Here is a 72,089-nt window from a genome sequence, read left to right as displayed (position 1 = left end):
ATTAATTTATTCTAGTTACATCTCAATGGTTATCCCATCCCTTGTATCTTCCCATTCTTCCCTCCCTCCCATTTTCCCCTTATTCTCCTCCCCTATGACTGTTCCTGAGGGGGATTTCCTTACTCTGTATATGCTCATAGGGTATCAAGTCTCTTCTTGGTAACCTGCTATCCTTCCTCTGAGTGCTACCAGGTCTCCCCCTCCAGGGGACATGGTCAAATATGAGGCACCCAGAAGCAGAAAGACTCAAATGGTATATATTCAATTATATCTGCATACTAGCCCAAGGGGCATGTCCCACGAAAGCCTTCACTTACCAGGAAACTGGGACAGAGGGGAGGACATCCTATTGGGACTCTAGATGAGAGAAGCATGAGAGAATAGCAAAGTAGAAGGATCCAGAGGGTCCTAGAAACCTACAAGTAGAACATGATGATAGGCAGATTTGGGCCCAGGGGTCCCGCTCAAACTAAGGCACCAGCCAAGGACAATACAGGCGGTAAACTTTAAGGCCCTACCCAGATCTAGCCAATGGTCAGAACATTCTCCACAGTTGAGTGGAGAGTGGGGTATGACTTTTACATCCCCTTTATTATGTGTGGAACACACAGTTTCCTTGGAGTAATCTAACACCTCTGGATCTCATGGTCTTTTAGTTTTGTCCACATAGATCTCTGAGCCATGAAGGTAGAATGGGATATATATATAGCCCATTTCGGATTGAGTGCTCCAAAATCTCTCACTCTGTGCACATTGTTTACGTGTGAGTCTCCATGATAAATACCACCTACTGCAAGAAAAAGCTTCTCTGGTCAGTGTTGAGAAATGCACTGGAGAAAAGCAATATATCATTAGTAGTTGTTATGCCAATATGTCCATTTAGCAAGTTATTAACAGGAGGTTTTTCTTTAAGGAGCATGACCCACCCAGTCTCAGGTATTTGGTTCATTAGCAGTATCAGATGTGATTCCAGCTCATGGAGTGGGCTTTAAATGCAATCAAAAAGTGATCAGCTATATTCATAATTTTTTATGCCACCATTGCACCAGTATGTATTGCAGGCATGTTGTTATAGTAGGTCACAGAATTCATAGATGAATGTCATTGATGATTACTTTTCTTCTCTGGTCACTTCTATAATACCTTTTATTACTATTAATTCTTGTTAGTAGGAGCAAAACTTCTAGTTGGACACCTGATAGAGTTTTTTCCTATTAAATAACATGAAATATGTTTTGTTTTCAGAAACAAGCACTTGCCATTAGGTTGTGGAATGTAACCAATGTTACTGACAATAGCCTTTAAGGTGGGGGTGCTACAGGACCCTTTTAGGAGTCAACATGAAGCCTATTCATGGCACTAGCCATTGTACTTGGTAGCATATAATGTCTAATTTGTACATTGTCTACCATAATACAGGATAGCTCACTTAAATTCCTTTTACATAATTCAGGAACCATCTAGAGCACTAGCTATCTATATGACTTTTCTAAAGGCCTTTGGTGTTAGATATCCCTTCCCATATTCCCTCTTTTACCTGACTCTCTCATTTTCCTTTCTATTTAAGTGTTCCATTTTAGTTTCCTCTTTATTCTTTAATAACACTGTATGTAACACTGTGACCTTTTACCTTTTATTGGGAGGTTACCTCATCCTCCTCTACTGAGCTTCCTATCTTATGTGGGTATTTTAGATGAAACACACACTTCTGTAGCTTAACAACTAACATCCACATAAAGAGACAACATGCTGTCTTTGTCTTTCTGGGTCTTGGTTACATTTCTCAGTTCTAGCCCTGTATATTTACCAGAAATTTTCATTTTTAATCACAACTGATTAATACTCCATTGTATAAATTAACCACATTTTCCATTATGTATTCATTGACTGATTGAGATCTTGGCTTTTTTCCATTTATTGGCTATGATGAATAAAGCAGAGAGGAAATGGATGAACAAGTATCTCTATAGTAAGACATAGAGTTGTTCAGGTATGTGCCCAAGAGTGATATATCTAGAACTTTTGGTAGATTCATTTTTACCTTTTCGTGAAACCTGCACTAGTTTTGTACACTAACTAGCAGTGAATAAGTTTCCCTATTTCCCACATTCTCACTAACATCTGCTGTCATTGTTTTGTTGTTCCGGGGCCACTATAACTGTTGTAAGATAAAAATTTTGATGTAATTTTAAATTGTATTTCCCCACTAGCTAAGGAAGTGGAACATTTTTATTTAAAAAAAGTTTGTCTCAGTCATTAGAATTTCATCTTTTGAGAACTCTATCTTAAGTTCTGTATTACATTTTAAAATTGATTGATTTTTCTTGATGTACTGATGTAGACAACTGAATTAGAGCTAGGCTGTATAAAAAGAAAAGAAGTCATATTCTCTTTATTTGGAGACAATATGGTTTAATGAATAAAGGATCCTGATGATTTTGACAGGAAACTTTTGTAGCTGATAAATACTTTCAGCAAAGTAGCAGAATCAAAATTAGCACAATAGCCTTCCTATATATAAATGACAAACATAGTGAGAAAGAAATAAGTAAAATAGCACCTTTTACAATCACTTCAAAAACTAACAACACTTGTGTAATGAATGACTTAAGATGTTGAAGAAAATGATTTAAGAATCCACAGAATATGGAAAGACCCTCCCATTTCCATGTTCATGGACCAGCAGGATTAAGATTGTGAAAATGGTCTTTCTATCAACAGCAATTTAGAGGCTCACTGCAATCCCCATCAAAATTCTAATGCAGGTCTTCACAGAATCTAAAAAACTCAAAGTTTGTGACAGAAACACAAACACCAGAGATAGTTAAAACAGTCATGAATAATAAAGGAACTGCTGGAGATACCACCATCCTAGGTTGGTTACAAACCTATAATAATAATGACAGCATGGTATTTGGCATAAATCCAGACATGTTGACCAGTGAATGGAAATGCACTGAAGACCCTGACATAACTTCACACACCTAGCACTCATTGACACTCAGTTATGCATCTAGTATGTCCGGACACCACAATTTTTAAAATAAAGAAACAAAACTTGCACAACAGAGAAAAGACAGCACTAGCAACAAATTTTGCTGATCAACATAGATAGCCGTCTGTATAAGAATGAACACAGATCCATATTTATCACCTCCAAAAAACTCTACATCAAATGAATCAACCTCAACATAAAACCACATCCCCTCTACTACTTTTAATTAATTTTATGTTATTCTTTGGCTTTCCCCCCACAAATGTCACTGTAAAATTATAGATATAGGAGAAATACTGTCAGTGTCAGTCTCGTTCCTGTATTGGAAAGCATGTTGTCTCGTAAGACAGACATAACGGTAATTACAATGAGATGAAACAAGCAAACATCATTTATAACTTACTTCTTTGTACTTTGAAGTTCTTTAAAATAAGAACATTGCCTGCATGTGTGTATCATTCAAGAAATGATACTTTTAATTCACGTTGATTGTTTGAACTGAGATACCCAGTTTTTTCTTTATCAGCCACCCTAATTTCTCTTCTTACTATTATTTTAGTTTCAGATCATGTTTTCAACTCCAAGTTTTCTGAATTTTTTCTTTTTAATGGCTTGTTAATAAAATATTTCCCATCTGGTTTTATTAGCTTAATTCAAAGAGCCTAGTGTTTTGCATTTTTATACATCTAGTGAGACCTGTTTGTTAATTTATTAAAATGATACTTTATTTCCATTTCCCACAACTTTAAAGCTGTTATTTATTATTTTCACCCCACACCCCGGACATTAAGTCCATTTGTATTTTATTTGATTATATTTATGGCTCACATTGTTAGTTCTCAAGTCAGTTGATATAATATCAATAATAAGGACTTCAGTAAATTTTTTTTTGCTAGAAGCCATGCCAGAATAACTTTACGGAAACAAGGTGAATAAAAATAAGAATGGGTATATCTGGGAAGGGGTTTAAAGTTTACCTCCTGTATTGTCCTTGGCTGGTGCCTTAGTTTGAGCAGGACCCCTGGGCCCAAATCTGCCTATCATATTGTTCTACTTGTAGATTTCTAGGACCCTCTGTATCCTTTTATTTTGCTATTCTCCCATGCGTCTCTCAATTTAGAGTCCCAATAGGATGCCTTCCCCTCTGTCCCAGTTTCCTGGTAAGTGAAGGCTTTCGTGGGACATGCCCCTTGTCCACAGTTGAGTGGAGAGTGTGATATGACTTTCTCATGTACTATGGTGCCTCACATTTGACCATGTCCCCTGGAGGGGGAGACCTGGTGGCACTCAGAGGAAGGACAGCAGGTAGCCAAGAAGAGACTTGATACCCTATGAGAATATATAGGGGGAGGTAATCCCCCTCAGGAACAGTCATAGGGGAGGGGAATAATGGGAAAATCGGGGGGGGGAGGAATGAGAGGATACACGGGATGGGATAAACATTGAGATGTAACAAGAATAAATTAATAAAAAAAAAAAAGAATGGGAAATGAGTACATAATTAGAATTTTCTCTGAAAGTCATGTCAGTAGTCTATTCTTTGTCCAATTGTTATAAGCTAAAATAACTCATACTTAATTAATCATAGTAAAATGCATGTTTGTAATTGGTGAAAAGGCTTAACTAATACTTTCTCTAAATACTGCTTCTGTTTCATTTGATTTTCTCTCTGATGAAAAATTAACATTCAATTCTCATTTTTATGCTGATATATGATATATATGTAAATATTTGTTTAATTTTATTGGTATTTTAAAATATAACAGTCTCAGATTTCAGAATGGGATTTTCTTATATGGAAATTTTACCAGTTGTTACATTATTCTGCTTCACTGTTTCCATACAGTTAAGTTAAGCTTCTGGAATTTGTTCTTCATGTGCCTGATTTTATTTTTTTCTCATTTTAAATTATTTTCTTGCTTCTATTTATGTTTTATAAGTATCTCACTTCTTCTTCTGAATTGCTAAATTGATTTTCTACAGTATGCAATATCCTTTCCACTTTGGTAGAAGTTCAGCGACCATTGTTTAGAAAGTAGACATATTCATTATTTATCTATCTATCTATCTATCTATTTATTTGTTTATTTATTTTAATATCCCACCTTCCTGGTAATTTATTTATATTTATATGTGTAGTGAATGTATAACAATAAAGGTAATGTTTGTGACTTATTTTGTATTTACTTCACTCTATTTCAAAAGGGAACAATTGACAACTTTTAGCAAAGTGAATATAATATTATTCCCTGTGAAGGCCTATAGTTGTTCTGCTTTTCCTAATTTTTATAGAGAATGATCTACTCTAGCTTGACCATTCCCCATTTGAATAATTTTTGGCAAGTTAACTCGCTTTTCTGTATTTAAATATCTCTATCTCCAAAATGAGGCAGATAATAACAGTGTTTATCTCCTGGGCTCGTATCGAGGATTAGGCTAAGCAGCACAGTTTCCTCCATCACTGTATCTAAGAAGAATGCCTAGCATGTAGTGAAAATTCAATAATCATTTAACTGAAAGAACCAGCAAGATATACTGGCTTCCAAGAGAAAACTTCTACTTTTAATTTGCTATGTTCAACTGGTGCTTTTTACCAGTTGTGTCTCTGATTGCTTTATAATGATTCAAACAAATCAAAAACTCTCCAGCAATTTTAGCCAAAGAATCTCATTTTGAGAACTAGAGTGTTTCAAAAATATTATAGTTACAGTTTGTACCTTTTTCAGTTCTGTCCAAACACAGCCTTGAAGTGCATGATGGGACCTCAACTGTTAGCATTTCTTGAATCTGCTGAACACTTCATTGTTCCCCCTTGCTCTCTATCAAGGTTTGGGTGTCTGGAAATATGAAGGATGATTAGGCAGAACTAACATGGAGCAATGTCTTAACTAGGAGATCCCACATTACTTGGATATTTCAGGTAGTGTGAATGTTTGGATCTGATTTATCTTTCTGGGGAGCACTTGTAGAAGTTTTCAGAAGCAGCCATCCTGGACCATTGTGCTGTGGGTTTCATGAACTTGGATATGGAATTTGTGCTGGATCGTTTTCTTTCAACTTGACATAACCTGAAGTCATGTGAGAGGAAAGAACCTTAAGTAAGAAAAATCCTTTGAAAGAATTGGTTTTAGCCAGGCCAGTAAGGCATTTTCATAATTAGTGATCAGTAATGGAGGGCCCAGCCCATTGTGAATGGGACCATCCTTGAGAGGATGGTCCTGGGTTCTATAAGAAAGCAGCCTAAGCAAGCCGTGAGGTGCAAGGCTCTCTATGGTTTCTGCATCAGCTCCTACCTCCATGTTCCAGCCTTATTTGAGTTTCTATCCTGACTTCCTTCAATGATAAACAGTGATATAGAAGCATCAACCCTTTCCTTCCAACTTGCCTTTTTTTTTTTTCATGGTGTTTAATCACAGCAATAAAAAACCCTGACTAAAATAGGACCTCCTTAGTGTTTCTGAAGTTTACTAAGATTCCCACTTTGTCTGTTCAGGACTTTTAACTCAGTTCTCATTTAACAGAGCCCTATCTGATGTTGTGGAGGATTCTAGAAACTCCTTAATTTTAAAAACAATAGCACACTAGTATGATTCAGAATCAATGTCAAGGCCATTACAACCACGTGGCTCCAGTTTGTAGCCCTCATCCTGTACAAGTCCCTGGAAGAAAGAGGATTTAAACGAATAACAGCAAGATTCACTCTGAGAGGAGGGAGATGGTTAGAGACTCTTCTGACAGTCTCACAGCACAATGGAAGGCACTCCTCCATTCCTATTATGGGCTGTTGGGCAGCCTTGGGATCCCTTGACTTCCAGTGCTTTGCCACTAGTGTCTTCCAGGAGGCAATGCTGCCTTCAAGATGAAGATTCTGGTAATAGATACAAATTCAAGCATTTCTTTGTTGCAGTGTAAACAAATGATAGGGCTAAATGGATGTTAGGTTTAAAATAACAAGGTTGTGATTAGTAGGACAGAGAAATAAAAGGGTTTGTAACTGGATGTAAGATGCACAAGTTGACCAAGGAAGAGGAAGAACAGAATTCTAGGAACAACTATGTTTGCCTTCACAGGTTCTCACTGGCCTCCATAAAGCCTTGAGGAACATGATCAAGGCACTGTCACCCTTTCATATACTTTTCTAATACATTAATTGTGAACACAAATAGTAGGAATAACTTCTAAGAAAGTATTCAGGAATAGAGACCTATTCTGGGGAGAAGGCATTCCATATGTGTCATTCTAGACAAACATAGACAAGGATATGAATTATCCATGGAAATTGGTGGTTGCATCTTGGTAACTGTGCTTCATGAGAGTCATAATGTCTTTTTGTAGCTAGACATCCACAAAGGAACAGGGTGTTCCCACTATAGCAGCTCACATGTATATACAAGCAAACAATGTGTTCTGCCACAGACTGTCTCAGTCGGGTATAGGTCCTTGAGAATGGGAGTTCTAGAAGCATAGGTGGGCAGAAGATAGGCAAGTGACAAACAGAAACAAAACCAGAGGTGATGTTTGAATCTGAATGTATTTTGGAAACAAGCAATCAGGTTTTTATACATATCTCCTGAAATGGGGGTGTTCTCTCATGGGTACATTATTTTTCCATATAACACAGGATGCAGTGTTATTATGTTGTCGTTAATCTTGAACAATCATTCATAAGTCATTAGATTGGTATCAGTGCATGTGCCCTCTTTATCAAAGGTCAATGTTCTCTCATGCCAAACATCTGTGAGTCAAGACAGTTTGTTTTCTTAGCTCATCTGCCACTATCTGGAGTTTTACTCAACACTTTATTTTTAAGTCATAATATGAACTAGTCACTGGTGACTAATTCTTAGCCATGTTTTATTAACAACTGGAATGGAACTTAGTGGTAAACATGACTGAATGACCCTTGCTGCAGTTTCAAGTAAAGGGTCACCTAGCAACACAGTTACATCTGAAAAGTTCTTTGATAAGAAAAGTAAAAACAAAGACAGCCAAAACAAATGAGTGGGTTACAAGAACAACATTATGATGGGTGGATCTGGGCACAGGGGTTCTGATCAAACTATGGCATCAACCAAGGACAATATGTGCAGTAAACATTGAACCCTTTTCCAGAGCTAGCTAATGGACAGACCATTCTTCACAGTTGAGTGGAGAGTGGGGACTGACATTCACATGAACTCTGATGCCCCATATTTGACCACATCCCTTTGATGGGAGGCCCAGTGGCAGTCAGAGGAAGGATAGCAGGTTACCAAGAAGAGACCTGATCATATAGAGGAGGAAGAGGTCCTCCTCAGTCACAGACACAGGGGAGGGGAATAGGGTGAAAGTGGGAGGGAGGGAGGAACAGTAGGATAGAAGAGATGGGATAACAATTGAGATGTAATATGAATAAATTAATAAAAATTTCAATGCAAAAAATTTTATACAGAGCCAGATTTTCATATAAGTAACATTATAACATTTTCAAACAAGTAAAACCCAGTAAAGATATCACACAGACACACACACACACACACACACACACACACACACACACACACACACACACACACACACACACACACACCACAAATGAGTGAAAAGAAAGAAGGAGAGGGGCTACAATTAGTCACTTCTGGCAGGAACATCAGACCCATTTCCAGAAGGCTCTCCCTTGGATAAGGGTCGTCGCCTTGGGTTCCGTGGTAACATTTGTCACACAGACTCCATTGGAGGGGTCTTGACAGTGTTCCACTGAAGGCCTGATGTCATAATATCAGTGCCATTGCGATTTCAACATACTTCTCCTTTTGTAGACATCACAGGAGGAAGTACTCCAAAATTAAAGAACCAATCCACATGGTTTAGAATAGAAAAAGTCACTTTACCACAAGAATATTTTACCCACCTTATAAATATTTTTAAAATTATTTAAAAATACACAATGTAGAATCTATTATTGTTCCCCACCTTGGGGGCACCCCAGTAGGACCTCTTTTTGGAGTGGTTTGCTTAATTTTTAATAACTAATCTGCTAGATTGCTAAACATATATATGTGTAAATCCTGCCCCTCAGAAATTCATTCCTTCTAAAAGATAAGAACTGTGATTCCCTCACCATGTTTTACCACACTTTAGCAGACAGGAGACAGTGATGGTTTTGATGGCAAGATGGGCTACTGTTCTCGAAATCAGTAACATCCATTTGTTACTATGGAAGCATTAGTAACATGTAAAGAATCCAGGCAAATCCAGTGATAATGATGCCTCCATAGGGGAGAAGCTGCTAGGCCAGTTTGAAGATTTGAGAATAGGTTCCCGGAACCTTTCCGTGGATTTTGACAGACTTTGAACAGCTATACGTTCAGATTTGTAGGTGAAGAAATATGTACAAGTAAAATGCTGGTGTTAGTTATTTGGCTGCATGTGTTTGATAACGCATGGTATTTGAGAGGCATGAATTCTATGTGGGCCACAGCAACATGTGGAGAGTAAAGAGAATAAATATTAATATGCTAAAAATCTAATATGCTAAAAATCAAATAAAACAGGCTGAAGAGTTGGCTCAGAGGTTAAGAGCAATGACTGTTCTCCCCAAAGTCCTGAGTTTAATTCCCAGCGATCACAAGGTGGTGGTTCACAACAGTCTGTAATAAGATCTAGTACCCTCTTCTGGCATGCATGTGTATGTGGAGGCAGAACACTGTATACATAATTAATATATAATAAATAAATAAATCTTTAAAAATCAAATAGAACTAAACTCAGGTTGAGTCAGTAATTATACTTCATTTCAAAATGCAAAATTCAGTAAGTTGTTTCAATTCTCACATTTCATATACTATTTACTATTAGTAATTCTATGTTTTGAAGAAAGAGAAACAGTGGTTAACTTCAGATTTTCCAATATTTGAATTTAATAATAATAATAATAACAACATGCTTTAACAGTAACTGATTATTAAACATTTAAACTCTAGAGAGAATTAGTACTTTTTCATTTCTTAGTAAGCATAGAAAATTTGAAAGTATAATGCATTATATTTTATTCTTATAAACCAGACTTAGAAGAGACTATCACACATTATACTATTATAATACATTTTATTGAGAAAATTTAAGTTCATAGTTATTAGATTAACTCCCCTTGGTTCATTATTTCTACATGTCTTACCATTTTTATCACATAACAATACCATTCAATAAATGTCAGGGTCATGTCATCTTCTTTGAAAGAATTTCTTGACCATGTTTATGTTGTAACATATATTCATTAGTACATTTATGTATATCTCATATATACATAAATTTATAATATATGAATATGGTTTATTGCCCCTGGTTAATTACATATAGTATTTATTCAGCATCAGTACTGTATTCATATTTTTTATTTGCCTATGGATAATGTAACTTAAGATAGAAATCTGCAATTGAGCATACAGAATGGTATAAATCCTTATATTGGTAATGAAAACAAAAACCAAAATATGATTTATTTTCTATTCATGCAATGGGAAAAACTGAGAGGAATAAAGGTAGTGCTGTGAGAAAAAGTACAATCAGACCTTCTAGTCAGAGAGGGGAGCATGAATTCTTTTTGTGATGTTACATGACAATGTATTTAGAACAAAGCTGCAAAGACCCATTCGAGCAGCTCTTCTGTGTCAGGGGCTCTGTCCTTTAGAGATAAAAAGAAAATTGCTTTAAGACTGCAGCGTGCTTGCAGTGAGAAAAGCCAGACATAAAATGCCCCCATAGGCCAAACTGGATAACAGTTAATAAATCACAACATATGTGAATTTGTTTAGTTATTAAAAGAGTTCGGTAACATTTGGCTTGGAAAAGTAAGGATATTATATGAAACAACACCTGCCTAGGGTCAGAGAAGGTGCTTCCTCACAAAACACATCCTAGAGCATCTCACACCACTGAAGTTTCACCTCTTCTACTATGTGTCCTCTATTATTTGATGATAGACAGCTTTCTCTCTGTGGAGAGCTAGGTTCATGTATTTAACTTGTCCCATTAGCCTCTTCTTCACAATGCTGTTTTATTCTTTGGGAAGAACATTCAGACTGGCGAATCTTTCTGATTATTTTGATTTTCCTTTTCTTTTTCACATAGCCCTGGCTGCTGATTTTTTCATCCTGAGTGAATCTGGCTAATAGGTAGAAACCTCCTTGTAAACCTGCTCTGTCCAGAGGAACATTCTCTATTCAAGTCTTCAATCATTCCATTGAAAACCTATATATATATATATATATATATATATATATATATATATATATATATATATATATATATATATATATATATATATATATTTTCATTACAGAACATAATGAAAATGTAAAGGCACTGATGTTAACAGATGACAAAACACATGCACGTGTTTCCCCAGAAGCAAGTCAAGTGTGAGTATTTGTGTTGTTCAGGATGAAGCAAATCACTCCAGACACGGGAAATTATGCTGCAGCTTATGTGATCAGATCAAAACAATAGTCATTTTCCCCACCAATGGTTCCTATTAAATGAATTGTATGCTAACAGCTTCCAATAATGAGTTAGGTTTAATAAATTATGCACTCTCCACAACTTTTTGATGTGTATTCTCTCAAGACATGCCTGTCCCCAGAAGAGAATTCATCAAACAGCCTCTGCATATCAGAAACAAAAGCAAAATGAATAAAATTGGAGTGGCTGAAGCATAACTACTGGTAATGGGATTGGTCTTGCTTCACTCTCTCTGTCAACCACCAGACATGAGAAATCTTCCCTTAGTGGCTCACTGTTGTCTTATTCAGTTTTTGTTTCTCCCATAAGTATTGTAAACTGACTACTGAGATCTCCATTATGTTTGTGATGGATCTCTGATCTCCTCTGATGCACTGGCACCTTTTCTCCTAAAATATACTGTGCAAAGTGAGGCCACTGAGAATATCTGAAAACACACACACACACACACACACACACACACACACACACACACACATACACAACTGGTCAGGGGTGAGAACATAGAGAGTGAAACAGAGATCTCCGAGAGAAGGATTGACAATATATTCAGCAATTGCTCATAATATTTAGTCTTGGAAGTAAAGCAAAGGAACAGATTACAAGTGAGTTTAAAGGGGTTTAGACCCAGGACTGAGGCATCACCTACCCCACCCACTTCAGCGGATTATGCCTTGGGTCATCCTGGGGTGGTGCTGTTTGTGACTATATGGTGCTGTTGTAACAGTATCGCTATATGGTGATACTGCTGATTAATAGCTTATAAATCAGAGCCTGACTCCTAGTATTTCGTCCAGGTAAAGTAGAAGATTATGACAAATCATGGCTATCGAAGCCCTGTGGCATCCATTACTCTTACTCACTTAACAGCTTCCAAGAAAACTGACACAGTCTAGCGCAGGAAGTTGTGTTGCATCAAGACATGCTGATGGAAGTGGCCTTTTCCTTTCATTCTATGATAAATTGAAATTATAGGGAGAAATAAAAGATTTAAGAGATGTTGAAGAGACTTCTATACCATTTATCAAATTTTTCTTTCTTTCTTTTTTTTTTTTTTTATTTTTTTAAAGCAGCTGTTGGAAATGTTTATTATGAGCATTAGCCCAACAAGCTTTCGTTTGACTATGTAGTCCTTGGCTGGCCTAGAACTCAGATTAGCCTGTTCTGTTTAGGTGCTAGACTAAAGGCATAAGTCACCACACCCAGCAATCACTTTTCAAACAAAATTTAGAATTTTCAGGCCATGTCCTGTAGCCTTCACAAATGTGAGAAAGTCTTTGGGACTCAATCCCATGGTTGCAGCATTAGTCATTGAGTGAAAGTACACTTTTTCATGTCCATCTTCTAGAAAACCTGAATCGAAAACAAACTTAACATTTCCATCATCACAGAAGAGTGTCAAAGGTGTGGCACAGCCTTGACCGACTTTGACTTTCAGTTTATCTAGTATGCCTGTTTCATCAGCAAACCAAAGAATTTCCAGCTCCTAACTGCTTGCCAAGATTCATTTAAATTAGTCTATCATGAAGAACTATCACCAACCAAGAATTCTTCTTTTTTTGTCTTTAAGAAGTAAATTCTCACTATGTGCTCCTTTCAAATGTTGAGTATGAGGCATCATTTCTTCAACTGTAAACACCAGCTGGCAGGGCCAAAAGGGGGCATAGGGACCTCTGAAACTGTAGTTTTAAACTGGCAGTTTCAGGTCGATGTACGTGCTGGAAACTAAGTTCATGTCATCTTCGGATGCTCTGTGACTCCTTGTCGATTGAGAGGTCTCCGTGCCTCTGCTCTAATGCCTGCCCACAGCTCCAAGGCCACCATTTTCCTGCTACATTTGGCAGGCTCAAGAAAACACCTCCAAACTTTTCATTTTTATAGGATACTCATTGGTATTTAGTTTGCAATATTACCAAATACACTTTTGACCTATGAGATGACAGTCTGTTTTAGGAACGTCTTTAGAGTTTTAAACAATATTTAAATTTTTTCTCTGTTAATTTAATTCATGTATGTAATTATTTTGATCAAGATTACCCATTATACTTTCTTCTCCTCCACTTGAGTCATTTCTTCCACAAATCTCTCCATACTTTTCATGTCTTTTTGCATTATTATCTATTTAACTTTATTTACTTATATGATTTCTTAAATTTAATTGTAATTTATTGTATAAGCATGGTGTAAGTGTTTAATAGAGAATGAACAACTTACAACTGAGTGAAAATGACTCTTACTACCTCCTCAGACATCAACTGTTAATAGCCTCTCACTTAGGAGTGAGACCTCATGTACCTCCCCACTTTTTGATGACATTGACAGCGTATGGATTATTTACAGAAAAAGTAGAGGAGCTCATGCACTCAGTAGTATATATGTAGATCATTCATAGTTTATTAGCGTCAAAAACAAAGAGAAATTTTATTCCATTTTGCTCATGTACATTATTTAATAATGCACCAGTTGAAGGGAGGTTCCTGGATTAAAATATAGGCTTGGCCACCTAGGCTGTTTCTGGATCCACTATGAGGAGATATTCAATATATGTACTCTTGATGGCCCTTATTTAATCTTGTAGGGGGTTACTGTTGATGTGGATGCCACAGCTAATATATTTTAACATTTATATGGTGATATCATGACCACATTTCAAAAAATTAAAAACAAACTCTTTGTTCCTACACTACTACATTCTAACCACAGTTTTTCCTTCCTCTATTTCTCCTATGTCCTCTCACACCTCCCCTTTCTCCAGATATAGTTATACCTCATTTACTTTTCAGAAAAATAACTGGCCTTCAGGAGACAACAGCCAGACAGGATAGAAGAAGATGCAATAAGACATGGCAAAACCCCTCATATTGAAGTCCAACACAGTAACCCAGTAGTACAAGGAGTTTGAAGAGCAGGAAAACAGTGAGGAATACAGCACTGACAGAAGTGTCACAAGAACCGCAAGCCAACAGCCATCACATACATGCAGAGGACCTGGTGCAGATCCGTTCAGACCCTGTTTTTGCCATTTCGGCCTCTGTGAATCCATGCAAGCTCTGCTTAGTTGGTTAGGTGAACCATGTTCTGCTGGTATCCTTAATCCTCCCTGACTCCTAGTCTTTTCTCTCCCTCTGTTGTGGGGTTCCTGACTGCCCAGAGGGACCCAATGGAGACCTCCCATTTAATCTCTCTCAGCATAATATCTGGTGGTGCCTCTCTGCACCTGCTCCCACCCCTCCCACCTGCTGCCGGAGGAAGCCTCTCTGGTGAGGACTGAACAAGGAGTCATGCATGAGTAAAGCAGAATACCATTGCACATATTAAAAAAACTTGTGGACAGAGAAAATATTTATTTAAAATGTCCTTATCTGCAAAATTAGAATGATGGGTATATTTGATTAGTTAAGCTATGGCATCATAAACAGCTAAGCCTACTTTTTTTTTTATTGTAGGCCTTAAATGATCCTGGAGGTCAGGAAGATAGAGCTATTGACCATTGAACTCAACTCAATATATATCACTAACAAGAAACTTGAATTCAGAACATGTGATTACTTTACTCATTGCTAGAGCCCTTTATAAACCTATACCACAGTTACGAATGTATAAACATCAGGGAAATTAAAGGCTTTGGCCTTCTATGCATGCATAAATGTATAACACAAATTCTTTTTAAAATATTTTATTAATTTATTCATATCACATCTCAATTGTTAGCCCATCCCTTGTATCCTCCCATTCCTCCCTCCCTCCTGCTTTCCCCCCTACTGCCCTCCCCTATGACTGTGACTGAGGGGGACTTCCTCCCCCTGTATATGCTCATAGGGTATCAAGTCTCTTCTTGGTAGCCTGCTATCCTTCCTCTGAGTGCCACCAGGCCTTCCCATCAAGGGGACGTACCACAAAATTCTTATCACAGTGACTGCTTAAAATTTGCTAAGTGTTTTTCCGGGGTTCTTTGCTTTGCTATCCATATCACATTAGTTTATCTGCCTGTCACAGCAATTCTATGATATACTTTCCCTCCCTTTTGGGTGTAGTAAGACTTCCTATTATAGGAAATAATTCTACTTTATCATCCAAGCTTAGGAACCCCTCCTTTGTAGTTGTGGTCCTTGGGGTAGATTGAAACAAAACAAAAACTACTCAGTTAGACATGATATATATATATATTTTGTGCAGAATAACACCCAAGGAGAGCTAGGTAGTTTTCCCTAACATTGACCTTAGCAATGAACATTTTGCAGGAGGAGTACAACATTTTCTCTCAAACTTTTACTCTGCAAAATTACAAAATCTCTCAATGTGATTCTTTATTCCTCCTGAGGGTTATTGGAGGACATGTTTCCCAGGGTTTCAGAATTAATTGACTTGATCTTACAATATTTGATGTTTAGCTGGCAAGTTCCCTTTCATTATCTGTCTGTGGCTTCTTGGAATTTTGAATCATCAACAACAATCATGATAACCCAAGAGTTTAGTAGTGGGATTCATCTGTCTTCTCTGCCAATACTGACCAATGGGAGAATATCAGTCACAATTCTACTGAGGACAAGAACATACATAAATAAAGACAACCATGCGGGGGAGGGGGGATCTATTCACCTAGGGATTCTTCTGAGAAGAAACACTAATGTCAAGTGGTTGGTGAAACTATAGTGAATAGAACAATAAACACTTTAAATACATGTGCTTTCATTATGTATTTATCAAAAGTTGGCTTTATTTTCTTAGTGAATGATTTATGTTCTCATTTTCTGTCTTTTCTGATTGATATGGATGACACTGAAATTTTATCATAATGGTTGCATCCTTCCTATGATGACAGTTGAATTAAATTTTTAATAGACTTTTTATTTTATTGAGATAGATTTTTTCTTACATAATATATCCTGATTAGGGATTCCTCTACCTTTACTTGTTTGATCTCTTCCTCATCTCCCCTTCCATACAGATCCACACACCTTTTGTCTCCAATTAGAAAACAAACAAGCTTCTAATGTAGTATAATATAATATAATATTTATTATACATGATATAGGAATACAATATAATGCAAATAAACAAAAAACTAATACATTAGACAAAACAAGCAGAAGGAAAAACCAGAAAGTATAAGTATCAGAGACCTACTCACTCCCATACTCAGAAACACCATCAAAACACTAAACTGGAATCCATAATATATATGCAGACGACCTGCTGCCTCAGTCTCTTTGAGTTCATATGAGCTTTGGTTACAATGATTCATAGGGTCTTGATTTTTAGGATCTGTTATTCCCATTGGCTCTTAACACTTCTTCTGCCTCCTCTTCCACAGGGTAGCCTTATCTCTGAGGGTATGGATTTGATGGAGACATACAATTTATGGCTGTGTGTTCCAAGGTTTCTCACTAAGTTTAACAACCAAATTTATAGTTCCTGGAAAATCATTTCTTAATTTTAAGTATATCATAATATACATAAATTTATTAAATTAAAAATAAGATGTAATACAAGAGAAATTTTATTACAAAAATAGGGTATAAGAATATTTCAATGGAGTTGAAATTTTCATTATATCCTAAGACTGAGTTGTCCTTCCCTTTTTACATTGCAACGGAAAATCTTCAATTTTAAACACATACACATACTTGAATATACACCTGCCCACAGATCTGCCTTGCCTCAATGAAAAATTATCATGCTCGTTCCTAGTGGGAAAGCTCTCAGCCATCTGAGAGATTTCTTCTCCTGGAAAAGTAAAGTACATGGGCTTATTCATCCTGGTCGAACGGGTTTTACTATAAAATTGTTTTCTTTGTGTATGTATACATGGCTTGCTAGTCCTCATGAGAAGAAACAGTGAGACTGTGCTACAATTGTGATGGTGAGGCTCCACTTTCAGTAATGATGGCCATTTGACACAGGGATTCAGTTACAGCCACTGGAAAGAGCAGGGAATAAGCAGTTTTGATCTTTGTCCTTGATCACTGTTTATGGCCCAGGAGGGGCTGCTTCCTTTGATATCACATTAACAAAAATGACTTTAAATACAGACATTAACGTGTTGTTTTGCTCTGGGAAAGAAATATATGGGCATTTTCATTATTGCAAGTGTAGCATAATGGTTAACACTCTACCCCTTGGTATTTAGAGGAGTCATTTGGCTCACTTTATATTTTTCATGCCAACTATCAATCTCCTCTTTGCTTTTGGTCAGTGTGTGGTATGCAGCTTGCATCCACATACAGCTGAGCTGCCACACACTCTTTTCACCATGTTTACATAACTATGTGCTTTGGAATTATTTTATGAACCAAAACTTTCTTCCATTGATAGGAAAACATGCCAGTGACTTGGAAGGAGGTATGTACAATTGGTAGAGTGGTCTGATCACCAAGGGTCAATGACATCCCTCATCTACAGATTTTTTTCTTCATTAAAGAAATTGATAGCTGTCCTGTTTATAAAGAATGGATAGACACTATTGTAATATGGTCTAACATGGGCTATAAGTCCTACATTGGGTAATTAACAGGAGATTATTGCTGCCACAGTGGATATCTGCTTAAGTGGATGTTGGAATTACAAACAGCTTAATGTAACTTTCAAAAGCAGAATGCTGTGATTTGAGGTTTAGTCATGGTAATTTGAATTAGCAAGAACCCAGATATTTCTGAGAGTCACTGGGGTATTTGTTTTCCTCTAACCTAGGTAATACTGAGTGATAATTTAGTAACTTTATAAATTATTTCTTATTTTTTAATAGATTGCTCAATATCTTCAATATTTTGGCATAAATATAAATTATTTGTTTCTTCTCATATTAATTATATATGCAAATTATATCACAGGCATGCAGACTTTTAGTATTTATTCTTTATATTTAAGGAACTGGTATCACCTTATGGGCATATACAGGGAGAGGAGGTCCCCCTCAGTCACAGTCATAGGGGAGGGGAGTAGGGGAAAGCAGGAGGGAAGAGGAATGGGAGGATACAAGGGATGGGATAACTAAGGAGATGTAATATGAATGAATTAATAAAAAAGAGAAAAAAGGAACTGGTATCAAATAGAATTTATAATATAACAATCTATGCTAAATTAGGCAATTTTTCAAAGTTCTTGTAATAAATGTATTTTTAAAATCAGCTTGTTTGTGATTTGCAAAACTATGATTTAAAGTATATTTTGGCTAACAATCTTTCACTCAAACTGGCACCAAGTTACTGGGAAATTAAAAAAAAAAATAGATGCACATGCACAGTGATAGCAATTCCTACAAACCACAGACAGCACGCAACAAGGCTTTGGAAGAAATATGTGCTGGGATGAGATTCAGAAGATTTAGAAGCACAAATATAAAACAGGAACATATGTATAAATTTCTTATATACCATAAAGGATGGTGGTGCACCCGATAGCAGATTTTAAAGTATTTCATCAGTTTAGATCATAACATAGTTTTGTAGATTTGCAAAATTTTGACATATAAAAATCTAAGAAACATCAGGAAATCATATTACAAATTTTGTAAATCTATCTATAGCCTATAAATTTAAGATACAGTTTCAACTAGGTTCCAGGAGGAAGTGCACATGTAAAAACAAGATAAAAATGTTAATAGCATTTTTAGTGAAGACTTTGGAATTAGTTGCTTAGATGAGGCCCTGAGTTTAGGATCTCACATTTGCATTCTTAATTTTAGAAAACAAAACGCAGAGATGAGATTTGAGTTAATGTGTTCAAATATGCCTCTCAATGTGATGACCTGGGTCCTGTTGTGATGCAATGAGGCCCACAGCAGATACCAAAGAGACCACATTGGTGGATTTTCCAGTTTCTGTCTTTATAATTTACTGTCTGTGGCATTTTACTGTATCAAAGCAAAACCTTAAAGCAAGATAAAATTGGATATGTTTATGAAAATTGAAGCAATTTCTTATTTTAAATGCCTTTCATATAATTTTATGGTTTAAAAACAGTTGCATATCCAAAATATTTTTCTTATCCCTTAATAAAACAAACACTGAGAAGACTAAATTCTAATTCTGAATATTCTTGTGTCCAAAGTTAGAAGTCTAAGTTGACAATTATACAACTTCCATGATATTTTATTTATTTATTCATTTAATCTAATGTTGCTTAATATAAATAAAGACATTTAAATACATATTTACCTATACATCTTTTGATTGATTATCTGTATTATACTTTCTGATATTTTTTCCTAATTAATCTAACAGATGTATTTTATATTTCTTATAAGACATATACCATGAAATGTAAAACTTGTTATTTTATTTGTAAAATTTATTAGCAGTAAGTTTATTGCTCAAATGTTATGCTCTACATTATCAAAGAATATTTGTCACTATCTGATGAATCAAATAATTGCTTTAGCAGGTATGTGTCAATACTAACATTTCATCTGCTCTTGTGTACATATCATGTGTGTTGGTAAATGTCTCCTTAGAACTCACTGTTATTCGTTTAGGCAACATCTGACAATTCTGACTGTAGTGTTGGAAGACATAAGGCATCCATCAATCCTGAGGATACTTCCTCATGTAACTGATAATGAGTGATCAAGTCATTGTCAGAATATTAACAGTTTTGACATTACTCCTTATAATATAGTATATTTAGCTTATTGTAAAAATTTAAGGCTCTATAGGATAACTACCTCCAAATAAAATGCATTAAATTTTAACATCAGAGTTTTCATCATTATCATGGAAGAGATGGAAATGCTCCTAGAATGTGAGTGAGCAAAAAGTTTTTCCTCATTTTAGCAATCTACCAAATTTTAAGGAGCTGGTTTTACATTCTAAAGACATTATAATGGTCTCAATTATTATTTATATATCATGTTTATTATAATATTGTTATACTAAAAGCTCCAGATAGCTTTTATTGTTTAGATCAACATATTGTTCAGAATTTATCTTTGAGTTACAATCAGGTGCACTTTTATGGAGTTTTGCATCTTCCAAAAACTGGTTAAAACTTCTATATGGTGATTTTCCTTCTGTGGGATTCTTGGTGATGACTTTTCTGCACTTGCCTTCCATCCACGGCTTTCCTCCCTATTCTGGTTGTTCTCTGTTCTGCTTTCCTGCATCTTTGTAAAAGCCTTCTGCAGTTTTTGTCTTACACTGATTCCTTATGACTTGTTTGTTCATTTCCTATTAATTGGTTCTGTTGTTCTGGAATAATGAGCTTTTCATTACATTGAGTTTGTAGGTAGGAAAATACTTTGAATTTGAATCAGATGTTTAAATTGATTCTGTTAGACAGGACTGTAGGAAGGCTTTCCTGTACTACAAAATTAAACAAGATTTCACGCAGTAGTCACAGAGTTTTACTGTTTAATTTTCTCATACTCATTGTTGTGGAGAGTATAAGAACACTCCCTTTCCCATTTTCACTGGGAAGTTTAGACTTCTTATTTTAAGTTCTTCCTGTCTCTATCATTTATTTATCTATCTATCTATCTATCTATCTATCTATCTAATCTATCATCATCTATCTACCTATCATTATCTATCATTATCTATGTATCTATTATCTATCTCTGTATCTCTATATCTATGTATGTATGCATGTATGTATGTATGTATGCATGCATGTATGTATGTATGTATGTATCATCTATCTATTGATTATCATCATCTATTCTATCATCTATGTCATCTATCTTATATATTAATTATATTTATCTGTGAACATATGTAAGTGTACATATCTGTCTTCTTTGTATCATCTATATCTATATTTATCTATCATCTATATATCTGTCTCTATCTGTCTTTCTGTCAACATACCTATTTAATTTGTCATTTTTATGTGTATACACACAGGCATATGCATAAATCATTAGGTCCAGATGCTATAATGGACTGTAAACGAATCTTTCTGGCACTAAATTAGAAGATAATGCTATGTGACAGAAATATGCCTGGCTGTGTAGATGGAGGTCTTTCTTTTTGTGGTATGTGATTTTTGTTGTTGTTTAGGAAGGGAACCTGATATTTTTTTTTTTTTGTATTTTTTAAAAGCTGTAGTTAAATAAGAGAACTTTGCAAAAACCTTTTTCTGAACTTTTAGTGAGAAAGGGGAAAAACAGTTAAAGGGATAACTCTTAGCCTGCTTTCACTATCTTTAAAACAAAAGAAGACAAAACAAACTGTTCAGTGTGCCAAAACTTAAATGCGGTGTTCTGTAGACATCATTATCCCAGCATCTCCTATGTGTATGTAGCACAGAAGGGATATGACTAATTGAGTACTTCCCACAGAATGCAAAATTAGTGGCTGACAGATAAAGAATGACGATGTGCATTTTTTTTTTTTTTTTGTCTAAACATGATCAGAATTTGTTAGTTACTCTGCAGAGGCACCGAAATGAGCTATAGCTTCTGAATGTAATATGAATTCTCATTATAATCTACTATGTATTCTCAGTATAATCTAGAAAAAGTTCCTTGTGTATGTAAATGATAGATAGTTTGCCAGAATAAACAAACATTTATGTAGCTCCTTAGCATCTGGTGCCTAATTTCAACTTATGTTTCTTTGTTTCTGATTTTATATAATTTTAATATGGTTTTTATTAATTCTTTGAGAATTTTATGCAATGTAATTTGATCATAGTCATCTCTCTAGACCAACTCCTCCCAGATAATTTTCTATCTCCCTACTCACCCCTCTCATTTTTTCTCTCTCATTCGTCGAATCCACTTTGTGGTGGCCTATTACTCTGACCTGGAACACAGGGGATATATCAGGTATCAGACTATTGATGAGAATTGATTTCCTCTCCCAGAGCAATAAAATATCAAGAGCTTCTCAGAAGGGGTGGAACTTCATGCTCATTGTTTCTTCTCCATGCTGGACTTTTGTTTGGCTAGAGTTTGAGTGCATCTTGCGCATACTGTCACAATCGCCATGAGGTCATATGTGTGTCCTTCTTGTTCTTGAAGTAATCCATCACTCCTGAGTCTTTATAACCTGTCTTCTTTCTCTTTGTCATATAGCCCCACAACTTTAGGGGAGGAATGTGATAAAGGCACGACACTCAGGGCTGGAAACTGAAGTCTTCTATCCTCTGTATGTCATCCAGTTGTGATTCTGTATGTTAATTATCATTTACATCAGGAAAAAGTTCTGCTGATGAGGGTTGAAGAATAAATTTATCTAAGGACATATCAATAAGTCATTAAGAATCATTCTAATGCTATTTGCACTTGCTAGAATAATATTAGTAGGTTTTATTTAGGGAATCATGACTTATCTAGTCACAGATTCTGTCTGGGGCAGGCTTTAAATCTAATAAAAATGGTGGCTTATTTCATAACATTTGTGCCAGTGTTGCACCAGTAGGGATGTCTTGCCAGGCAGATAATTATAATAACTTTCATGGCCCACAGATGTTTGAGATTGTGACTACTTTCTTCCTTCAGTATGAAAGCATAGCCACTAGGCTAAATTTCTTTATTGTTCTATGACTCAAGAGTGACCATCTTCAGCTTTTTAATTATTTTCCAATATCTCAGATCTTCTTTATATGTGATATTGTTCTGCACACCTTCTTTATTTATATTTGATATAATTCTTAGTAAATGTAATTGACCACTCTGAAACACTGAAACATGGTATATTTACATAGGCAATGTTTATCTATAAAGCATTTATTCTTGAAACAGGCACTATATCCGTTTTTCCCATTGCTCTAAGTAAATCATGCATGAAGCAATTTAGGAGATAAGGGGGTTATTTTGGCTCATGGTTGTATGGAAAACACTGCATTATGGTTATCAAGGCATGATAGTCGCCATCTATGTAGATAGTTGCTTATAGCATGGCATAGCTTGAAGACATCTTATCAGACCATGGAGCAGAAATGTGGAGTTGAACGCTTGTAAGGATTAGATTAAGTGTGTGTAATGGAGATGGAGGAAGAGAATGGCTATCACACATGGCCCAATTCCAGTGGCCCAATTCCAATCCCATAGGCCAAATCTCAGCTTTTTAAAAAATAAATTTTATTAATTTATTCATATTACATCTCAGCTGTTATCCCATCCCTTGTACACTCCCATTCCTCCCTTCCTTCCATTTTCCCCTTACTCCCCTCCCCTATGACTGTGACTGAGGAGGACCTCCTCCCCCTGTATACACTCATAGGATATCAAGCCTCTCCTTGGTAGCCTGCTATCCTTCCTCTGAGTGCCACCAGGCCTCCCCTATCCAGGGGATGTAGTCAAATATGGGCCACCAGCGTTTGTGTGATATCACTTGGAAAAATAGTTTTCTAGTTATATATTTATAGCAAACACTTTTGAAAGATAAATTGTCATTCAGTGTCCAACAGGGCAGATTGAGTCTCACCGCCTGTACGTCCATCCAGGTTCCATGCCCCACAGGTCAGCCCAGGTACTGCTTGCTTTGGGACAAGAATAGATGGACCTCAAGAGGTCCCTGTTTCTTGATCAAGGGCAACGTAGAGTGCTCAGAGCGAGGATCATTCTAGTCTTACTGGAGTGTTAGAGTTTAGCACTTTTAGTGATATGGCTGGTATTAGATGGCAGTGGAGGCTCAGGAACCCAAAAGTACTATAGCCCCTTATTCCATGGCAGAGGAAGTGGACAGAAGCTCAAAACCAGAACAGCCAGAAGGTAGGTATGATGAGACACGGGTCTGGTGGCTCTTTGTCTGCAGTCAGCACCGAGCTGGTATCAATGATGGAGCAGGCTCCTGCAGATGCCAAAGCAGTTCCACCATTGCTGCCTGACCACTGGGCATCCAGCGCCAATTCTTCTCCAGAATAAATGAAGTCTGAGATGGTCATGGTAGAGAAATGATGAGCAAGACAGAGAGAATGAGCAAGCTATCCAGTGTTTATTTATAAACATTGGGCAGTGGGGAGGTGCTTGAGTGTGAATGTCTGACTCAATAGGGATAAGGGTGCCAGGATACTTAATCTACATACAGTGGCACTGTATTTCATTTACATGCAGTAATATGGGGTTCTATCACAAGAAGGAGAAAATAGTACTTAATTATCCTATATGTGAGTGGATAACTTCTAGGTAAAATGAAAGGTCCTTTGCTAGAGCGTAGGATCTCCACAGCATAGGGTAGGGTACTTCCAGAAATTCCCTGTGCTTGTTGAACAAGTTCCTAATCAGGAAAGGGTTGGGCCTATAATTTGCCTTGAGGGCTGTATGACACTCCTTACAAAATCTGGGGTTATCAGATCAGGTGGAGTGAGGATCCTCCGAGAAAAGGGAGTACACCAGCCTATGTATTGATTTATTCAGATTGCAACTCAATATTTATCCCCTTACTTATATCCTCCTGTTCCTTCCTCCATCCCTCTTTCACCCTATTGCCATCCTCTAGGTCTGTGACAGAAGGGGACCTCATCCCCTACCACATGGACATAGCCTATCAAGTCTCATCTTGGTAGCTTTCCTGTTCTTTCTCTGAGTGCTAACACCTCCCCACCAAGAGGAAGTTGTCAAATATGGGGCACCAGAATTCATGTCAGAGTCAGTTCCTGCTCGCCACATGGCTGTGGATAATGTCCTGTCCCTTGGTTAGATCTGAGTAGGTGTTCGATATTTACTGCATGTATTGTCCTTGGTTGGTGCTGTAGCTTGAGCAGAGACCTCTGGGTCTAGATCCACCCATTATGATGTTCTTCTGGTAGGTTTCTAGGACCCTTTGGATTCTTCTATTTCCATATTCTCCCACACTTCTCTCACCTAGATTCCCAATAGGAGGTCCCCACATCTACCCCAATCTCCTGGTATGCGAAGACTTTCAGGGGACATACCTGTTGGGTTAGTGTCCAACTATAAGTGAGTATATACCATGTGATTCATTTTGAGTCTGGGTTAACTCACTCAGTATGATTATTTCTAATTCCATCCATAGGCCCACAAATTTCAGGATTTTCTTGTTTTTAATAGCTGAGTAGTATTCCATAGTGTAAATGTACCACAGTTTCTTTATCTATTCTTTAACTGAGGGACATTTAGGTTGTTTCGAAATTCTGGCTATTACAAATAAGACTACTATGAACAGGGTTGAGCATATGTCCTTATTGTGTGCTGGAGCATCTTTTGGGTATATTTCAAGGAGTGGTATAGCTGGGTCTTGAGGTAGCCCTACTCCCAGTATTCTGAGAAAGTGCCAGATTGATTTCCAAAGTGGATGTACAAGTTTGCACTCCCACCAACAGTGAAGGAATGTTCCCCTTTCTCCACATCCTATCCTTGCCAGCATGTAGTGTCACTTGAGTTTTTGATCTTGGCCATTCTGATAGGTGTAAGATGCAATCTCTGGGTCTTTTTTTTTTTTTAATCTTATTTTTAATTTTTTATTAATTTATTATTGTTACATCTCAATGGTTATCCCATCCCTTGTATTCTCCCATTCTTCCCTCCCTCCCATTTTCCCCTTATTCCCCTCCCCTATGGCTATTCCTGAGGGGGATTTCCTCCCCCAGTGTATGCTCATGAATCATGGGAGAATAGCAAAGTAGAAGGATCCAGAGGGTCCTAGAAACCTACAAGTAGAACATTATGATATGCAGATTTGGGCCCAGGGGTCCCGCTCAAACTAAGGTACCAGCCAAGGACAATACAGGCAGTAAACTTTAAACCCCTACCCAGATCTAGCCAATGGGCAGAACATTCTCCACAGTTGAGTGGAGAGTGGGGTATGACTTTCATACGAACTCTGGTGCCTCAAATTTGACCATGTCCCCTGGAGGGGGAGACCTGATGGCACTCAGAGGAAGGATAACAGGTTATCAAGAAGAGACTAATTACTCTCCGGGTCTTTTTGATTTGCATTTCCCTGATGACGAAGGATGTTGAGCATTTCTTTAAGTGTTTCTCAGGCATTCAACATTCCTTGTTGAGAATTCTCTGTTGAGAATGTTCTGAGCCCCATTTCTCAATTGGGTTATTTAGTTTGGTGGTGTTTAATTCCTTGAGCTTTTTATATATTTTGGATATTAGATCTTTGTCAGATGTAGGATTGGTGAAGATCTTTTCCCAATCTGCAGACTGTCACTTTGTTCTGTTGGCAGTGTCTTCTTTCTTACAGAAGCTTCTCAGTCCCATAAGCTCTTATTTTTAATTGTTGATCTTAAGGCCTGGGCTGTTAGTGTTCTGTTCACGAAGTTGTCTCCTGTGCCAGTGAGTCCAAGGCAGAGCTGCTTATATTTTAAAAACTTCACACCTTTATAATAAACCCAAAATGATATATGAAAAATGAGCAGAATTATGTTCTATCTGTCTTAAAGGATGTCCAGTAAGATTTTTTTCCTGAGTCCTTCTCTGCTCTCTATTGCCATTCCAAAGGCAAAGTCACTGTTCAAAATAGATGAGTTCTTTCACTCATGGTCAAGTCCATAGCTTTGTGTGACTCCCTGAATTTCAAAAGTAATACCTTGACACTGATTGTTTTCATTTTTTTCTTCTGAGTTCCATTTGAGTTAATCAGCTGGCATTCAAAAAATATTGGTCTATTTTATGCATAGGTATTTGTGTTGTGTCTACTTTAAGTGTATTTCTTGGTATATATATATGCATGTATGTGAGTGTATATGTGTCGCGACCCTTCCGACCAGCGGAAAATAAGGACGAGACCCGAACGTTCTTCTCCAGGCAGTTTATTCAGGAACCTTTTCAGCAAGCTTCTTCTTTTCCTTCCTTCTTTTCCTTTCTCCCTTTCCTTCCTCTCCAACACCCCAGCGCCCCTTTTATATCCTCTGCCTCACCCAATCAGCAGCCCTTACGTCGGTAGCTCCAATTGGTTCCCGACAAGGCGGGATGCATATGTCAGAGCAAAGCACGGCCCACAACCCAAATAAGGACTTGTTTACCAGGAGCAGAATTGCAAGTCATTTTGCCTGGCCAGTTGCCAGGCGCCATCTTAGTGAGGGCGATAGCTTCAGCTTCCCACATATATGCAGAAGTGTGCATGTGCTTGTAGGCCGGTTGTCATTATTGAATGCTTCCTTGATCTTTCTTCACTTTAGTTTTTGAGGCAGAGCCTCACACTGAACCCAGAGTTCATCAATTGTGCTAAGTGGACTTGTCAATGGTCTTTAGGAATGTGCCTGCCTCTACTTTATGCCACCCCTTAGCAGTCCTGGGGTTACAGGCCTGGTGGCCAGGAAATCCATATCACGTTTTCAAGTTATTTCATATGAAATAACTTCCAGGACAATGGACTCTGGCATCCTCATATACTCTAGGTGACATCACTGCGTTTAATTAACCACACACATAGGATTTACTTGTTTATTCTCAAATTTAAAGGTCTGTAGTTGATACAGAATTCTTGAACAATTGACTAGCAACTACCCACCCATTTGCTCAAGCCAATTAAAGCTGTGTTATTCAATAGGAATCTATCAGGCTAGTGTGTCTATTTAAGTTTAAACTAATTAAAATTAAGTAAAGTTGAAAGTTTAAATTCTTGGCTGTTTTTAGTAAACTTTAAGTCCTCAATAACCACACATAACTTGTTAACTATTATACTTAGCAACTTAAATATAACTAATCGAAGGTCACAGTCCCCCCACCCCAATAGCTCCATCTCAGGCCTCATTTAATGTATTAAGAAATCTGCACCAAATTCAAGGAATAAAATAATACTAAGTTTGTGAGCACTGTAATTTTCATTTTGTCAGGTACCGCCAACTAGGATGAGGAAGGCCAACACAGTCACTAGTCTTTAAGTTTGTGGCCTTAAAACTGTTATTAGCAGACCAGGTATCAGAATCCACTGAAAATGTAAACTGATCATGTCACCTTCTTACTTTAAGGCAAAATCCATTATGATTTCCCACTCCTCATAAAGGAAGGGCAATACATTTTATACTGGTATGAGAATTCAGTGTGAACTGACTATTGCATGATTACTACACTCATTTCATGTGTCTGCTATCATATACTTTCCTTTAACCACTGTTTCATTTATTCTTTGACTTTCCAGTACAGCATACTTAACTCATATATTTTAAGTATTTTTATCAAACTATTTTATTTATCTGGGACTTTGGTTCTATTATATTTTATTGTTGGCTTTGTTTGGACACTGGTATTGCCAGTTAAAAGTACTTCCAACTAAACATGCATGCTATGCTATTTCTGGACCCATTTCTAAATATGTGCAACACATTTGAATCATTTGCATAGTCTTTGTTGTTAAACCTATTAAATTATGTATTCATTACTCTGTTCTTTGAACCATAATGGATTTTTATGAAAATTAGAATATATATATATATATGCATATATATATTCACCTCTTTCTCTCCATCTAAAATTCCTAGTAAGTAGCAAATAGTTAATTTCCTGAAATATGAGTTAAAATTGGCATTAAAACAAAATAAAAAACCATGTGAATCAATAATTAAGGTTTATAGTGAAGTTAAATGACATATCCAAAATATACATTAACAGTTTTCATAGTAATAAACTATGTTATCTAAAGTATAGTTTGATTAAAAATGAAAATGAGGAGTTTTGTCTGAAGAGATAGACAGTAAATTATACTCTATGATGCCATTTCTCAATCTAAAGGCTTTCCTATGCACCTGTGAAAGAATTTACTTTCAGGCTTAATGAAAACTCACATTGTGTTAAAATAATATTTATCCTAAAATAAATAAATTACAAGTATTGATATTTTACTATAAATGATTTTAGTAGATTCTCTTTTAGAACAATACATGATATGAAATACAGAGAATTAAATTTTTGTCTGTGGAGAGTTTGGCCATAAGAAATCTTAGCTTACTGAAGGTTGATTCACTTATTAGTTTATTATAAATGAGTCTTAAATGATACAGGGAAGCAGAAGATGTAATTTATCTCTCATGATGGGATTTAGAATACATGAAAACTTAAATAAATACCCAAGGCTTCTAAGGATAAAGTGCTGCAAAAAAAAAAATGTAAGGCGTATGCCACAAACTTGGCTTTTAAAATACTAAGTCATTTAAGTCTTCCTGCATCTATATGTTAGAGGTGCAGCTTTCATTTAACCTTATATGTGAAGAGGCCAGGATACAGAGTTTAAGGATAGTCACAGGTCTCATAGCTAGTGTGTACCAGAAAGAAGAGATGATTCCAGATGGTTATATTCCCTGAGGAGATGAGATGGTTCCTGAGTGCCAAACATATAGTTAATTTGGAGTTATGTTGTGAACTTCTCTGTTGGGGGATGGTCTGATGTATTTTGATGCTAATTAATAAAAAGTCATTCCACCTGGGCAGGGCAGATGAGATTGGTATGGCTAAAGGTCCCAAAGAAGAGACAGAGGAATCCTGGGAAGAAGAAGAAAGACAGCCACGAGGAGGAAGGAGAGAGACCTGAAGGGAAGAGAGGAAGGCTGCCATGGCTTAGATGGAGGAGAAGCACATGGCTGGTGAGGATGGAGAATCCAACCCAGATGAAAAACATTAACAATTATTTGGGATTATGGATGAGAGGTAGCTTGATAGAAGTAATTGGAAGCAGATGGCATGGGATTGAGGCAGGGATCCCATGCCTGCCTCACTATGGGAGGTAGTTTAGAGGATTAATGTCTGCCTTGCCCAAGTTAACTAAGGCTATTTTAAAATAAAACAAGTGTCTGTGTCTTAATTGATAATACTGGTAATACTAATAATACAGATAAATTAAAAACAATAAGAGGTTATTTGTGTGAGCCATGCACAATTTTGTCAGGTTTCTGACAGTTCTGGTGTGGGATAAGGGGGTGTAATAATTTGTTTCTTTAGAGCAGATTCTTTTCTGCAGCAGGGATTCCTTTGTAGACATGGGTTTTGTGGGATCTGAGTTAGACCTCTAACCTGAGAAAGGCAAAGTACAGGTGTGACTCTGTTAAGAATCTTGAGTTAAGTTGTCTGGGATGTATTCTGCAAGCTTCTCTACCCCAGAAGATGTTGAGGCCCTTTTTAGTTTCCAAAAACATGAAAGGAATATAATAAGCTGGAAGTTCCTCTACAAAGCCACACTGAACTGAACCAATATTCTTATTGTAACCTTTGGCAGGAAGTAGGAAGACAGTGAGCAGAATTTTGCATGAATGTTCTCCATAGTGGGCTGGCCCTGGGGAATGCCACTTATTATACACTCCCTGGGTGACCACTGTTTTTGTATATTTGTTTTGTTTTGTTGCTGTTAAAACAAAAGTATCTGAGATTGGAAGACTGGTAATAAAAAATATACAAAGATAGTGAAATTCCTAAGATATGGAAAAGAAGTTCAGAATTTTTTTTTCATTGATTACATTTTTTTTATTAATTTATTCTTGTTACATCTCAATGTTTATCCCATCCCTTGTATCCTCCCATTCCCCCCCCCCCCATTTTCCCATTATTCCCCTCCACTATGACTGTTCCTGAGGGGGATTACGTCCCCCTATATATTCTCATAGGGTATCAAGTCTCTTCTTGGCTACTTGCTGTCCTTCCTCTGAATGCCACCAGGTCTCCCCCTCCAGGGGACATGGTCAAATGTGAGGCACCAGAGTATGTGAGAAAGTCGTATCACACTCTCCACTCAACTGTGGAGAATATTCTGACTATTGGCTAGATCTGGGAAGGGGTTTAAAGTTTACCTCCTGTATTGTCCTTGTGGTACATATACACTATGGAATACTACTCAGCTATTAAAAACAAGGAATTCCCGAAATTTGTGGATAAATGGATTGAGCTAGAAATGATCATAATGAGTGAGTTAACCCAGAAGCAGAAAGAATCAAATGGTATATACTCACTTATATCTGCATACTAGCCCAAGGGGCATGTCCCACAAAAGCCTTCACTTACCAGGAAACTGGGACAGAGGGGAAGGCATCCTATTGGGACTCTAAATGAGAGACGCATGGGAGAACAGCAAAATAAAAGGATACAGAGGGTCCTAGAAATCTACAAGTAGAACAATATGATAGGCAGATTTGGGCCCAGGGGTCCCGCTCAAACTAAGGCACCAGAATTTTTTTTTAATTAATTTATTCTTGTTACATCTCAATGTTTATCCCATCCCTTGTATCCTCCCATTCCCCCCCACCCCCATTTTCCCAATATTCCCCTCCCCTATGACTGTTCCTGAGGGGGATTACCTCCCCCTATATATTCTCATAGGGTATCAAGTCTCTTCTTGACTACCTGCTGTCCTTCCTCTGAGTGCCACCAGGTCTCCCCCTCCAGGGGACATGGTCAAATGTGAGGCACCAGAGTACGTGAGAAAGTCATATCACACTCTCCACTCAACTGTGGAGAATATTCTGACCATTGGCTAGATCCCGGAAGGGGTTTAAAGTTTACCTCCTGTATTGTCCTTGGCTGGTGCCTTAGTTTGAGCGGGACCCCTGGGCCCAAATCTGCCTATCATATTGTTCTACTTGTAGATTTCTAGGACCCTCTGTATCCTTTTATTTTGCTGTTCTCCCATGCGTCTCTCATTTAGAGTCCCAAATAGGATGCCTTCCCCTCTGTCCCAGTTTCCTGGTAAGTGAAGGCTTTCGTGGGACATGCCCCTTGGGCTAGTATGCAGATATAAGTGAGTATATACCATTTGATTCTTTCTGCTTCTGGGTTAACTCACTCATTATAATCATTTTATGGTGCATTGAATATGTAATCTCTACTCTTAGTGTAGACGGAATTTGCATATATGAAGGCTACAGGGAACCTGAGGCCACTGGGTATGTGACAGACCTATGTCCACTGATGAGAACAAAAGATAGAAACAGAATAGTATATTCACTGATCACAGAAAACCTCATTCTCTCTCTCTTCACATCATATCATTTTACTTGTTTTCAAGCATATAGACATGTATATTGTAATTGTTTATCAAAGCTGAAAAGTATGTTTTCCCAAAGCAAAGAGAAAAGTTGGTGAACAAATAGTATATAACCTGTCATCCAGAAAGTTAAAAACTTCCAATACATGCTCCGTGTTAGCGATAAGGTCTTTCTTTCTCACTGAGGACATTCTAGAATTCCATAGTTCTGATATAACCAAGGGCTCTACCAGCCAGTCACTGAACTCAGATAGCCTCCACCAAGGTAGATGTGGTTTCTGATGCAGTTAGAAGTTGCTACTGACTCTTTCTTGATTCAGAGCCTGGGATTTGCTTCCTTTATACGTAAGATCTTCTCTGGAGGCAGATCTCTATGGATATGAAAAAAATATTGGAACCTGGTACTTGTATTCAGAAGAATATTTAAATTACATATGATAATATAATAGCATTGAGACCTCTTTGAAGAATTTTCTGACCTGCTCTCCAAGGTCAATGGCAAGGTAGAAGATTAAAAATTATAGTTTCTATTCCTAGACTCTTAACACAACAGCCAGAGGCGGAGGTTATAATAGGTATCATATTTCAGAAACATCAAAATCTGCTTAAATATTATTCTCTCTGATAATCAATAAAATCCAAATACTTTAGGATATAAAAAAATTAATCTAATCTCAAAATGTAATGTTTGCCTTTTTAGTTTAAAACAAATAAAGTTTCTTTTACATGGATTTAGAAAGAAAAGTTTATGAAGATTTTAAATAGACTTTAGAAAATAAAATAATACATTACAGAAATGAGTAGTTGACAACTATATGCCCTGTCTGAGTAATCATATATTGCTTTAATTTAAAACTAATTAAGTATGCATGCTTACTTAGAAATTATCTGAATTTTATAAATTTATGATAAGTATGTAGAATGCACAAACAATCATGAGCTGAAAGTGTATATATAAATATTTCAAAAATATAACTTCATGGAAACTTAAGTATAGAGGGAGAAAAAAATCTACCTTATGATTTGCCAAAGGAGCAATGGAGTATTTTATGATATCAGAACTAAAATATGAAGGAAAAAGAAGAAAGAGGAAAACCACATTAACACAGGAGTTAATGTACTTCTTTTGAGGCAGAGAGAGGGTAACAACCCCCACATTACAGAACATCTGGTCATTGAATCATGAATGGACTTTAATTGGAAACAGACAGATGGCACAAACACTATTAGCACAGGGAAAGCTGTTGTGTAGACATAGAGATCTTGGATAATGACTTTGGCAGAACTGTCTTTATTTCACGTTGCCAGTGATGTTATTCAGATTGAATGGAATATGGAGGTTGACCTCCCTCCATAACATTCCTCCAGGCATATTTGTAGTGTTTGAATAGGCAGATGATTACATGTTCTCAGGTAATTAAAAAAATAGATTGGACATCTCTGTTCAGGATGTTTTGCTCGCATACAAGCATATGCTGTGAGAAAGAATATTGCCATATTGACATTTGCTTCCTTTTGAAAGCGTTAGCTCAGACCGAGAATTTTTATAAGAATTTTTGTTATATGGAAAAGAGTATATGTTGTGAGTCTCAGTTTTGGAAATAAATAGTCACGGGAATAACCATACAAATATTTTTATGGTGAACATATTAACAAAATAAGAAAGATGGATAGATTAACATAAGCAAAAATATTTCCCTATGTATGTTTTTGAGTTATCAGTTCTAAGTTAAGGAACATTTATGTAATCCATCATGAAATGACCTAACTTTTCTGCAAGTCTATCCAGTGAGTCCATGTTAAAACATTTTGTTTTTGTTTTTGTTTGTTTGTTTGTTTGTTTTTGTTTGTTTTTTTGATAGTAGTAAGGGCCTGCACGAAACCAGTTTGGTTAAAACACTTGAAGAAGTATTTGCTTTCATCCACGGGCCTTATTTCTAGCAATTCTCTTCACAGAAGGATTATTATTTCAGTCAGGGGTGCTCGGGCTTTAGAATTGATCTTTCTTGGGAACTAGGCATAATTTGAAAATATGCATAGAAATTCTTATGTATATTCAGTTGTTTATCCAATAAAACTGTATTCAGAGCATATGAATCCTAAGCAAAGATGTGCTGATTTCTATTAGGTGCACAGGTAACATGTGCAGTCCTCTTAAAACAGGAATAAGCATCAGAGAAAATGAACGGCAATGGACAATGTTTGCCTACAATTGCATAATTAAATGACCTTGGTGTGTTTTCAAATCCTTAAGTTGGCAATCATCTGATTTTTCTGTTGACCTCTAAATGTTCTACCTTCTAAAATTATAAAATTTGCTGTCTCTAACTTTCATTAATTGCTTCTGATTGTTTCATTTTGAATAATTCAGAAGAAATATCTCTTTCACTTTTAATCACATACCTTTACATTTTTTTTCTCAGACTTAGAATATAAAAAAAGTTATAAATCCTTTTAGATTAAATCTTTCAGCTTACATATGATAAAATTGGAGCCAATTTTAATAAGTAAAACTAGCTACTACTCTGTGCACAACATTTAATTAGGATGATCTGGCATTCACATATGAGAGAAAATCTGCAATATTTGTTTAATTAGTCTGGGTTACCTCATGAGGATGACTGTTTCCAACTCCATCCACTTAAGTGAAAATTTGCTACTTTTTTCTTTTTTTTTTATTAATTTATTCTTGTTACATCTCAATGTTTATCCTATCCCTTGTATCCTTCCATTCTTCCCTCCCCCCATTTTCCCATTATTCCCCTCCCCTATGACTGTTCCTGAGGGGGATTACCTCCCCCTGTGCTACTTTTTTCTTAACAATGGAATATTACATTGATTAAAAGCCCACATTTTACTATTCTGTTCATCAGTTGAGATTGTTTTCATTCTGTGGCTACTGTGAATAGAGTAACAATAAACAGTGTTTTCAGGACATAAAAGGGCAGGTTCCTATGTGAATTTATAGCACTTTTGACAACACTCACAAACTCTGTACACGATCAAGCCAGACAATATCCCAGCATAGGTTGGGAAGAAGGCATGTGCTAATTCTCATTATTAGCTGAACAACTATTGATGAGAGATAGTTGCAGAGAAAAAGAGGGGCAGTTTTCTTTAAGGGAGTCATTCCTGTAGGTTCATAATACTCCAGGGGTTGGGCAACAAAAATAGGACTTAATGGGTTTAAATAGCAACGAAACAGTCACAGGAAATTGGGTGAGTTATGAAGTAGGGGAAGATCTGAGAGAAATGGAGGGAGGGAAGGGTAAATATGATCAAAAGATGTATGAAGTTTTCAAAGAATTAATAAAAAAATATTTTTTAAAAAAGAGTGTTCTTCAAATAATGCTTCATTCATGCCTCTTCAAAGTTGATTTTATTAGGCTCTTAATGTGGCACCAAGAATCTAGATTGTAACCAAGTAGAAGCAGTAGGGTGAGTTCCAGATTTCCCCATCCTCTCCATCTCTCCCTCTCTCCTATTCTTTTCTTTTTCTTCTGTTTTTCCTTTTTCTTCCTTCCTCCTTCCTTTCCCTTCCTTCCTTCCTTCCTTCCTTTCTTCTTTCCTTTCTTCCCCTTTCCAGCAAAGTTTAACTTGTAATCCAAGTGAGCCTCACACTCATGGCAATCCGGTCCACAGCCTCTGAAACAGTAAGATTACAGGCATGAACCACATACTCAGCTCATTTTACCTTTGAAATGTCACTAGACATGCTTTTGTCAGTCCTACACCCTACACAGAAGACTACAGGCAAGTAAGAAACGTTGAGAGTGAGAAACAGTCTCAGGAAAGAGGACACCAATTGGTCACCCTGTACCTAATGGTCATCTTTGGAAACATACATACAGGCATCATTATAAAGATTATGTATTTAAGATTTCAGAGATAATATATGAATATTCATGTACATTCTTGGAAAAACAATTAGTGAAAAATTAGTCCATGAAGTTGAAAGAGAGCAAGGACTGATGTATAGGAGAGTTTGGTGGGAAAAAAAGCAAAGGGAATTGATGTAATTATATGTGTCCCCCAAACAGAAATATTTTTAAAATCCTTCAAATATCTGTATTTTGAGGATTTGTGTATGACTACATACCAGTTGATAAGTTTTACATATACAAAAGACAAAACTTTTATAAAAGGAAGACAAAGGTGTAAATCCACAGCCACTCCATAATATTTGATCACATTTACTAAATTTCACAGTGTGTCAAGAACAGAAATGAGTGCATCAAAGAAATATTTTTGTACAGTCATTTCATAAGCATTGCACAATAGGCATTATTTGGAAGTATTGTTAATGCACATTACGTAGTCAAGGAAAACTAGATCCAGACATGTGAAGTCAACTGTAAATGTTGGTTTTATTTCTTTAGATGAGGGGATGAGATGAGATTCATACTCAATATTTACTAATACATGGCTTGTGCTGAGCCAAGAGCATTTTTATATAAATTACCTAGACCTAGTCCTGGAAGCTTCTAGCATGTGTACAATCTAATTTTTTGCAAGCCCAGACCTTGTAGGCTTCAGCTTCTAGTTTCCATCTGATAACTTAGACCTAGAATGTTCTCAGCCTCCCAGATTTACTGCTGAATAAACTCACCCTTTCTAGTTCTTTCTGAACTCTGGATTACTGGTTGAACTCAGCTGTTTTGGTTTAAAACTCTTCTCCAAGCTTACTGATTCAAATCAGCTTCTCTTGGCTTCTCATTGATTAGCTCTGCTTGGAAAAACTTGCTCTGAACTCCACAAACTGAACTGCTTGTACCTAACTCAACTGTACTGTACAAACTATACTGTATTGACTATATGAATTCTACTGTATTCTGTACTCTCCTCCACTGTACTGTACTCTCCTCCACTGTACTGTACTGTCCCACACTCTCTCTGAGCTGCTCGTAAGTGGCCTATCATGAGAGATGGGTGTATCCTACCTCTAACTCATTCTCTCAAATCATTCTCTGTTTCATTATTTTGTCCTTCCCTCAGTTAGCCATCAGTGTTTTGGATTAAAGGTCTGGACTAAATTCCAGTCAGAGGGATTAAAGATGTGTTGTGTCTATATTCTAGCCAGAAGGATTAAGGATTTGTATTCCAGCTAGAAGGATTAAAGGTGTGTATTGAGGGCATGTCTGTAGTCTAGTCAGATCACATAGACCTAGGTCTTTAAATATGATCTCTTGCCAGGGTAGCCAGGTTGCTAGATTAAAATACATCTACAGTCTACATAGTTTGAAATATGAAACCCAGAATTAGTTTCACAATGGGCTTTAGGTATTTTAAGTTTGAGCCACTATATGGTAAGTGCTTCCTCTAATTGATACACATAAAAGAGTTTGTAAAAATTTAATTGTAAAGTAAAATCAATTGAAAACAGGAAAAAATTAAAAAATAGATGCAATGAAAAGTATCTCTACCTTTTATTACATTAGTATAAATTAACTTAGCTATATCTCTTCAGATGCATCCCTAGTTAAAATCAATTATAATTTTCAGGTAGTATTAAGGTGGTACTTGTGTTAAAAGCTGAATATTAAAGATAATTGTCAGAATTCATTCCTGCCACAAAGGGAAATATTTTTCTTCAGCCAAGTGCTTATTCAGAGTAAGTAACAGATAGTCATGTTAATGGTTGGTTTTCCATTTCTTACATCAATGTCGCTACTGGATTAGCCAACATGACATTATGAAGTTTCATGATTAATGCATCTAATACTTTCAACTTTTCACAGACCATGTTACAAAAGCTACGTCTGTAAAGCCTGAGCTTTACAGAGTCCTGCAGACTGCATATTACTACTTTGATCAGGTAAAGCACAGGTAAATGAATCCAGCTTCTAATTAATGATATGCATAATTGCTGCTGTGCTAGATGGTAGTTAAGCCTGAATAGGCAACAGATGATCATAATTTTACATTGCCAAGCTAAAGTTTTACGGCTCTTTTCTTTGTTATTTTTTCAACACTTCTGTAACTGGCAGTGTTGAAAATTTTATCTGATCCATGTAAAATTTAATAGTGACTCTATTGCCTCATAACTACTGCCTGTGACCTCACTGCACACTCATTCCTCTAGTAGTGAAGCTCTGATTGTATCAATTTTTCTTCCCTTCTTTTCTCTTGGCACCCCATATCCTGGAGTTAATACCTATTTTTTTAATTGAATACTATTCTCTCACCTAACATGATAATAAAGCATAGTTTTAGTGAAATAACCAACCTGAATAAGAGATAAATCAAGGACAATAAGTGATGTCAACTGCTAGACCCATGCACACCTACATACAGATGTACTCTCATGTATGTGAATATGTACACACATATGAACATCACGCACCTATGTCGTTTTGTGGAGACAATTACAACTGCTGTGACTTCATGACTCTAGCCAATCTGGCATGTCCAAGAGATAGTGTTTTCTACTTTCAATGTCCTTCCTAATATCTAGGATTTATCATCTTACTCTCCTCCTCCTCTTCTTTGTTTGTTTTGGAGACAGGGTTTCTCTGTATATTGCTTTGACTGTCCTGGAACTTGCTTTGTAGACTGGCTTCAAACTCACAGAGATCCATCTGCCTTTGCCCCCTGAGTGCTGTGATTAAAGACGCACCACCACGGCCATGCACGCCTCTTCTTCTTTGACGTTCCCAGGATATTAGGGGTAGACAAATTGGTAGTTTGGAGTTCATCTTTGATGAGGTCTGAGAGCTAATCTAATCTTTGGGTATATTTGCATAGACTTAAAGGGTTGTTTCATAGCATGTGTAGTGAGGAATCTATTTTCAAGAGGAGTCTAACTTAGATGTTTAACTGAACGTGCAGATACTTATAATAAAACACGATTACCACACATGAATGTGCATGTTTGTAGAGTGCAGAAATGGGTAAAAGGTTAATAATGAGGTGTTAGATGAAAGAGGGCAGCTCCAACGTTGAAAGTAGAATTGCTTCTTCGGACTATCTAAAGAGTACTGACAGCATTTAGTATTTAATTCTGCTTCTTATATATGAGGTAGATGGGTAATTTACAAATGATTTTTATTCCTTCTTTTAATATCTTATTACCAAACTGTTTTTGATACAATATATTCTAGTCACCATTTCTTTTCTCCCACTTCCCCCAGACCCTCCCACCTCCCTACCTAAACAACTCCAAGCTCTTTTCTTTAGAACACAAACAGGCAGAAGAACTAACAAACAAGAATTTTTAAAATTAAGAAAAACACAAGAAACACACACACACACATTTATTCAGCCAGTCAGAGAGACAAGGTTCAGGGCAGTAACAAGATCTTTCAAGCCAGCAATTAACATCAGAATACATCAGACCAATCTTTAACACTCTAGATACTGAATAATGTCACTAAAAGTATCACAGTTTAGTTAATATTTTGATTATTAATGATATTTAAAATGGAACATATGAACATTCAAAATTTACAGACATTAAAATCACAAAGACATCAAATTTAATCAATATTTAAATTACAAAGAAAGATGATAGACATTATTTTAACCACATATTAACCTTAAATTTAGAACAACAACAACAATAACAACAACAACACCAAAAAACACATTCTAAATCAATGTGTGGGTACAGTCCATATTTATCTTAAATGCTACAGTAATGAAAATCACAATACTCTATGTGTTAATGAAATAGATAGTCATGTTCAGATGATATTTACACAAGTTTTACAATAAAGAAGGGGATTACAGTATGAAATAATGAAATATTTGGGTGTTGTCTTTGAAATTCTAAATTGGGTCTTAAATTTTTCTTTGCATTTAATTTTAATCTTTCAGAAAAGTTTTTAATAAAACAGATAGTTCTAGCAAATATTTGCTGGTTGTTATCTTTTTGTCCTTTACTTATATGACTTTTCTTTTCATTCTTTCTGTCTCTGTCTCTCTGTCTCTGTCTCCTCCCGCCTCCCCTCTCATCTGTGTGTGCGTGTGTGTGTATTCGCATATGTATATGTGCCAGTCAAATTCAGAGAAGGTAAAACAGGATTTATTTTGGCTTATGCATGGTTTTGGAGGCTTGATCAGTAACTAGCTCTATTGTTTTCAAGCCTGTGGCAAGGAGACAGGCTGTCATGTTATGAAGAAAGGTGTCCCTCACTGTAGACAGCCAGGAAGGCTGGAGAAGAAAAGAGGTAAGGAGAGAAGCGAGAGTAAGTAAGGACAGGAGAGAAAAGCAGGAGAAAAGAGAGCAAGGGATAAGAAATACTTCAAAGCAGAGGTTGCATCTCTTATGGAAAGGAGCTGGATCGTTGTGTAGGAGTCACACTCTGCAGTACATAATCCTGGCAATTATAATCCCTCAGAAATCCTGGGGGTGTGAGATTTGCATTTCATAAGTGAAGAAGAAATATCCAAATAACAAACTGAATTCATAATTTATATACATTAGACTTTGAAACTTCATATTGAGTGAGAGAAGCACCAGTGACAATCATATGTACTTGAAAGATTTGTTAGTTTGAGGAAAGGAGAGCAAAAAGTATTTTTAAGCAGGTAGGTTCATTTTTACATTGGAGCACATTATTAAGAAATAAGGATTTCAACTGTCTAGTTTAACATCACGCTAGCATAGCAAGTTTATTTCTTGATATTTCTTTTGAATAAGAAACATTTTTTTTTCTTATCACAGGACACATTCATTATTTTTGAGGAAGTCTTTATTTTCTAATACTTTGAAAAAAGTGACATAGGTGAGTGTGATAACTCAATACTATAATCCCAGCACTTGAGAGTCTTCAGTAGTATTTTGACAACAACTTCGGCTACCATTCAAAAAGTTTCAAAAGCAAAATAGTGAACCGATAAGAAACAAAATAATGACAATCATTACTATTGACTTAAGTTTCTATTGCCAGAAGTTCAGGGATATCATTGATAAAGTACAATGAAATTAGAATTTTAGTTTTGTAGTGATCTTATTTGGAAGTTTGGGGTAAGGACTATCTTTTAGGCTTATTACAATTTAGGGCCAAATGGAGTTTTTTAATTCTAATTTTATTAATTTATTCAGATTACAACTCAATTGTTATCCCCAAATGGAGTTTCTTATTGTGACTTTGATACTGTGATTGTAAGATATTTCCTGCTACCTGATAACAGGGCTGTTCTCAGTCAGGCCTAAGAATTCGCCATATTTGTGACCATGTGACCATCCCCTCCATTATGAGCAGCGAAGAAGAATCTTATTGGTATTAAACCCTTCTTCTACTTTGAAAGTTTTACTTATAATCAGCTTTTTAAAGTATTTTTATTTACAATATCTCTATCTATTGATTAGTCTATGTTCATCAAAAGTAATTTCTCAATTGCAAATAAGACTAAGCCATCTATGAATATTGTGAGCTATATTCAGCGGTTTAGGACATGATTTAGAGTTTATAAACCAGAAACCAAGAATCATGGAAGCTACAATTGGCTTCTTTCTATTAAAAAATACTAACGAACAAGATTTTACTTTTTTACTATTGGTAACAAAGTGTGGTGTTGGGATTCTGCCCCAGTCTGCCTAGCGACTTGTGATGTCATTGCCTACCTGCCACTAGGTGTGTCCCTACCCAGGACTATAAAAGGACAAACCTACCTACCCTTCTTTCTTTCTCTCTATCTCTCTGCCTCTCGGTCTGTCTGTTTCTTTCTGGTGTTCTGCTCTCACTTCCTTGCTCTCCCACGCTCATATAATAAAACTTCCCCATATCATATCTGTTGCCCGGCATCTTATTTCCAATCATTACAATAGTGCTGTGACTCAGATCTGAAACCCAAAGGACCATGTCATTGTCCTTCACCTTGGAATCACATCCCCTTTACTGTCTGCAACAAATTTCTTTCTCAAGTACTTTGCTTTCTCTCAGCTACTGACTTTGACTACCCTAGCCCTCTGGAGCCCTGCAGACCAGACATGGGCCCTAGATAGAGCACTCGGTCACTGGGCTTCCTATCCCTACTGCCTGCATTCAAGCATGATCTGGAGGTACAGAAGAAGATGCTGCCGTGTTGTTTGTTGCATTGCATGGCTGATTAGAGCCAGGTGGAAACAGAGATCGAACCCGTTGGGCACGCTGCTCAGGGTGGCCAGGTTGCCCCTCTACATGCTATCCTGGGGTCCATCTCGTGCATCCACACTGCTCCAAGGCAGCTGTTTTCCCTGGACAGTTTCTGGGGTGCTTGAGAACTGCCTGTTAGTTCCCTTCCATTTCTCTGTTGCCAAAATGAATTCTTAGTCTTTCTCCAGTCTGTATATCGGTCTGGTTTTACACTCTTGTAAATATTTTTCCAATAGTTTCCTGTGATTCAGGGCCTGTCTGGTGCAACCTGTCTCGTGGAACTACTTCTACTTTCCTTTGTAAAGCTTGAAGCTGCCGTCCTTGCTTGACACAACTCACCTAAACAGAAAGCCACAGAGGAAGTGCCTTTATAAAAGTTATGTCTTCTTTTAAAAACCTTATTATTCTATATTCTTTGCGATATTTCTAGTAACAATACAGTTGTTAATTAAATTAAATATTTGTTGAGTAGTCATTTAAATTTGCCATTTTTAGACACCCAGTTTCCTAATAAGTTTTCTTATCTACACCAATATAATGGGAAAACCTAATTTTGTTGATTGGGTGGCTTTAATATCAGTAATCACGATTAAACTACATTAAGAAGAGTTATTTACTAGCAGTTAATAATTTTTTTTACCTGATTTACTCCTCTGCCCACTGTCATAAATAATGACATTATCTGAAGTCCTAATGAAGTTATTGGCAGTGAATAGAGAATTACATTGTGACATTGCTTTGTGCAATAATCTTTGCTTTGAGTTCAGCTTGAAGAGGCATGTATATTAGTTGTCTAGAATTATGCTGATGGGATGATACATTTTAAATAATTATGAATAATACAGCTTGAAAATCAGAAGATTTATTAAAGCAGGCAGATAGGACAGTGATTAGGAAGTGAATTTAACATCTATGACTAATTACTACATTGTTCAGTTGGGAAAGTTTTGTGTGTATTATAATAGACACAAAAATCTATTTTTACACTGATTTCCTATGATTAAACACAACTGATATTAATAATTAACCACTATTCTTTTGTGTTAGGCAAAATTTGGGCTCAGATTTATTCTTAACACGGTATTTCTACTTTTTACAAGCGGACGTGGAATAAGAATCGAGGCTCAGCTACTTTGTAAATAAATCTGTCTTTTCAAAGGATATCAGAAAGCCAAAAAGAAAAAGAAATCAAGGAAGCTGGTAAAATTCTCTCTGTACATTTTAACCTAAAAATATTTCTCACTTCCTACAGACCCTTTAAGTTTCCCCAAAAGGAACTCTGCTCACTTTTATGTTCATACTGTCTGTTTAGCTCTTTATTTAGATATTTAGGTTTAAATTCTACAAACCTCCAACCAGATTCAGGCTCTTGAGCTTATACATGCTAAGAAAATGCTCTCCTAATGAGCAAGGCTCTCAGGCATTTTTACTGTTGTTTGAGTATGTAAGTACAGTACTGAGGTGTGGGCTTCAGAATCATGTGTAGAAGACTTTGAATCAGTGTCTATGTTAACCTCAGCCAAGTCTTCATTTGTGATTTGTGGATGGCAGCATTTTACCTTAGTTTCAGTTTCAGAATTAAATAAAATTAGTCTCAAATAATTACCCACAATGCCCAGCAGAGTAAACCCACAATGCATGGCAGCTGATTTTTCCCCATTTCTCTCCAATTACATTGTCTTTCATTGAATTAGCACTCTGTGTTATATTTTTCTCATATTTTCTTGTAAGCACTTAAAAGATATGGGGCCGTCTTATTGAATCTCTGTTTAGATCAACAGCAGTATTTTATACAGGAAAGAATTTGAAAGCCATTACCAGATGGACCAATAATATGTTCCCTTATGGGTTTATGTTCACAGTTAATATTTTCAGGTTTTCAATCATTAAATTTGAAACAATATATGTAGCATACAGTATTAAAACAAATAATTATTTTATATAAACAGGATTACAATCACATACTCTATAACATATAATACCCTGAAATTACATGTAGCAATATAAAATTTAAAGCTTTTTGTCCTAACATTTCAATGTTTAATAAAGATAAATCATAATATTTTAAGAATTTTAAAGAAGAGCAAGAAGCCTACTTTTAAATTTATATTGCAACTTCAGGGACAAACTAATAATATTATTAAAACTTGACCTTTTGTCAATGCCAGAACATTAATTGGTGATGTCATTAATCTGGGTCCAGAAAGAGGGTTGTTGATCCTTCGGCAAACAGAAATTTAGAATCAGCTGTCATGGGTTCTAACTGTGCTCGTCTCTCTACAATATCCAGCTATTCTAGAGTGGAGTCCCCAAGGTCAAATATTGCTGGCTTGTGGTGCTGTTAAAATAAATTAGGGGAAAATTTAGGCCACAAAACAAAAACTTAATCTAATTTATTTTTTTTTTTAAGGTAAGAGAAACTTAGCTTAGAGTTTTCCTTATAAAAGCCTTTGTTAGGAACATAAATAAAAGTTAAGTTGCTGTTCAAGACTGATGTAACTTAGTTACCATTACCCCCCTGTTCTGTGCTGTAAGCCATGCTGTTGTTTGAGTTGAAATGTTCCTCAGTTTTAGTTTAAACTTCTTAGATTATGCTCTGTACTCTGTCATAAAACAAGATTTTTTTTTCACACTGAACTTGATGTGATTTTATTCCCATTGTATTTCAAGTTAAATCATAATGTACCCTGAGAATTTTCTAACTCTTAATTCTCTAAAGTTATGAAAGGAATGAATGAATTTACCTTTATTCTGTGACACGGCTGGGGACAGCATATGGATAAAGCAAGCCTTTTTACTGAGAAAATGGATGACACTGGTCAGAAGCTAGAGGTAACCCTTTGTTTACAGACAGTTCTGTATAATTTTTTTAAAGCCAGAACAATTGATGTCGTGTGGTCAGACCCATGCTATGCATTCTTTTGTTATTTACTAGGAATTTGAATAACCAGATTTGGGTTCACAATAAAATTGAGGGGGAGGGAAACAAACACCAACCCTGGTTTTCAAATGCTATAGTTTCCTTTACCTGGAATAACCATTACTGTGATTTATTCATACATAAAATGTTGCATGTCAGGAACTGCTACTGAAGCCTTTACATTAATTTTTTTTGAGTTTTTAAGCATTCTCATTTATTTGCTAAATTCTGCTTCCATATTTTTTTTACATTTTTTATTAATTTATTCATATTGCATCTAGATTGTTAGCCCTTCCCCTGTTTCTTCCCATTTTTCCCTTTCTCCCACTTCCCCCTTCTCCCCTCCCCTAAGTCTGTGATGAGGGAGACCTCCTCCCCCTATATATGCTCTTAGAATATCGAGGCCTTAATGTCAACCATTAATAAATGGGACCTCATGAGGCTGAGAAGCTTCTGTAAGGCAGGAGACACTGTCAAGAGCCTACAGACTGGGAAAAGATCTTCACCAACCCTTCATCTGACAAAGGTCTAATACCCAAAATATATAAAGAACTCAAGAAATTAAACACCACAAAACCATACATTAAAATTTTTACAAAGTAGAAACTATTATTACAGAAAAAGTTAAAACAAAAACTACTGTAGTGTTTGGTTTAAATATTGATTTATATGCGTGTGTCTACGGATCATGGTATACTTCTTGTTCCAAGAACCTTGAAGGAAAAACCGAAGTGTAAAATTCAAAGGTGGAAAGTACAGATATATGAGAGAATGTGTACAGAGGGAAAGGCCAAATGTTTGCTGGTTTTTTAATCTCTCTCTCTCTCTCTCTCTCTCTCTCTCTCTCTCTCTCTCTTCTCTCTTCTCTCTTCTCTCTCTCTCTCTCTCTCTCTCTCTCTCTCTCTCTCTCTCTCTCTGTCTCAATTTCTCTCTGTCTCTCTGTCTCTCTCTCCATGGTGTCTGTGTGTGTGTGTGTGTGCGTGTGTGTGTGTGTGTAAGTGCAGGCATTTTATACTACAGCTAGCAGGGCCAAGATCATCCCAGAGACTCTCCTGTCTGTGCCTTCCACACTGCTGGAGGAGTGCTGGGATAGCAGATGCACAGCATCATATCTTGCTTTCTACATGGGTCCCAAGGATCAAAGCCAGATGTCTAGGCTTATGAAGCTTGTGATTTTTACTTGTTGAGCCATTTCTGGGGCTGGTAATGTTGGATTTAAGGAGACTTGAAATCATATTTTGATAGTTTTGAGCTGTGAGTGATCTTTGTGCAAATTCAAACTTGTTAGTTCTTTTTTTTCTCTGAGTCTTGATTTTCTCATACATGGAAGGAGACTAATAATAGTCAAATTCAAATCATTACAGGGAAATAACCATGTTTGAAGTAAATGATTTTAGATAATTGGATATAGTAAGCTTAGGATAGCTTATATTCCAACATTTGGTCCAACATTGAGTTCTGTGACCTTAAACAAGGCACTAAGCCTTTCTACGTGTTTTCTCATTTGTAAAACAGTAGAATTAAAAATAGAAAGTTGATTGGATTTATTTGAAATTAACTAAATGTGTAAAAGATGGTCTGGATTTTGTGCTTCTAATATTTAAATCACTCATTAAATATCACTGTTCCTGGTTCACATAAAGGTATATAGAATCCCAGTTTTTGTAATTTTGTGTGATCTGAGTAAAGTATTTTAGCCCCAGGTCCTCCTGGGGTAGCTAACTGAATGGCATGGTGGCTTGCTATTCAGGTTTCTGAGCAAACCTCCCCAACTTGAGTTTAGGATTGGACTTCATTCTAATGAACTTGGTTGACTCTCTAAAGGTACATGTGTTAACTTTGGTCAAGAAGAGCAAACAAAGTACTACTTTTGTAAACATGAATATTATAGATGCCTTGGTCTAGAAAATGAGAGAAAATATAATCCTTTAGTAGAGAGAATAAAGACATCTGTTTATGGTAAAAATGAATTTTCTCATTACCTTACATGTTCCTTCCATTAAAAAATACCTGAGTCAAAACTACTAACCATTAGTGTTTACATTTTTATTTCTGGAAATTGGTAACATCGTATGAAGATTGCCAAGTTTGTTATGCCTCAGACATCCCATCTTATGCTCTATTAATTAAGTATTTATTTGTGTGTGTGTGTGTGTGTGTGTGTGTGTGTGTGTGTGTGTGTGTGTGTGTGTGTGTTGAAATATGGCTTTGCACCTAGAATACAAACACTCCATCACTGAAATATATCCCTGGACATGTTTCGTGTTGAATTGTGAGGCAAGATTTTTCTATGTGAGGTTCTAGTTAAGCTTGAAGTTACTATATATCACAGGATGGCTGAGTTTGAAATCCTTTTGCTTCCATCTCCAGAAGATCTGAGATGATAGGCTTAGAGCACCATGTACTGACTTTTCTTACATTTTGAACATTATTTAGATGCTGGGTTTATTAACATACTGTGTGTGTGCACGTGCATGCTCACATGCACCACCCCCGCACTGACATTTGATCAATTATATAATATTCATGCATCAAATTTTATGCTTACTGCTGCATAAAAGATATTAGTAGTACATGGGTGCCAGCTCGATGTTATTTATATTAACTTAAAAATGAAAGTAAAGAGAGCGTGACAGATGTGTTAGTGATTGAAACAGATAATGGTATGCATCAAGTGTGGAAAATATTACCAATGGTATTAATCTCATTTAGTTATTTTTATCAGTGGATTTGGTCACCAGTTGGAACATTTTAATCAGTCTGTTAATATTCCTTTTACATTTTCATTTTTGGTCCGACACTTTGAAAGTATGAAAGCCTGGACTAAGAAAGCGAAGTAATTTCAAAGAACTGGGGCAGCTAATTTAATTCTAGAAGTCCTTAAGATGCTCATTAATGCTGCAAGCAGGAACAGAAATGTTTAATGCACACTTTTTATGAAAAATAAATTTGTCCCCATGGAACCCTATCAGGAATAAAACTGCTGTATTGTTCTAATCTGTAATAAAACATACTGAAGAAGTAATGGTGGGAAAAATCCCCGCACATCCTCTCTTTCTCACGGAAGCCATCCTCACATGGAATTAAAAGAGAAAATATGAAGGGATATTAAACAGTTGGTAGAATAACTATGTTATTGCTTTAAGAAATCACTAATTGGATTTCCATTCTGTTGTTATACTTTACAAATGTTCCTGCTATGTGCCTTTATCTCCCAATTAGTTACCCGGGCTGTCTTTAACTCTGGTCAAGTGTTTATTGTTGCCATCAATGACTTCTTTGTTGACTTTAACTATGTGGTCTACATGTTCCAGAATGACTATACATGTGATAAGTTCCATGCCAGTCAATGCTGAGAACAGGAAACTTGATATCCAATGGAAAGCTAGCAGTGAGACACCACCAACATCAAATGAGGTGTATGTATGCTGGTACCAAGTAAGCTTTGTAGAGTCTATTCCTGTCTTCACTACTAAAGAGAATGCTGTGGCCCACTTGAAGGGTGGGGCTTAAAGGGTCATCATCTCTGTCCCTTCTGCTAATGTTGCTATGTTTGTGATGGCTACGAAACACAAGAAATATGACAACTCACTCTAAATTGTCAACGATGCTTTTTGTATGGTCACCTGCTTAGTGTCCCCTGGCCAAGCTCATCCACGACAACCTAGGTATTTTGGAGGAACTCATAATCACACTCCATGCCATCACTGCCACAGAGAAGACTAGGTGGCCCCTCTGGAAAGCTATGCTGGTGGCCATGGGACTGGCTGGAATATCATCCCTGCATTCACTGGTGCTACGAAGGATGTAGGCACGATCATCACAACGGGGAAGGTGAAGCTCAAGAGTATGGCCTTCTGTGTTCTTACCCCCCAATGTGTTCACAGACCATCTGACATCCCTCCTGGAGAGATCTGTCAACTATGATAGAATCTATAATGTGATAAAACATTCATCAGAGCACCCACAAAGGGCATCCTGGGCTATCCTGAGGACCAGGTTTTCTCCTGAAACTTTAATAGTGATATTCTCTCTTCCACCTTTGAGGCCCGGGCTGGCATGGCTCTTAATGACAGCCTTGTAAAGTTTTTTTCTGGTGTGGCAAAACATATAGCTTCAGCAGCAGGGTAGTGAAGCTCATGAGCTACATGGTCTTTAAGGAGTAAGAAACTCGGGATCACGAACTCCAGCAAGAACACAAGAGGAAGAGAGTGCCCCTTGGCTGCTGAGGAGTCCCAACACTGAGTATCCACCCTCACAGTTTCCATCCCACACCTCCTAGAAGGTGATGGCCTTAGAGATCCCTACTTTTCTTGAATACCATTAATAAACTTATAATTTTCCTGTTCCAGAGGGAGGGAGGGAGGGAGAGAGAGAAAGAGAGAGAGAGAGAGAGACAGAGAGAGAGAGAGAGAGAGACAGAGAGAGAGAGAGAGAGAGAGAGAGAGAGAGAGAGAGAGAGAGAGAGAGAGAGAGAGAGGCTTAACACTATTTTCCTATAGACTTTTCCAGTTTCATGTGAGCTCTGTCCTTTGTCAAGATTTTTTTTCTTGAAGCAACCCATCTTCTTTTTCTGTTCATGGACATTTACATATATCATAGAATCTACCTTTTCTCACTGATGACATAAGCAGGCCTCTTTTTTTTCTAAGATGTCCTTTGATTATTATTTAGGTATTACCTTATTTAATTACAATCTAACTGCGATTATCTTTGTGCTTTAATTTTTGGAATTTTTAGGAAGTCATGGGTATTTTATTTAGTTGCATGATGGTTTCTTTACTGTCTGATCCTACCCATCTTCTAGATGGCACCAAGGATTCTGTAATGTGACCTATCGTGTTTAAGAGGAACAGAACATGGTACATAATAGACATTACATGGTCCAGATTGATGCATTTCAGTCCTTATGTATGATTACTTTCATAGGAATAAATTCTATTTCTTATTTCTGTAGAGATTTGACCTGAACTATCTGTTGGTTAGAAGAAATAAAATGATGAACGTCAGTGTCCCTGGGCTCAGGCAGTAGGACAGGTTAACCTGGAGGGGCAGTGCTGTCTGCAGCTCCATGGTGCTCTTCTGTAGGCAATCTCAGGATCTGAAAATTCATACTGTTTATTTTCACATTCCATGTCCTTTGATGGATGCACTAAAATTCTTTCATTACAGTTTTAGCAATGTGTTATGCAATTACACTTTAGGAATGACACTTCTCATAAAAAAACATCAGAATTTTAGCCATGGCTGCATCAGAGTGCCCCTTAACTATATGGCCCTTTCGAAATGATTTTTTGAAAAATTGTAGATATTTCCATTTGGTTGCCACTTTCCCTTCACTTTATTTAATCTATAGTTTAAAATGATTCAGGGACTTAATCAGATTTAGCAGCTGGTAATGCCACCACCAAACAGCTACACTCACTTTTCGAAATTTGGAATAGATTTTTAAGTCCAAAACTGATTTTTTTCATAGTTATGTCTACACATTTTATCCTCCCATGTTTTCCATACATCCACATCACATATCCTGCTACTCTTTGCAGAAAAACTTTTAAAGGGGCTTGACTAACCAGTTGTCATTATTAATTCTATCATCTCAGAACTGTGTCTTTTCCAGTTCATCTTCTCCCCTAATAATGAATACATGGGCTCTGAATCACTGTGTGATGCATCTATTGCTATGAGCTGTCCAGGATACATTGATACCATTTCAGTGTGAGGCTGTGTGACAGTTCGACTGAGACTAGAAGAAACAAAACCTTTTCTCTCCTATAAGTGACTTTCTAGTATTAATAATGTTAAACGTACTTTCTCTGTCTCATTTTTCTTCTTGTTTCTTTCTTTCTTTAGACAGGAAATGATTTCTTCTCAGTAGTGAACAACATCCTTAAACAACGGTGTGTATGAAGAGAAACATTATGTAGTACAGAAGAACTTTGTACATAAATTTTAAAATTGTTATTTGTGTTTTAGGTAGTTTCATATGACCGTTTCTGACTACAGGGCTGGGACTCATGATTTTAGGTCAGCTTGCTTTTGAACTCTTTGTCTCCCTCCTTCCTCAGAATATCAAGTTCTGAGGTTGTAGACATGCTCTACTATTCTCATCTTTATCTCTCGGTCTGTCTCTCATCTATCCATCCATCCATTTGACAATACGGAGGTAATATATTTACATGGATATAATTTTTTAAAGTGTATGTAGAAAAATTGCCTATACATCTGTGAAGTGTTCCTTCTAGTTTCTGCCCCACTACAAATAGGTAAGCTTTCTTCATCTTTCTACATCATCTCAAAGAATTACATGTACAAGAAAACATAAAGATACTTTAATTTTTCCTTTTCTATATATTAAAGCATTCTTGAAAATTCCATCAAGAGCATAATATATTTTATATGTATTTCATAGCAGTTTTTTAAATTTATATCCAAACAGTTTTTCATAATGTGAATATGAAACAATTTAATGAATTTCTATTTATGAACATATTGGGGGTTTCCCCACACATTTACAAGAAATATTAATAGACTGTATTTCAGCAAACACAGTTTTCAAAGTTTCTGCTAGCAGGTGTTTACTTGTTGTGGCTAGATAAATTGCTATAATTTTAGCTGCTTAAAATGCACTAGTCTTGTGTTAAAAGTTTTCTGTGAAGAAATGTAAAAGAGTCTAGAAATATCTGAAATAAACTTGTGTGATGCTCTGGTAGAAAAAAAGAGAAGCTATTATTAAGAAGCCATTGTTGTTAGTTTGACACACTAGACTTGATACCCTATGAGAATATACAGGGGGAGGTAATCCCCCTCAGGAACAGTCATGGGGGAGGGGAATAATGGGAAAATGGGAGGGAGGGGAAAAATGGGAGGATACAAGGGATGGGATAAACATTGAGATGTAACAAGAATAAATTAATAAAAAAAAAAAAAAAAAGAAAAAAAAAAGAGTCTAGAATTAAGGGTATTTTTCAAGTTTCTCTCTTATTGTTTTATTTTTATTCAGCAATTGTCAAGTTTACTCTTCATTTATTTTGAACACGTTGACTTTTGAGTTAGATTAAACTCTTTACTGCTAGGAAACGGAATGATAGCATACAACTATACAACTACACAGCTATAAAAGTGTAGTGGTGCTTTACGACTCAACACTGGTGTCATTTTCTTGCATAGAAGGTTAAATCTATTTGGAAGTGCTGTGTATAAGAAGCTGGGTAAGGACACTGCCTTTCTCCATCCAGATGACTAGCAGATTGCCCCCGTGGCAGGTGGCATCTAGACTAAAGCAAGTCTTCTCAGATTATACCCATGTGACAGAAGAGATTCAAGGGAGATCACTTAGAATAGACGAGCTTGTATTCCAAAGCCTGAGGATTCCAGCTGTTTAATTTGAAGTTTGTAGGAGGTGATTTTGTAGATTCGTTTCACCTCCCTAGAATTCCGTGTCATACTAGCTTGGGGGCCAACCCTGAAAAAAATTAAGATTTTTTTTTCTTCTGAGTTCTATACACAGTAGTTTTCTTAATGCACTAGCATATCCTTAGGTTGTGAGGCCATGTTGTTCTTATACCACATAAGCATTTAATCATGAAAATGACCACATACGCTAAACGAACCTAACAGTAAAATATCTTTACCAACTGATACTTGTTGTATTTCCTATAACATTATATTACTGAAGCATATTAATAAAAAACTTTGTTTTGAGCACACAAAATAGAAAAGAAAAGGTACTAAAAAATAGATGCATCCATCAACCATTGACTTGTGACTTTTGCTGAAGAGGAAACAAAGTAGGACAATGAAGAAACACAGAAAATTTCAAGAATGCTTTAATATTTAGAAAATAAAAAAACTAAAGTATCTTTATGTTTTCTGGTACATGTAATTCTTTGAGATGATGTAGAAAGATGGAGAAAGGTTATCTATTTGTAGTGGGGCATAAACTAGAAGGAACACTTTACAGATGTATAGGCAATTTTTCTATTGTCCTATTCTGGAGGGTTTGCTTCACTGTGACACAGAGTAAGCATACCATCATGTTCCTGTTACTGAACATAAATATAATTCCTGTAGCAAACACACAATAGCCACATGAAGTCTCTGAACCTGAAAATAGATTTTTAACTCAGAATGTAGGTGGGGAGAGTGTTTCAGTCAGTAAAGTTCTTGCTGGATAAGCAAGAAGAGTTAAGTTTGGATGCTCAGAACCCAAATAAAAAGTTGTGAGTGGAGATGCTATGCCTCTTCAATGGGAAAGCTGAACAGATAGGCCTGGGACTTGCTCTCTATCTGGACTAGCAAGGAGTAAGTTCTAGATGTTTGAGGAGAAGCACTTATTTATTTTTTTTAAGGTGGAGAATATTAAAGGAAGATAAATGACTTCAGCCCCTGTCCTCCACACAAGTACCCTTGAGCATGTGAATCAGCACACACACACACACACACACACAAACACACACACACATACACATATAATATATAAAATAAAAACAGACATAATATAGCCTAAATTTTCACTCTTCAAAAAACCAGAAACTATTTAACCCAATTAAGATGATTAACAAGTGACAAGCTTAGAAGGCAAATGTATTAGCGTTTTCTGACAAACACTATATACTTGGCTAGTAGTCCAAAATGTAATTGTAAACATGTTGAAATTAGTAAAAAGTGCACACAAACATTAAAAAAATAGAAATTTAGTGACAGAAAAAAAAAAGCTTGTTTAAAACTGGTTTCTTATAAACACAGAATTGTAGGGGATTAGGAAGATGGTGACATGGGTAACGTGATTGCTATGTAAGCAACTGTATCTGAGTTTCGTTTTTAACACCCAGGAAAATTTCGGAGTGTAGCTAGGTCTGTAACCCATTGCTGGGTTTCAACAGCAGGCCAAAATCCTGAACTCAGTGTCTAATCAGTAAACTCCAGGTCTGGGAAAAAATCTTGACTCAAAAGTCCAGGTGGAACTTGATTGTAGGGCCAGGGCTTCAACGGTTCCAAGCCAGAATGTACCTAGCTCTGAAAAGAAAAACTAGAAAGGAACTCCCATCCCTAACCAAGAGGCTATCTCCAATTGACAAATGTTCACAAAGGATAAATTAGTTGCCTCTAATGGAGTCTCACTGGGTATGCAAACCACACCCAAGGCTAGGCCCCATGAACAGCAGTAGATAGCCAACACAAAATGAACTCAATGGTAGTGTTTGTAGATTCGTTTCTGTCTCATCTTGAATTTTTTGGGAAATTTTTTTATTGTGCTTGCCTTTTGCTTATATATTATTGTTTCTGATTTTGAGTTTTTGAATGTGAGTATGTATATGTCTCTGTGTATATGTGTATCCGGTGCTTTTCCTTTTAAAAATGTTTTATTAAATTTTAGCCTATTTCTTGGGGAAAGAGAGAGTGAGAAAGAGAGAGAGAGAGAGACAGAGAGACAGAGAGAGACAGAGAGAGAGAGAGAGACAGAGAGAGTTAGGAGAGAGAGACAGAGAGAGAGACAGAGACAGAGAGAGAGACAGAGACAGAGAGAGTTAGGAGAGAGAGAATAGAGCATTGGACTATGGTAGGTAAGGAAACAGAGAGAATTGGGGAGGTGATGAGGAAGGAGAAATTATAATCAGAATATTGTATAAAAAACTAGTTTCAATGACAAATATCTGGAGAAACCCAGAGTAACTTAATAGGTATCTCTTTACTATATCCTATTTTCTTTCACATGCTAAAAACAGAGAGCTACACATGGTACTTATGAGCTTTCCCTGTGTTGCCATTGCACATATAAATTGTCACATTCTTGCGGAAATACCATGATGACAGTGGCTGACACGTCTCCCTCTGTGTTAGTCTTTCTTCAATAAAAATGATCTAGAGGAAAAATAGTATACCTGTTTTGGCCTCTGTCATGCATGTACTCACACATACACACAGACAGAGGTGGGGGAATTTATGTATTATGAAATGTCAAAAGTTAGACTGTACATATATATATATATGTATATAGCTATATATATAATTTTTCAGGGAGTTCCTCCTTTTTATTAGGAGAAAGAAGTTACACAGAAAAATTCTCTTTAATTTTCTTGTTTTAGCTTGTCTTTATTTTTCTTTATTCCTTTCTATCCAATGTTGAAGGCAGGTTACACTATTGGGTGAATCACATCTTCCTACCCGCAAACCCACATGTGCCACATGGAAAACAAAGTCTATGCATGTTGTCTGGCTTCCCAGAAAACAGATACAAAGGTACAATAAGGCACCTGCTTATCTTAGAAAGGTGAATAAGAGTCTATCACTGAACTGAAGAGTGTACTGTTTTCTATTTATTATGTATTTATTGCTGAAGCAAGGTTGTACTGGTGACATATAATCCTCCTGATTCTGCCTCTCGGGAGCTAGAGTATCAGGCATAAACCACAACACCTAGCCTGTGCTGTTTTTTCCCTTTCCTTTAAGTTCTACTTTGAACTAAATGTAAGCAGACATTTGTGGTGTTAGCTGTACAACATGCTCTTTTGAAGAAGGAAAAACATCTAAAAATACCAACTATCTACAGAATCCCCAAAAAGTAACAAATTCTCTCTTCAAGGCAAAAATCCTACCTCTGAACAAAAATGTGCAATTATAAATGCAAAACTGATTATCACAGCATGGAATAATTCTCCTCCCCTTTCATCCTAAGATGATGTCTACCATTGATAATGAGATGTTTCTTGGAGGGACCAAAAGGGAGATCATGTTTCCCGTCCCAGTTGCATAGTCTGTGTCTCTTTCCTGGGAAATGAGGCTGTTATTATTAAGTTATTATCAAATGATGTGTATTAATTGCTGTCATTTTGTTGTTTTGTAGTGTTCATTAACCATTTGTAATTTTTAATTTATTCATGTAAATTTTATTTATTTATTATAAACAAATTGCTTATCCTTCTCTTTAGACTGAATTACTACTTCCAGAGATGAAAATGACATAAGTATATATCCCCAGGTGAAAGCAAATTAAAAGACATTTGAAAGGAAATTTCTAAGACAAAAGGGAAATGATGTAGGAATGAAACAAAATAAAATTTCAAAGAGCTACAAATATCCTAAATATTAAATAAACAAAACAGGTTTTTGAGTTTTGACAAATACAGGCAAAAGGATTTAAGAGAAACCAGAGCCTGGAACGAAAATTTGCCACTCTCACCAAAAGATCTTAAACATTTTACACAAAGAACCCTCAAAATTCAACAACAACATCATAACCTATAAATGGACAAATATGTGAACACATGCTTTATCAAAAAGGAAATGAGATTGAAGTGAAATTATATGAAAATATTTATCAAAGTGCAACCATAAAAATTATGAATTAACAGCGTTGCATGAAACTACTACATATTTATTTGAATGGCTGAAGTAAAAAGACCAACAACACCACAGGTCACTGAAGTTGCAGGGCAATTGTACCTCTCATGCATTGTAAGCAAACAATACAAAAATGCAATGCTTTAATGCTGAAAGCGTCTTATTTTCTAGCAATCTTAACTCAAAGTAACTGTATTAGAGTAATGAAAAAAATCATATTTACATAACAACTTGCACATGAAAGTGTATACTTCCTGTATTTATAACCACTCCAAACTAGAAATAATGTCAAATTCACTGTGTGAATGGGTGAGCAAAAAATAGTGCCTCCATTAATTAGAAAGATAAAACATATGAATTAGAAGGATTTCTAAAGCAATATATGAACAAAAGTCAGAATCGACCTAGCACTAGGTGTTCTTTAAAAAAAAAAAAGTATACATGTTTGCTTCTGCGTATGTGTTTGAATGGAGAAATGGGTATGTAGACATGGGTGCTGTTGTCCACACAGGCCAGGGTCTTCGTGTTCCCTGGGAGACAGAGCTACAGCATTTTTTGAAGCAAACTATCAGGGGTGTACTGGAGTGCCCTGAATTATCTCTCCAGCCATTATTAAACACACTTGAAAGACAAGCTACAGTGAGGAAGAACAAGTCTATGATTGTCAAAGGGTAAAGATAAAAGTGGCTGTTGAGGACTCTGGGAGAGTTTTTTGTTTTGTTTTGTATTGTTTTTTTTCTTAAATAAGAATGTGAGTATCATGGTCAGGGTGGTAGACACCCTGACCTATGCATGCATTAAAATTCGTGGAATTGTGTGACAGAAAAGGCAATTTCATTCTATGGCAACTCAATGAAATTGTCTTTTGTTGTGCGTTGAGAAAATTGAAGCACCATGAATGGCTCCAGAATCATCTCTGAAATCAAAAGACAACTAGCTGACATATTTACAGAAATGCAGGGTGAAATTTCTTTCATTGATTTACATAAATGCATCTAATTTAAACACCATTATTTTCTTAAAAAAAAAATCACATTCCTGAAATTGGATTCGGCTTGACTCCGAAGTCTGAGCAGGAGCAGAAGAAGGTTGTAAACTATTAATACTCACAGACAAGATGCTGAAGTTAACCTCTAAACATGGTAACACAGACTGAGAAAATCCATTGCTTTCCCAAGACGTCTAGAGCTACATTGCCAGTGTTGCTTGTGGTCTCAAGGGTTTATATACGGATGCTGAAGTGTAACCGGTGTTTTTGTCATTGAGATAGAAATCTGTTCTTAGTTTCCAGGTAGAAGAAATGGTTTTCGTTTGGCTCATTGTGGACAGGTAATAATGCAAAATGTCTCTTTCTACTGTTATGTACTTTTATTCTTATTAATGAAATGCTGCCTCTTGAAAAATGACTAAGAAATATTGCTTCATTATTATTCGAATAAATATTCTGAGCTATGTTCTTGAAGCTAAAGCTATCTTCTTCCCCTTCCCGCCCCCTTTGCAGATCTTGAGTACAGGATCTTTATGGATGCTGAAATTAAACCTTCATACTGATGCTTTTATAGACGTTATTTTACTTTACATGTGTGTTTTATCTGTTGCTATGATTATGAAAAAAACAAATTCTTAAGAACTGATTACTTCCCATGAGACATTCTGAAGAGCTGTGCTCAGGACACTCAGATTTTCATGATAATCTCAGATTGTGCAGCATGGAAACAAGACAAAGTTTTGTAGTTTTCCAGTCCTTTCATAAAGAGATATTATTTTGACTTTAGAGAATTATGTATCATCAGCTTCATTACAACTACCTTTTCTACTTATGTAGAAAATATAGCTATTTTTCTTTTCCACAATTATGCCGCCTTCCCTTCATTGTCATCTTTAGATAGTCATTTGCATGACTTATATTACCTGCATACTTTTCTTTCTTAGAAGACAGATTGAGACTCATGAATTTGTCATCATTATGACTAGTGTACCCACTTACACTAGTACTAAAAATAAAGATTTAAAAAAATACAATAACAAAACTCTAAATGAAATATTTAATTTAACCATTTTCAATATAAGAATGATATCACATTACACCGCGCCCCGCCCCCCATTGCTGTCTGTGCTAAAGCAATGCTGAATTCTTTGTGTTAACTTTATTCTGGACTTGTCAAAAATTTCCCCCTCCAGCACAAAGACTAAAACTCCAATAGGCATCTGAAAGTCCAGGCATTTGCTGGAATTCTTCAGAATCCCTCAGAGAAGATTGCCTCCGAGGAAACAGTCTGTGTTATTTGAATGCACTGTGAATCCTGGCTTCAATTTCTCGGCTGCTAAGGCTTTGCAGATGAAATAAAGTTGGTTAGACTTTAATTTAGTTTTGATTTTTTTTCTGAAGTTAAATATTTGCTCTCCATTGATCATTGGGTGACTGCAATTTCTTGGTATTACTTTGACATGTCTTATGGCAGACTGTAATTTCCTGTGAAATATAGTTATCCTGAGGTGGAACTAACATATAATAAGCTCAATATGAGAACAGAATAGAGAAGTGGCTACAGGTTTTTTTTTTCCCTTTAAATCTCCCGCATTGCTCCCTGTTCCCACCAAAGTTCTTCTCTCTGCCCTTTCAGGTTTGTTCTAGTTGTGCTTTGACATTACAGTTGTCTTTTGAGCATAGATCAAACCCATGCTGTAAACGACAAGAGACAGAGCTGCTACAGTGCCAAAACTGTTTAAAATTTCATTGCTAGCACAGAGAAAAGGTCAGGAGTGAAGTGGAAAAACGGGGGTCCAGAAGATTAGTGGAAGAAGGGTGGCACGGATGCATGAAAAGTAGGGAGAATCTCACAAGCAAAATATTTAAGGGCTTATAAATTAAAGTCAATGTAACAAGCACATAAAGAAAAGAAAATATCAGGCAACAGATGCCAAAGGCATCATCTAACCCCGGGAACGTACAGTTCTCTCAAGAAGAGCAGGGGTTTTGCAGTGTTTGGTTACCTTGAGAATAGAAAATGCTGTTATATATTAAACAGTAGCTGTAGATCTGCTTGGTCAGGGGATTGGTCATCACAAATGAATCCTATGACAAATTTCATCTACTAAGGGGAACAGTCTCCGAGAAGTACTTCAAAAGAGCCAGTCTGCTACTTGAATGTGATGAGAGAATACATGCTAATTCTTACTTAATAATTTGTCTGTTTTGCATATCTGTGTCACACACACACTGCTTTTCAAATTGTATTTACTGGGGGACTCCTTCTAGATGAATAGTCTTGGTAGAGGTTTCCTCACATAAAACAATGAAGAGGCAGACCCTCTCCTCATCCCTTTGTATAGCAGCCGGGATGTTGACAGGCAATGTAAGTGCTGTCATTTAGTGTACTCAGTGCAATGTCCAACTGGTATTGTGAATGTCAGTGAGCATCACAAGCCTGTGGTTCCAAATCCAGCCAATGATTTTGCAGCATGGTCCTAACCGAGGTCTTGCCAAAGACAATAATCTTGATGCCTTTGTCTTCATCAAATCTGGCCTTCTGTGCTGCAGGTAATGCCTTAATCATTAAATTCTTCCAACACAGCTGACTGCAGTAGCATATGCCTATAATTTAAGATATTGGAGAGACTAAACAGGAGGACCAGGAATTGAAGGTCAGTGTTGTATTGGAGAAATTCTAACAAGGAAAACAGAACACAACAAAATGCCAAAGATTGCTTTATTTTCTGTTCATATTTCTTTTTTCTATAGATCCGGAATCAAGATCCATTGGGTACAATCAAGGAATGAATCCATAGGACACATCTTTTATACAAAAGGTAAACCACCTTCTTAGAAGTCTATCACACCTAAGGCTAAGAGGATGGATCAGTGTGTAAAGTATTTGCCACTCAAGCATAAGGACCTGAGTTCAGCTCTGATAACTCCTATAAAACTCAGGAATGGTGGCCGCACGTGTAACCTCAGTTCTTGGTGCAGAGACAGGCAGATGTCAGGGACTGCATCGTTAGTCAGTCTATCCCAAAAGATGAGTTCCAGACTCAGTGAAAGACCTCATTTCAAAAAGGTGGAGAATGATAAAGGGAGGTACCAGGCAACTTCTAGCATGCATATGCATATGCATGCGTGACCACATGCATGCATCCATGCGTGTGCCTGACCATGTACACACACACACACACACACACACACACACACACACACACACACACACACACACACCTTATCTACTCAACCTACTCTCACCAGCAAATGAAATGTTCCTTATGTAAAAGAAATACACATCTAGTACTTCTTTCCACCTGGCTCCTGCTTTTGTATTCATCACATAGTAGTGCTTTGTCCATTAACATTTTGACAGCAAGTAGACTTATCTTTATTAGCCTAAAAAATTAAGGGACAGAAAATTTCTAGCCCTGCAGAGATTTTTTTTTTTACATCTGCAACTCATTTGTTCCTAAGACATTGGAAAAAGACATTTAATTAGAGATGACAACAATGTGCTAAATTTGATATATTTACAGAAGTTTGTAATATATGCATATTACAGACAATTTTATTTTAAAAATTTATTTTTTGAAGTTAGCACAAATAAATATCCAGGGTAAAGTAAACATCAAAATGTTGAGTGTATCCTTTCTTTAAATGTCACTTTAAATCAACTTTCAGTTTGCACCAGAGATACACTTGTTCCAGGGAATTTGGAAAACTGCAAAGTGTATAGATTTGAAGGCAGGATTGGATTTGTGTCCTTAGAAGTTTCATCTCCTTTTTAAGATAGGAAATTGAATTTAGAGCTAAGGGGCTGAAGCTGTTTCCTCAGAAGTTCAGGATAAGCCATGTTACAAAGGATAGAAATGCTTTCCTTTTCATCCTGTTAATCCAAAAAAAAAAAAAAAAAAAAATTTATCTAGGAACTCAGTTAAATATAACAGTTAATTTTCAGATACATGAGAAAGTCATCTAAATGTGTGTTATTTAACTTAAGAATCATGGCTTTAGAGAAAGTGTAGGCGTATCTCTGAGTATGTGACTTATCCCTTCAGTATTTGTGTTAATCACCACTATCCATCCACATCCCTCCCCAAACACACTTGACACATCAGGCCTTCATTCTATAAATGCATACTTTCATTTTACTAGACATAGCTAAAATATACATTTGCAGCCACAATGAAGAAATCGGGGGCTTCCTAAATCCTGCAAGCAATCCATTGCATCAAGTTGAAAACAATGTACAAGGACGTATGTTGACTTCTCGGGTATAATGCAACAATATGTCACATAGCTATGCAAGAATGTATCACAAAAAGAATGCAATGGTGCTGAATACTTAACATTTGACATATTGGTTTGGTTTTGTTTATTTGGTAATTTTTAATTTGTTCATTTTTTATCTCCCACCCTCGCTGCCTCCCAGTCCCACACTCCCTCCCCTTCCCCCTCTTCCCTTCTTTTAGTCCTCGGAGAGGGAGGCCTTTTCCTCTTAATATCTGACCTCAGCCTATCAAGTCTCATCGGGACTGTCTGTATCCTCTTCCTCTGTGGCCTGGCAAGGCTGCCTCACCAGGTGGAAGTGATCAATGAGTGGGCACCAGAGTCCATGTCAGAAGTAGACACTATTCCTCATATTAAGGGACCCACAAGAAAACTGTGCTGTCTAGCTATATCTGAGCCAAAGGTCTAGATCTTCACCGTGCATGATCCCTGGTTGATGCATCAGTCCCTGCAGTACCCTCCCGCCCCCGCCGAGATTTGTTGGCTCCATTGGTCTCCTACTGGTACTCCTCTCCCCTCCAGGTCCTTTTATGCCCAAAGTATTCCATAAGACTCCTTGTTCTCCACCCAAAGTTTGGCTATGAATCTCATCTGCTTAGAGCCCATGCAGGGTGGATTCTTTCAGAGGACCTCTATGGTAGCCTTCTGCTCTATCCTTTCTCTTTAACTGCTTGTGTTGTCTATTCTATTTGTCCTTCTTATGAGAATTACACATTCTCCATAGAGTCTTCCTTGTTATTTAGCTTCGTTAAGTCCATGTATTGTAGTGCTGTATTATGTGGCTAATATCCACTTAAAAGTGATTATATACTGTGTGTGTCTTTTTGGGTCTCAGTTACCTCACTAGGGATGATTTTCTTCTTGTACCATCCATTTGCCTGCACATTTCAAGATTTCCTTTTTAAAAAAATAGCTGAGAAGTATTCCTTTGTGTAAATGCACTACAGTTTCTTTATCCACTCTTCAGTTGAGGGGCATCTAGGTTATTTCCAGAGTCTGGCTATTATGAATAAAGCTGCTATGAATATAGATGAGCAAATGTCCTAGTTGTATGGTGGAGTATCTTTTGGGTATATGTCCAAGAGTGGTATATCTGGGTCTTGAGATAGACCTATTCCCAATTTTCTGAGAAAGCACCAGATTGGTTACCAATTCATTTGTATAAGTTTGCACTCTCAACAGCAATGGAAGAGTAGTCCCTTTTCTCTATATCACAGGCAGCATGTGCTGCCACTTGAGTTTTTGACCTTAGCCATTCTGTTAGAGGTAAGATGGAATCTCAGAGTTGTTTTGATTTGCACTTCCCTGATGTCTAAGGATGCTGAGCATTTCTTTAATTGTTTTTTTTTAGCCATTTTATATCCTTTTTTGAGAATTCTCTGTTTAGTTCTGTACCCCATTTTTAAAATTGGATAATTTGGTTTGGTGGTATTTAATTTCTTATGTTCTTTATATATTTTGGATATTGCCCCTCTGTCAGAGGGAAGGTTGGTGAGGATCTTTTCCCAATCTGTAGATTGCTGTTTTGTTCTGCTGGCAGTATCCTTTGGCTTAGAGAATCTTTTCAGAATGCCAACAGCTCAGTCTCTAATATCAACAATCTTTTCTTGTTTTAATTCCCTTTAAAAGTATGATTTATAACATAAACAATAACATCTTATTTGTGAAATAAACTTCACATTTTTTTTCCTAACTTTGAAAAATACTTTCCATATTACCATATAATACATCTTTGAGATTATTATCTTGCACTAATAAAAGAGCTAGAGTGTTGCATAATGGGTTTTGTGTTGTAAGTTCTGCCAACTAAAAAGCTGAAATTATCTGTTTTATTGAAAGGTATTACAAATAATAAATAACTAAATTTCTTGGCACAATTTAAATTGCTGATGTGGTTTTGTAGCAGGCTTCACTAGAAGCAGGGGAATGGCCATATTCCGTTATGTTCCTCAGATGTCAAAATTTAAAAATAAAGTGTAGAGGTGAAGATAGGATTTATTTTATTTTGTACTTATGCCACAGGTTGCAATACAGCCTAAAAATTCAGATGATTCAACATATGAAAATTTCAATTTATGACGATGTGACATTCTACATTTAGAAGGAAGCCAGCTTTGATCCTGGTCTTCTTTCCCCTGAGTTAGTGACAAATGCTCTGAAATTCTCCCGTAGTGCTGAGCTGGAGCGTCCCCTCATCCACAGCAGCAGAAGCAAAGTGTTTCTAACCCTCCCTCTTCTGAGCTGCTAAGTGGAGGATGTTTACTAAAAGCGTTTCTTTTTGACAAACACCGTTTTTAGCTTTTGGGGTTATTTTAACATACCTCTATTGAAGATCAAGAAACATTTGGACACTTTTTACTCAGAGAACAGTCTATTAGACTCCTAATAACACTAATTGATGACATTTTTGTTTAGAAAAAAGAAGCTTGGCAATTAAGTATCATGTGATGACCTCCTCTTTGTCCATACTCCTGAACTATAGACAGCCCGTACACAGCAGGGTGCTCATTTCAACTGCCTCTTGTGTTCTTTCTCAGAAAACTTGTGGCATCTTCTGTTGTTACAGCTCAGAATTTAGTGCTGAGCAGTTTTTAAAAATCAAATATTTCAACTGAGTTTATTATATCTCATTTAATTGCAACATTTTAACTTGATACACTATGGTTACAGGAGTAATTCAGTGGAGTGTTAGCTTAAGGATCTTCAAATTGAGTACATCTGTGCAACTAGCAAGATGTGGGGAATTGTTAAAAATTCAGAGGCATCCCTGTTTTATATAGTTTTCACTACACTCATTCAAACGTTATGTCTGTGTCTATACTTCATGCAATGGCAAAGCACAGACTAGTTACCCCTGGGTGCCATCCTTCATTATTGCTGTTACATATACTTCTCTTGAAATAAGTGGTCCATGACTAATTATTACACTTCTAAATGGTTTCTCATTAAAAGACACTACTCTTTTTTTTTTAATTTTTTATTATTAATTTATTCTTGTTACATCTCAATGGTTATCCCATCCCTTGTGTCCTCCCATTCTTCCCTCCCTCCCCCTTTCCCCTTGCTCCCCTCCCCTATGACTGTTCCTGAGGGGGATTACCTCCCCCTGTATATGCTCATAGGGTATAAAAGATACTACTCTTAAGATGGAGAAACCAACATATTCCATGACAAAAGCAAGTTTAAACAGTACTTATCCACATCCAGCCCAACAGAAGGTACTAGAAGGAAAAGTCCAACCCAAGGAGGCTAACTACATGCAGAAAAACACAGGAAATAAATAAACCAATGTGCACAAAACCAAAAGAAAGAAAATGCACGCATGCATGCACTCACCACCACCAAAATAACAGGACCTAAGACCCATTGGTCGTTAAGATCTCTCAACATCAATGGCTTCAAACTCACCAATAAAAAGACACAGGCTAACAAAATGGATACAAAAATAGGACCCATCATTCTTCCATATATAAGAAACATTCCTCAGCAATAAATATAGATATTACTTCAGAGTTAAGGCCTGGAAAATGTCATTCAAAGCAAATGGACCCAAGAAGCAGCCATTCTACTATCTAATAAATTAAACATTCAACCAAAACTAATCTAAATAAATGAGGAAGGACACTTCATACTCATGAAAGGAAAAATACACCAAGATAATGTCTTAATCCTTAACATCTATATTCCAACTACAAAAGCACCTACACTGGTAAAAGAAACATAACTAAAGCTTACATCACACAGTGAATCCCGCACAATAATAGTCGGAGACTTCAACATCCCACTTTCACCAATAGGCAGATCATTGAGACCAAAACTAAACAGAGAAATAATGAAACTAATAGATATCATGAATCAAATGGACCTAACAAATATCTACAGAACATTTCACCCAAATACAAAAGAATACATCTTCTTCTCAGCATCTCATGGAACCTTCTCCAGTATTGACCAAATACTTGATCACAAAGCAAACCTCAACCCATTGCACCTTTTCAGACCACCACAGATTAACGCTGGAACTCAACAACAACAGAAATGGCAGAAAGCCTAAAAACTCATGGAAACTGAACAACTCTCTACTTCATGACCACTGGGTCATGGATGAAATAAAAAAAATTAAAAACTTTCTATAATTCAATGAAAATGAAGGCACAACATACCCAAAACTTTTGGCGCACAATGAAAGCAGTGCTGCGAGGAAAGCTCATAGCCCTAAGCACCTTCATAAATAAATTGGAGAGATGGGGATACTAGCAACTTAACAACACATCTGAAAGCTTTAGAATAAAAAGAAGCAAACATACCAAAAGAGGAGTAGATGACAGGAAATCATCAAACTCAGGGCTTAAATCAATACATTATAAACAAAGGGAACAATACAAAGAATCAATTAAACCAAGAGCTGGTTTGTCAAGAAAATAAAAATGATAGCCAAAACCTTGGTCAAACAAACTACAAAACAGAGCAGAATGTCCAAGTTAACAAAATCAGAAATAAAAAGGGGGACAGGGCAACAAACATTGAGGATATCCAAAGAATCATTAGGTCTTACCTCAAAAACCTGTAGTGTAAAAAATTGGAAAATCTAAGGGAAATGCATGATTTTCTCAATAGATTTCATTTACCAAAGTTAAATCATGATCAGGTAAAGAGTTTAAACATTCCTATATCCCGTAAGGAAATAGAAGCAGTTGTTAAAGTCTCTCAACCAAAAAAGAAAAGAAAAGCCCAGGGCCAGATGGTTTTAGTGCAGAATACTACCAGATGTTCAAAGAAGAGCTAATACCAATACTCCCTAAATTAGTCCACAATATAAAAACAAAACATATAATACCAACTCATTCTATGAAGACACAGTCACCCTGATATCAAAACCACACAAAGATTGAAGGAAGAAAGGGAATGTCAGAACGATTTCACTTATGAACATTGATGCAAAAGTTCTCAATAAAATATTCACAAACAGAGTCCAAGAACACATCAAATTAATTTTCCACCATGATTAAATAGGCTTCATCACAGGGATGTAGGGATGGTTCACTATATAAAAATCCCTCAATGTAATCCAACATATAAACAAACTGAAAAAAAAAATCACATCATCATCTTATTAGATGCAGAAAAAGCCTTTGATGAAATCTAGTGCCCCTTCATGATAAAAGACTTGGAGAGATCAGGGACACAAGACTCATACCTGAACATAATAAAGGATATATACAGCAATCTGATAGCTAACATCAAATTGAATGGAGAGAAACTTAAAGCAATTCCAGTAAAATCAGGGACAAGACAAGGCAGCCTACTCTCTCCATTACTCTTCAACATAGCACTCTGCGTTCTGGCTAGAGGAATAAACCAAGTAAAGCAGATCAAGGGGAAAGGAAATCAGAAAGGAAGAAGTCAAAGTACAGCTATTTGCAGATGATAGGACAGTATACATAATTGCCCCCCAAAATTCCACCAGAGAACTCCTACAGTTGATAAACATCTTCAGCAAAGTGGCTGAATACAGGGTTAATTAAAAAAAAATTGGTAGCCCTCCTGTATAGAAAAGACAAATGGGCTGACAAAGAAATTAGGGAAACTATACTTTTCACATTAGCCACAAATAATATAATATATATTGTTGCAACTCTAATCAAGAAAGTAAAAAAATAACCTGTTTGAAAAGAACTTCAAGTCTCTAAAGAAAGAAACTGAAGAAGATATCAGAAGATGGAAAAATGTCCCATGCTCATGGATCAGTAAGGTTAACATAGGAAAAATGGCCATCTTACCAAAAACATTCTAGACATTCAAGGCAATCCTCATCAAAATATCAACACACTTTAAATACCTTGAAAGAACAATTATAAATTTCATATGGAAAACCAAAAAATGCAGAAAAGCTAAAACAATCCTACACACACACACACACACCGCCTGATGGTATCCCCACCCTGGATTTTAAGCTGCACTATAGAGCAATAGTAATAAAAAATGCATGGTACTAGGATAGAAATAGACTAGTAGATAAATGGAATTGAATTGAAGACCCAGAAATAAACCCACACAACCACACAGTTGAGCTTTCATAAAGGAGTTAAATCTATACAATCGAAAAAAGATAGCATCTTCAACAAATGGTGCTGATCTTACTGGATGTCTACATGTAGAAAAATGCAGCTAGATCCATATTTATCACCATGCACTAAACTAAAGTCCAAATGGATTAAAGACTTCAACATGAACTCAGACAACTAAATCTATTAGAAGAGAAAGTTTGGAAGAGCCTTGAACTATTGGCACAGGAGACATCTTTCTGAACAGAACACCAACAGCTCAGGCTCTAAGATCAACAATTAATAAATGGGACTTCTTGAAACTGAAAAGCTTCTGTAACGTCAAGGACACTTTTAATAGGATGAAACAATAGTCTGCAGTCTGGGAAAAGATCTTCATCAATATTACATCTGACAAAGGGCTAATATCTAATATATATAAAGAACTCAAAACATTAAACACAAACAAACAAAATAACCCAATTAAAATGAGATTCAGAGCCAAACAGAGAATTATCAACAGAGGAATATCGAATGGCTGAGAAGCACTTAAAGAAAGGGTCAATATCCTTAGTCACCAGGGAAATGCAAATCAAAATGACTCTGAATGGCTAAGATCTAAAAATCAAGTGACAGCACATGCTATCAAGGATGTGGAGAAAGGGGAGGACTTATCCATTGCTGGTGTGTGTGCAAACGTGTACAACCACTTTGGAAATCAATATGGCACTGTCTTAGAATATTAAGAATAGCTCTGTCTCAAGACTCACCTATACCACTCCTGGATATATACCCAAAAGATGCTCCGCCATACACAAGGACACTTACTCAACTATGCTCATAGCATCTTTACTCATAATAGCTGGAAGCTGGAAACAACCTAGATTTCCATTAACTGAAGAAAAGACAAAGAAACTCTGGTACTTTTACATAATGCAACGCTACTCAACCATAAAAACAAAGAAATCAAGAAATTTGCAGGCAAATGGATAGAACTAGGAAAGATCATCCTGTGTGAGGTAACTGATTACCCAGAAAAAACACACATGGCATGCTCTCACTCAGAAGTAGCTTTCAGTCAGATAGCACAGGGTAAGCATAGTACAACGCACAGACCCAAAGAAGGGAAGTAACAAGGAAGATCCAAGGGAGGATATTTAAACCTCACTCAGAAGATGAAATAGAATAAATAGAGGTAGTGGTTGAAGAGAGGGAACAAGGTGGGAGTGGAAACACAGAGAGATATGAGGGGGGAGGGACATGAGACCTGGGGACAGCGGGGGCAGAGAACAAAAAGCCTGTGGAGAAAAGTGATACTGTGGACAGGGACATCTCCATATCAAGCTGGAGATGTACATCATAGCAAGCTCCCAGGGGGTTTTAAGAGCAACTCTAGCAGAGACTCCTAGTACCAGTGGCCATAGAGGCTAAAGAGGAAAAATCTGACTAGGAAAGTCTCTTAGTGAAGGGAGGGGAACACCAACCCACTCAGAAGCTCCACCAAGCAGCACCTGAGAACCGATGCTGAGATTCACAGCCAAATATTGGGCAATGTGTCTGGTTAAGTGGAAAGGATTGGAAGTAGGAAAACAAACAGGGGAAATTATATAATTATATTATACAACTTTTAAAAAAAGTTACTACTAATCTTGTTATTGTGCAATGCCCATGTCTTTGCAATAATAGGTGCTTTTATTTTTGAATGTACTAAGAGTAAGTGGGCTACAATGTAAGGACATTTGCTATTCAGGCTCAGCTTCCTTGCCACCCACAAAGCGATCGATTGGCAGGTGGATCCTGAGAAGGGAAGCAGGGACAGATTCTACAGATACAACTTCAGTGGGACAGCTTGCTTAACTATGGGGTGAGGAAGCTATTTAAACCTTTGATGGGTGGCTAGGGGCTCTCCTTGTGAGTGTACATCATTGGGGGTGCCATGCTGCTGCCTAGGGGTGCCTCACTTGCAAAAGTATAAATTATAGGTGCTGCTGGCTATGACCTTATATTGGAAAGGAAAGTTAAACCTGGCTACCAGACTGTTTGCCCTCCTCCACGAGGGCAAGGGTGAGGGGCAAGGCTACCTACACTGGGGCATGCAGACTGCCAATCACAGGATTAGATTTCTGGGGCTTGGACACACTGGATGGTAGGTTCCCTTTCTAGCCTCCGCATCTTCCTGGCTCCACAGACCCTGCAGTCTATAATATACTCATTACTTGCGTGTCTTACACAATTGGCTTGAGTCAGACACTCTTTGGGTCAATCTCCTGTTTCACAAGACAGGAATGACGGTCAGAGTAATTTCTCGGCAGGAAATGTACTTGTTGCACAGACCTGGTAACCTGAATTCAATCCCAAAAATCCGTCTCAGGTTCAAGGAGAGAACAGACTCTGCAGCACTGTCCTCCTGCTATTGTATTCATGTCTTTACATGCACACTGTGAGCTTCATGCATACGTGCAGCAACAGGAAATAACATTGTTTAAAATGGGAATCATATAGCCTTCTGTGCACAGGGTTTTGATGAAGAGTAAATGAGTTAGAAATTTTAATTTGCTTTCCAAACTGATTTTTTTTTTTGCCAAATTTTTATTGTCTTATTAGGCCACCCTCTGCCACAATCTGAATGGCTTTGTAAGTACACACATAAGGCTATTTCTTATATGACAAAGTTTAACACCACAAAGTAAATCAGAAGTGACATAAGCCTACATAACTGTTTTTTATCTCTTCTTGCACCATCTAAGGCTAAACATTTTAATTTTAAAGGAATTTGCTATTTGTGTGTGTGTGTGTGTGTGTGTGTGTGTGTGTGTGTGTGTGTGTGTGTGTGTGTGTGTGCGTGCGCGCGCGCGCGCGCGCGCGCGCCTGCGCATGCGTGTGTGAATATGCATGGCTCTGCCGAGTCCCGCCAAAGAGGGAATCTTCCACTGAGGTTACATTTTGAAATTGTGGAGTGCAGGGGATTTGTGCTGAGCGTACTTAAAAATTTTAAATAGTCTAACTGGATCTGTTTCATTTTACTGTTTGAAACATCTTAGCATGATACACAGTAATTGAAAGAGGTTCATAGGAGAGATAGATTAAGCGTATTCAGACTGAGTACAGCTGCGAAACTAGCAACCAAGACCAAGGAAAGGAGTGTTATTAAAAGGCCTGTGTAACTAGTACCTTTACATGCTGAGGTACCACACTGACCTTAATTTATATCTTATGAAACAGGGAATTGAAACAGAGAGCTTCTGACCCAAGTAGATTGTGTAAGTCACATGGGTAATTGTATATTGTAGACTGCCTATGAGCTGGAGTTACAGGCAGTCACGAGCTGCCTGACACGCGGCAGGGATCCAAACTCTGGTCCTCTGTATGAGCGTTCTTAAGCACTAAGGCATCTCAGCCTCTCGCCACACGAATAAGTATTCTGCTCTTTCTGTCTCACCTCACAATCTTCTTCTGTTCTCTACATCACGCTAGTCACACTGACCTTCTGTTCTTCTAGTGACCTCAATTTATTCTGCCTAGGCTTTGTGATAAGTCCCTCCTGCAGAGCAAAGGAATGCTCACAGATCTTTATCAGGCTCTGTGTTTTTTTGTCCTTTAGGTTTTAATTTAAATGGCCTCCCAACACATAGTGTTTCCTGAAAAGGTGTTTTTTTTCTTCAGTCCTGTTTCAGTCGGGTTCCATCAGCAATCAGCCTCTGTGATGTCACCTGATGATATTTATTCATTGTACCTCATGCCTATCTGGAGTCATTTTGACCATAAACTTGGTGATTGTTTGTTTTCTGTCCTCTCTTCTATGTATTGAGCAGAGGGCTTATGACTTTTTAAATTTATCCCTGTATTGATGCCATATAAATTGTCTAGCTTTAAAAACATGCCTGGGATGAAGGAAGGAAAGAAATGACCACCTATCAAACTTACTCTTGTGGTTTATTGTCTACATTATGATAAAATAAACATATTAGGAAGATGTGGAAAAATAAGCATGTAAGGCAAAGTAACACAGAAAAAAAATCCCAAGTGTATGACTATGGTCACTTTGAGATAAGTGTATCAATAATTAGGTTGTTTCAATGTGACATAGTGTTTGTTAGTTTATATTTACATGATTATTT

Source organism: Acomys russatus, chromosome 30 (assembly GCF_903995435.1).
Source record: "Acomys russatus chromosome 30, mAcoRus1.1, whole genome shotgun sequence".
NCBI classification, from domain to species: domain Eukaryota; kingdom Metazoa; phylum Chordata; class Mammalia; order Rodentia; family Muridae; genus Acomys; species Acomys russatus.
Note: the sequence above shows the minus strand (reverse complement) of the source record.